Source organism: Astatotilapia calliptera, chromosome 16, assembly GCF_964374335.1.
Source record: "Astatotilapia calliptera chromosome 16, fAstCal68.1, whole genome shotgun sequence".
Classification (NCBI taxonomy): domain Eukaryota; kingdom Metazoa; phylum Chordata; class Actinopteri; order Cichliformes; family Cichlidae; genus Astatotilapia; species Astatotilapia calliptera.
The window spans coordinates 6,434,784-6,486,070 of record NC_137437.1 but is presented as its reverse complement, the minus strand read 5'-3'; the positions used below and the strand labels follow the sequence as shown (position 1 = coordinate 6,486,070).

General features: G+C 40.0%; 2 protein-coding genes across 9 annotated transcripts; one reads left to right on the top strand and one right to left on the bottom strand.

Annotated features, from left to right (window-relative positions):
• Positions 1-1,722: 1,722 nt before the first annotated feature.
• Positions 1,723-26,311, bottom strand: gdap2 (ganglioside induced differentiation associated protein 2). 5 transcript variants are annotated; one of them, XM_026144607.2, is made up of 15 exons: positions 26,076-26,200; positions 25,950-25,980; positions 24,141-24,365; positions 21,155-21,294; positions 20,252-20,405; positions 18,550-18,638; positions 17,888-17,964; positions 17,585-17,744; positions 15,965-16,115; positions 15,421-15,497; positions 14,488-14,564; positions 14,001-14,140; positions 9,915-9,969; positions 8,829-8,972; positions 1,723-2,965 (listed from the first exon to the last, which is right to left on the bottom strand). In XM_026144607.2, the coding sequence occupies exons 3-15, from the start codon at positions 24,323-24,325 to the stop codon at positions 2,924-2,926; spliced, it is 1,491 nt and encodes a 496-aa protein (XP_026000392.1). In that variant the 5' UTR covers positions 24,326-24,365; positions 25,950-25,980; positions 26,076-26,200; the 3' UTR covers positions 1,723-2,923. The 5 variants fall into 5 exon arrangements, with proteins under 5 accessions (XP_026000392.1, XP_026000393.1, XP_026000394.1 ...); XM_080291196.1 differs by lacking the exon at positions 1,723-2,965 and adding an exon at positions 7,547-7,673 and having other exon boundaries at positions 26,076-26,201; XM_026144608.2 differs by lacking the exon at positions 25,950-25,980 and having other exon boundaries at positions 26,076-26,311.
• wdr3 (WD repeat domain 3) lies at positions 25,931-41,450 on the top strand. 4 transcript variants are annotated; one of them, XM_026144591.2, is made up of 27 exons: positions 25,931-25,952; positions 28,803-29,003; positions 29,111-29,320; positions 29,551-29,669; positions 29,768-29,846; positions 31,030-31,125; positions 31,483-31,584; positions 31,860-31,961; positions 32,504-32,604; positions 32,955-33,059; positions 34,006-34,236; positions 34,363-34,456; positions 34,687-34,788; positions 34,931-35,013; positions 36,158-36,296; positions 36,401-36,457; positions 36,550-36,650; positions 37,066-37,177; positions 38,431-38,565; positions 38,651-38,701; positions 38,782-38,847; positions 39,221-39,313; positions 39,870-39,920; positions 40,029-40,072; positions 40,182-40,310; positions 40,914-41,007; positions 41,106-41,450. In XM_026144591.2, exons 2-27 carry the CDS (start codon positions 28,830-28,832, stop codon positions 41,259-41,261), a joined length of 2,826 nt encoding a protein of 941 aa, XP_026000376.1. In that variant the 5' UTR covers positions 25,931-25,952; positions 28,803-28,829; the 3' UTR covers positions 41,262-41,450. The 4 variants fall into 4 exon arrangements, with proteins under 4 accessions (XP_026000376.1, XP_026000375.1, XP_080147320.1 ...); XM_026144590.2 differs by lacking the exon at positions 25,931-25,952 and adding an exon at positions 27,357-27,497; XM_080291194.1 differs by lacking the exon at positions 25,931-25,952 and adding an exon at positions 27,418-27,497 and having other exon boundaries at positions 28,760-29,003.
• The last annotated feature ends 9,837 nt before the right edge of the window (positions 41,451-51,287 follow it).

Sequence of the window (51,287 nt, the reverse complement as noted above, 5' to 3'; positions counted from 1 at the left end):
AACTGTGGCAGAGCCACAAAAAGAATGAATTATCTTACTTTTATTTAGTGTCACGTTCTGCTTTATGTTAAACACAAGCACGAAGAATTTTCAATTTTGTGAAATGTATAAAAATAAATGTATCACAGTGTTGTAACATTAATACTTACTGTATGGACTTTTTCAGTCTGAAAGGTAAGAAGTTAAAAAGCCGTCCTTCGTTCAGCCGTACCTCACTGTTTAGTCAAGCCAAACCATATGTGTTGGAATGTGGGTTTAAACTGCTTGAACTCAAAGCAACATGGAGTTCTCCGAAATGCTAAGAGTTGCATAAATACCCTTCATGTAAACCGTGTGAGGAATTTTCATTTCACAGAACTAAGTTGCTGCAGAGCACACATCACAAGCTTAGCACCAAATCTCTCCTCATCCATTAGCTGCGAGGTAAATGGAATATTATGATGCACCTGAATAATAATAATGATGATTGTAAGAATTCAGAGTTGCGTTAGAAATTAAACTTTACACTTTTTTCCAAATTGGAGCAAAACCTTGAGGCGCTATTAAGAAAACTGAGACTAAGCAGAAAAGTCACTTTGAAAACATAACAAACGTTTCTACAGCACCAAAATCAATCTTTATTCTTCATCAGGTATTAAATACTTTCCACAATACAACCAGCTCTTTTCTAAAAGGATAGTCTAAGCCCGTTATTATCAAGAAAAAAAACTTCTTGTGATCAAAGTGTTTAAAAAAAAAAAAAAGAACAGGAAATTTAAACATGAATGACATCATTTCCTGTAAAGCTCAGAGGATGTCAAACAGCAGGCCCTCCACATATCACTTTAAAATGATAAAAAACTCCCCCAAACAGGACACATCTACACACAGATATTTTGGCTCATTGATGCACATTCTGATATAATCACAGTTCTAACAGCAAGTCTGTGCTGACCGATTCAGCTGAAGGTAAAACAGTGACAGCACATTTCATTTTGTCAAAGGAGGGAACACTAACCTCATTTCACTGGATGGAACTCAAAGCACTGAGGAAAACAACAAAAGACATTAAATAGCTCAATCTGACTGCGCATGCTTTCCTCACAAGGGCATTTATTATTGATTTTAGAAGGAGCCCTACAAACACAGTAAACAGAAGCTCCTGGAGTAAGTGACACGAGATATATACCCCCCACCAGTGTGCACATCACATTATCTGAAACCTCAAAAGTTAGAAGCTGAACTCTGTGTGCTAGTGTTAAATAACATCCCCGCTTTCATTTCAAGGTTAAAGAGTTTCCATGCAGCCAACACAGTTCAAATGCAATCATGCAGAGTTCCTGATGTTTGGCCTGGATGAACGCAGAACTACACACAGGTGAACCCCCCGATTTATGGTGATAGTGTCAGTGTTGGGCTACCACACATGCGGGGGTCCTGCTACATCATGACTGATCGAAGGTTCAGACAATCAGAAATGCTTTCAGAGTTTACTTCACTCCATTTGACCTGGACACCCACACATGTGGCAGTCCAAGATAAATCAAACTACAGACGACAACGTAAAGTGAAGCGAGCTGTGCAAACAAAGGAGTTAGTGACTGAGTAACAGAGCGATTTGACACAAAAGCACAAAAAATAGTTAATCACTTTCCTTCACGGCGCTTGTGAGAGTGAGGACTCCTCATGACTTGACTTGTGTAATTTGGGTTCACTTGTACATCATGTTTCCACTGTTGTGGGTTACAGAGGCACTGCCTTATTAGAACTGTATCACTGTTTAGTGGCCAATTTCTTTTAATGATTCCAGTTACTGCTTCAAGAAACAGTTACAAATGTTCCATCTCCAGAAACAGGAAAATTAACGTGTTTTATAGTATTTAAGTTAGAACTGTCAAAGATCGGAAGCAGTTAATGTTAGGCATATGTTGTTAAATGTGTGAGGTTAAATATGCGTTTCAGTGACACAGTGCTAACAAGTTTGGTAGAGGCACACATGCCCTGCTTCCTTTCAGGCCCACCATAAAGCTACTGGAAAACAAACAGGGCTTTTTACATTGTTAATGCTAAGCAGAAGTACTTCAGCACTGCCTCTAGTAACAGATCTACATATCTGGGAAATGGTGACGATAAGAGGCATCTCCCTGTAATATTTGTGAATTTAACTTAATGTATGATGCTACAGCTGAAGTGACTCTGACACCTTAAGCTGAGCCTTTCTGCTTCCTCTTTCAGTCTCTGTGCCAAGCTAAGCTAACTTCACATGTTCACACAATATGAAGATGACCTTGTGATGTAAATTGAATGTTAGCCAGCTGACGTGTGCTTTTAATCAAAGAAAATCTCCCCGGCATTAATGTTTGTCTGGAATTTTCCGGTTTGGACTGCTGGCGCTCACGGTCTCATATTACGCTGAAACAGGTGGAGAAAAACTTCCGGCTGAGCAAAACCCAATGTTTGTCTTTACTGCAGACTTTCTGCTGCTCCGTGTGGTGTAGAAATCCAAACAGGCACTCCCCGTATCACTCCAGCATTTGAAAAGCCATCTTCTGAGACATGGGCGAGGATGTCTGATACGACCACATCACAGGGAAGCCTTTGAGTTAAGTGCCAGCTATGATGTGATACTTCATATTTTGGGCAGTATGACAAAACTGCTGAGTAAGTCTCTCAGTATAAGGCATAATCCAGGAGCCATGCCAGATCCAAAAATAGTCTGTGGTGAGTAACAATGATTGCTCACCAGACCGCGCCGTGCTATATGTGCACTGCGACTCTTAATTTGGTCTTTTTTGGCAGGAACAGAACAAAAGAAGAGTTTCCTCAACTGAGGTTCAAAGCCTTAAAGAGGAGGTTGGAGGTCAGACCACACAGAAAACTTCATGTCCAGAAAAGACATCCACCACTTCGCCACTTGGGACAGAAAGATTCGATTGGACTCGTGTCACAGACCGGAAGCCTCTGAATGATGGTAGGGTCCGTTCACCTGTTATAGATGAGAATAAAACAAACACCTGGGTTAGCACAGATCGCTTGAGCCAAAGCTGGTAACAATAAAGTGATTATTGCCAACACAAAGAGAATTTGACTTATACTACGGTGGCCCTGAGACGTCAAATGCACTGCAACAAAGAAATAAACAAAGCCTTACAAAACACAACAGAAGTGTTTTGGGGAGACAATAATGTGATGGAGCAGCTGCAGAAAGGACATGCTAACAGGAAGTAAATTATTCATGAATCACAACCCACCCTCGCTTTCATTCAGGTCTATTGTGCTGTTTTCTTGATATAGCAAAGTGTCAGGAAGCTGTATTCCTCGTACCAGGAGGGGCAGGCTGTCCTGTTAGCTGCTGTACGTGTTTTAATAATGCAGAAAAAAATTTGTGGGCAGTAATCTGACTACACCTGTCAGAGCCTTTCACAACTTCAAAGTGTTCTACTGTCAGAAGAGACGGCAGCAGTGTTGGGTGTGGCATGACTGCTTTGTTCTGCTGGTAGAATAATTACACTGATAAGCTAAAGATTATGTCAACACGCTAACATTAAGAAAGATTCAAGTTTTAGTTAAGCAAAAGATCTTCTTACTGAATATACAAGCACAAAAACATGAGTGTGAATCAAGGTGTGAGTGTGCAGCCGAGTTAAGTAAAGGATACTGGTTTTTCAGAATGTGTCTGCTTTGAAATTTTATATTCGGGCTCCATGTATGACAGTGAAATAGCTGATTGGCTACTGTTTTTAAGTTTTCTATTTTTTTACATTTATGTGTTATTATTAAATGCTGAGCTTGTAAACTTTTCACAAAAACTTTAATTAGAAACATCACATAAAAAGGACAGCACGGTTATTGAACGTTAATGATGATTTAAAAAAATAATACATTTATTCAGAGTCTAGAATGTCAGACCAAGATGTTGTGTCTACGTGGGGTGTTGTAACAGGGAGAAACATCTGTTTCATCAATTGACCAGAATATTACGCCATGTAGACGTGTTGGTTCATCCCTTGGCTACATGTCGACAGCATATTGAGAAAGAAAATTAAAAGTGGTTTTGAGGCACATTTTGATCCACTTAAAAAAAACAAAAAAACAAAAAAACAAAAAAAAACATGCAGCTTTAGATTTAGGTAGCTCAAGTCCAAGCTCAGAGTAGAGGTCAGCAGATATTCATGTGCAAAAGAAGGTTTTCACAGGACCATGTAGTTCTGTGAAAAACCTTTACTGCTTCCATATGAATTTAGAGGGTAAGCAGCAGCCAGATGGTGCTAATCAGACGCTTGTGATGAGTTGATTTGCAGTAACTGTGAGCACTTTATAAATGAAGACATTCTGGCAGTTTGCTGTTCCGGTGCGTTCAGTTGTGCATCTCAGGAATGAACATCGCAGCATTCGGTCTAAAGTCAAACTGTGCAATGCTCAGAGAAATAACAAAGAGAGCTGCATCTCAGACTCTATAATGTAAAAGTTGGTGATGACGGTACAGTTAGAAAAAGACTAAAAACTACTATAGCTTGTTTGGGGAGATGCTGGGCGACAGCCTCTTCTCTGTAAAAAGACCACGGCTGCACAGCTTAGATTTGCAAAGCTGCATGTAAACAGAGCAAAACACCTGTAGAACAGATGAGACTCAAGTGGAGATGTTTGGCCATAATGGACAGCGAAACATTTGACGAAAACCAAAACCTCTCATACCAACTGTCAAGGATGGTTGTAGACAGGTATCGATTTGGATGATGATTCGGCCCTCAGGACCTGAGCACCTTACAGTCACTGAGTGGATGATGGACTCCTCTGTATATAGAAATATGATAGAGGCCATCTGTCTGACAGCTACAGCGTGGCTGAAAATGGATCATACAACAGGACAATGATCCCAAGCATATAAAACGAGCACATATCCACATTTGAGCCATTTTTACCAAAGTAGCTGTCTAAGAACTAACAGCACCTCATGACAACAAGAGCCAGAAAACAAATAAAGGCATAAAAAGGCCAAAAATTAATGAAGTTAGATTATGTTTACTCAGAAGGATTTTAGCTGTAGAGCAGTGGGGGAAAGACCCCCACCCCACAAATTTCCACACAGATTGTCAAAAAAAGTAATAAAAAATTTTGAGAGAAAAAAAAACCAACTCCTTTTGGATGTGAAAATACGCCATTTAAACTTGTAATCAAACAAGTTCTGTGCAAGAAGAATATTTACATAATTACATTTACACAACAGCTCATCTATTGTAGGCAGTGTGCCTTGAAAAGGCTTATTAGAGCATTAAAAAGAAATAATAGATTCCACTTTGTCAAACTCTGACAAGCAAAGCTAAAATAAATGTGGCCAAATGTGAGAAATGTGAAAACAGCCAACAGTACTAAAGACAAGTCGATCCGAGGCCATTTTGAGAGCCAATGGTGAAATGCCAGCAGGTGTTGTGAAATGAAATAAGTCTACCAACAAAGAATGAGGCAAGTTTCACTTTTTTGTTTTCTAATAAAGGAAAATGGACGGCTGGTGAGTGGTTACATGAGCGATACCATCTCAATTTCCCTTTTGAGAAAATCTACAATTATCTAAGCTCAGTGGTAACTGTAGCCAACTTTCTTTCACACGTCATATCATCCTTACCATTCTGGTGTAGGCTCTGGAACACGGCGCACTTTAACCCCCATTAGAAGCTTCAAACCTGCAATACGGGGTTTATTTGACTGCTACGAAAAAAAACTGTGGCATCATCTTATGAGTTTAAGGACACAACCTCTGTAGTTAGTAACAGCGCAAATAGAGTTTTAGTGAAAGCCCTGGTTCCTACTTTTAGGTATAAACGAATGCCAATTCTGTTCTGAGTCTGCTGTGAGAGTTAACGACTGATCAAACTGGCCGAGGATTCCAAAGAGATTCTGTTTAAGAATTTACCTCCTGGTTAGGTTCAATTTCAGCAAACAAACAGAGCAATTACTTCCTGGACTCCATCAGCACTGTAATTAAGCTCAGCAGGACAAGTGTTTCTGGGTAGGTGTCAATATAAACAATGTTGCCCAGGTTGTTGGCTGTGCTGAAAGTGGAAAATACATTGTTGTTCCAAAAAATTGATTCTGTGTCTTGATGCATCAGGACACTGTTGGAGTTACATTCCCTGCAAAATGCTGAATCTGAAACGATGATACTTTATTGTACAGGTAACCTCATGTACAAGTGCATTTTCTCATCTACCAGTAATTATTACAGCTCCGTGACCTCGTGTCTTTATTCATAACTACCCCGAGTAACAAAATATGAAAACAAGCTTGTTACTGCTGCAATCCAACATCAATAAGTGGATATCCACAGTGGTTTACAAACATATCAGCTATTCAAAAAAAACAAAGAAAAAGTGAATTATTCCAAAGAAACGGAGGATGCAAGAACGTTTTTTTAAGTTCGAACTGCATCAAACTAACAAACTAGACGTTGTTTTTGATTCTAACTATGCTTCCTCAGGGTTTGACATTTCCTCAGTACTCAAAATAGGGGCAACGCTGACGTTCTACTCTGACAGTCTGTTTTAGCTGATGCCACTAAAGAACATCCAAATGTTTACGTCGTTTCATGGCAACTCAGTGAATGCCAAAAGGAAACACGCTTAAACATGTGCCATCAATCTGTCATGTTTCCCCATATTTTAGCTCCGAGTATAAACAGACACCCACAGTTAATAATAAAAATATTATTAATAACACTTTTTATTTATTACAAGGTAAACAAATAAAAAAAACAACTATAAAAGCTAATCAAGGTAAACATCGACAAGACCAAGTCAAAATGAAGGGTATGCAGTTCTGAATAGATGGGTTTTAAAACGCGATTTGAAAGTAGAGAGAGAGATTGTAGTCCCGAAGCAGGATCTGAAATTGACACGTAGGTGAACTGGAAGCCAGTGGAGTTAATAACAGGTGATATACGTTCATTAGATCCAATTCTGGATACAATACAAGCAGCTGGATTTTGAGCTAACTGCAGTTTATGAAGAGATTTATGAGGTAGACCACAGAGAACTGCAGTAATCTAAACGAGATGTGACAAGAGCACTGTATGGCGGTGCTGTTTGGAGTAAGTGAAGGATGAAGGCGGGTAACGTTACCAAGATGAAAACAAGAAGAGCGACTGATATTATTTACTGATATTACACTCTTAACCTGAGGGGAAGGTGTGATGGCAGAGTTATCAGTGGATAATCAAAAACTCCTCACCTGCTTTTCTTCAAACATGCCAGTAAAAAAAATACATCAGCTAACTTTTCTTAAAACGATAAAAATCTTGATTAATCAAAGTTATTGATAATTATTTTGTCCATTTAGTAATCACAAAGCATCCTGGGCATTTTAATTGAGGTTATAGTCAACGGTTTAACAGGTGAAATTAAACCTGGAGATGAAAATAAAAGACAAAGAACAACAGAAATCATTTCCACCGTCTCTGGTTTACATCAGGAAGAGGAGAATTGAAAAGGGAAAGTCTAGAGATTTGTCTTGTCTGTTGATCCCTCAAATACAACTGATGAAAAAAAAGAACGTGAATAGAAACACACAAAGGTTTGTGTGATTTCAGGTTTATTCGAGACATCAACAGGAACATAGCCTACCTAAATATTTCTACTAAAACACCATCAGCCAGAGAGCTGACGTGAGGCTAAACAGGGTTACGGTCCGTCCTTCGGCATCTGAAAATGCAAAACCGATGCTTACAGGGAGGTGGAGACAAACAAACTCTAATTTATCAAAGGAAGTCAGTTACTGGCTCCAAACATCAGCGCTCCAAATGTAGTGACATATTTTCCAAGTTAAGATATATTAACTGGGATAATCTGCTGCAACTTCCAGATGTTTCTGACACATCAAATTATTTTGGCAGGTCGCTTGTAACTTTAAACCACATGCTTCAGCACCTGACCTATATTTTAGTCATCTAGAGAAAGTGGGACCAACTTTCTGGTGTCTACATTAGAATTTCTAGCCACTACTTCAAATGAACCCTAACTCTTACAGAGGAAGGCGGAGGGGTTACCACAGCTGCACCCAACTGACATACTTTGCCTGTCACAGTAAAGTCAGAAAGCTAAAAAAAAAGAAAAACTGGCCCAAATTAGATGTTTTACAAAGTACTTTAGTAATGGTCAGACTATAACCACATATGGCTAAACTATAAAATGTTAAAAAGTTTTTAAAGTGGCAAAAGCTGAACCACTTTCCAGTATTAAAACACTCTGTTCTAATATCACATTAGGTAGGCAGGTAGTAAAAATAAGAATAATTAGGGAAAATAATAACTGAATGTCACTTCTGAACCTCTGCAAATCGTTGAGCTCCTACCGCTGAGTGAATCAGCCTACAACATTATCTGATGTGCTTTCATTTCCTGTCTATTTAATGGTTGACCTTCCGTGCAGTTAGCCACAACAAGGTAGCAGGATGAAAAAACAAAACAAAAAACCTTCAGCATTACTCAGTGGCTGATTTACACCATTCATTTCTACTAGGTTAATGTAGCTCTATCCATCTGCAATAACATACTGTGTGGCAAAGGCAGAACACCTGCTGCTTTATACTTCAGATGCATTGCTGCTGGTGAAGGAGAGCTAATTAGATGAGCAATAATTGGATGGACGTCAGCTTGATTATGTTAAAATAAATAGTTCCAACCTGTGTGGGGTTTTTGGAACAAACGTTTGGGCTAGTTTTGAGAGCTTTATCAAATCCTTTATGTATTTTAGCAGTTACCTTTCCAAAATGATTCAAATCACTTTGAAAGATATCCGTGGATCATGTGCAAACAACATAGGACTGAGTTATGGATCTCTCTGTTATTGTGTTCTTACTCGTGCATCGTACTCCAAGACAAATGGAGGGATATCGAGCTGCTCAGGCTTGATGCAGGTGAAGAGCTGTTGCAGATTGTCGAGGTAGCGGACCTTTTCCTTCATGCCAGATACACTGAAAGTGGTGAAGAACCATGTTGAAACCTTGATTGAGACAAGTGAAGAAAGAGAATGGATGTGTGTAAAGAACCGTTCATCAGTTTTTAAAAACATTCAAGCTTGATTTTACATTGCCAGGACACCAGTCATGCAATAATCAAAGAATAACTGAACACAACAAAAACAGAAAACTGAGCAAGACTGAACTTTAATGAATAAAGAAAAAGTTATCAAGAAACCAGATAAACCAGAAGTTACCTAAAGAGGAAAATATTTTCTGGATCAGTGTGGTAGGAATGTAAGGACTTAGATTAATAAGAAAAGCAAAACGCTCCTGGTTGTCTGCCTTTTACAGATGTGTGGTTCTGAGGCAGTGACCTCGAGCTTGCACTTTAGTGGTTTGCAGCTGGGATGAAAACTAGCACAAATCTCCAAATCTGAGGCCATGTTTTTTTTGACGGCAAAACGGTGGAGTCCCAACTTTGTGTCAGGATGAGTTGCTGATCCAAGTGGAGGAGTTTAAGCATCTCATGGTGTTGTTTGTGAATGAGGGGTGAGGGGAGCAGGAGACTGACAGGCAGACTGGTGCGTATGTGTCGGTGTGCTGTAGTGAAGAAAGAGCTGAGCATGAAAGCAACGCTATCAATCTACAGGTCAGTCTAGATTCTTACTATCACCTGTGGTCACGAGCTCCGGCTAGTGAACAAAAGAATGAGGCAAGCAGTGGAAATAAGTTTCCACTGAAGGGTGTAAGGCACAGCATTTTAATCTTAAATGTATAAATATGGCTTTTTAATGTCTTGTGCTCACTCGTTTTCTTACAAAAAAAGGATAAAAACTTGATCAAAATCATCTGAAATACAATAAACAACACAGACAAGGTTTGTTTTCATACATTTATACATTATCAACTGAAATATAAATGTTTTACACAGGCCTGTATATTAAATAAGCTTTGCAGAAACTGTAAATAAAACCATCCCTTACCTTCGAGCGGAATGTTGGATGTACAAAGTAGAAAGCCATCAAATTTTTTTTATACCTGCAAGAAATAAAGCAGAACATTAGTGGAATAATACTTCTCAGCAACCCTATGACTTATTATTCTGGAAATCAAACATAAAATTAAAAAAACCTGTATTATGAAATGAAAATGATTGATGTTCTGAAAGAGGAGACACAATGTTTCTGTGGCCGTTTCCAAAGCCACACATTTACTGTCCCACAAAAACACCACTTTACAATCAGCTCCATCCTGTACATTAGCATGGACACATTTACCACATGGAAGTGCCAAATGTTTTTCCAATGCTTGGTTATTTATTTGATTGAACAGACAGGTAATTAGACAATTACCGGTAATCGACAGTGTCAGCTACAGCAGCTGTCATACTACAATGCTGCTTTACGCTGCTTTGATCAGACAACTTTAGCCATAAAACTGTGCCAAACTGTCTACAGAAGGAAGCTAATTTTAGACACTTGTCTCCATCTACTCGTATCTGAAGCTCAGTCAAAGCAGCCAAAACCACAGATGGCTCACCAGTCTGTCAGTCTCACGCAACCAACTCTCCCTGATGGAAGAGGGGCCCGAGAGGCATCTACATTTGGGAGGAACTCAATTTCAATCACCATTATTTAACTACAGACCATGCTCCAATGAAGCAACAGAGCCACATCACTGGCAAAAACATGACATGTAAACTTGAGGTTACCAACCCGGTATAAGCCTGTTATGTCTGCCATTCCTAAGTTGCTGGAGTCAACTCCCGCATCTCTGTTTTCAAGACAGAAGCAAACAAACAGACTGTGAGACTAACAAACAAATCAGGGGTATATCCCAGAGTAAGAGAGCGCCAACTAAAACTGTGGGTCAGTTACTAGTTACATGTGTTTAGAGCCAAATTCTTCGTATTTCTGATATTCACTAATTCAGATGATATTTTAAATTAATGTGCTGCATCTGGAAGTTCTTCTTGATATTGTAGGAATCAACCATCACACACAGATGTTGAGTCTTCAGGGTGAGGTTCAGATTCAGATTTATCCAGAGAGAACACGTTTGTCCACACAGTCCATGCACTTTAACTTTACACTCAACATTTCCACTTTACTCTTAAAATAAAACACATAAATTAAATAATAATAGTAAGCTCTTTCCCTTTAACCCCGGCCCCTTTGGATGCTGCCAAAAAGTTCTTGCATTCTGGAAAACTCTGGAAATAGTGCCGACCTGAACTTCCATCCATACTAAATTTGCTTGTGTTAAGAAAAACCAAAACATTTGTCCATCAGAGGAACACACAGGAACTTTTAGTTATCCAAATAATTCAAACGTACAAAACCGTGACTTGTGGCCTTCTGCACTGGTCCAGAGCTGGACCCGAGGATATTTAAAAATAATCACTCTCGAGTCCATCGGTCTCCTGCTAAATGCAGACAACATATACGCTTCCAAAACTGTGGATATGTTCAATCTGGCGAGAGTCTGTTGGTTAGGTAATTTGAAGCTAACATGCATCTGCAGTCAATCAATAGCCAAATAGCCAGACCAGGGTTCAATATCACGATGCCAAACCAAAAAACCCCAAAACAAAGCAACTGCTTGAGAAATGTTGCAGAGAAAGAAAAATACTCCTAAATGAAAACAGCTAGAACAGAAACTGTAACTGTTTAGAAGTAAAGTGATCCCTGAACGTGATGTGCGTGTGTTCCTCGCCCTGCAGAAGAATGAGGACACAAAGTTCCCTGAAAAAAGGCTTTGATTGTCTCTGTGACTGACAGGCAGCACAGTTCTTGTGCTTTAAACACAGAGCTCTGCCAGACCCACGCCCCTGCTAAATGACAAACTTGTTAGCAGTCATCATTTTCTACTGCAGCCAAAGTACAATATCCAAGTCAGAAAGTGTACAAGCAAACAGATAACCTCAGCGTTTTTTGTTTCACATTAAATGAGCCTTTAGTAGAGGGCAGACTGTTGTCTGGGTTTCGTTAGGTCCAGCTAAAAGTTTGCAGAGGTGGTGGAGCCTAAACATCCCTAACATTTTAAGGCTGCACTGATGAATCAGCAGAACACAAACGTTCGCCCTCGTCACTTATGACTGAATGGGGGTTTCCTGTTCCGATGAAAGGGGAAGCTGAATGAAGGCGTCTTCATTCGCATTTAAAGACTCTGTGAAAGCAAGGTTTGCTTTTTTTTAAATTCCCTTTTCCTGCCTCACTGAAATATATCACGTAACCTGCATCTGACACCCTTAGGGTAAATTTATCACACAACATAAAGGATAAACATCAGGAATGTGCTACAGTTTCAGTTTTCTTTATGAAGGTTAAGAAAGGTGTTGTGAAACCGACAGAATAGACAGTAAGAAAGCAATGAAACCTGAGAAAGACAAGCGTGGAAAGGTACGTCTTGACTGCATGGAGTTTCCCACTGACACAGGAAGCAAGTTTGGTTTCTAGTAACCAAAACTAAAAAGAGATGACAACTATAAACGCTTCTCCTACCCACCGAGTACCTGAGTTTCTCTAGGTTTTTCCTTTGGTGGCTTCCAGTTAACAAAATTTCAACCCCTTCTTTTTTTCCAGTTACGTTTAGATATTGTGTGGGTTTCATGTGTGTGTTGATGTTTATGGACACTAGAAATTTGTTTAATCTAGTTTCAAGTGCTAGTTTTAAATCAGTAGTAGTAGGATGATTAAGACGTACACTTAAACCTAACTCTAATAATATCTACTGTATGACCACTCATGTCTGTCTTTATTAATTTTGGACACATAACATTCCAAAACTCTATCCGCAGATAGAGGAGTCAGATAGAGTGACTCCTCTATCTGCGTGGATAGAGGAGTCACTTCAGAACAGTGAAGCTGTAGGTCTACTCTGATCTCTGAATAGAAGTCTAGATCTTTCTGGTTTCCATTTGGAAGATGTGGCTACGATTAAGCACGACGAAAATATTCATAAATGGTGAACTTTTCAGGAGATCTCAAAGAGATCAAACAGCATCTGCCTCCATGTGTATCGAGTTCCAATGTGATGGTACACAATGGACACGTCATTGCTCAACAGAATGACCGATTCAGGTCCAAATCCATTCTGCAACCTCAGTTATCACAAAGTCATGTCTGACAACAACTTTTCAGAGCGCTGTCTTTGAAAGGTTTATCCGGTCTCAGTTTAGAACTCGTTTGAACTCTTTGAGGCCAAGTCAGAGCCAAGTTGCTTGGCCTCAAGTCACCGCGAGACTTCGCGCCAACGCCAACAATGAAACAAATGTGTTTCACAGCTTGTTTGGCTTTTCCAATCATCTAAACACTGTAACCTTGGTGGTATTGTACTGTGGCACGACCAATGTTTCTCAACTTTAATGCAGCTGCAGAGGCTAAGAGCAAGAGCCAACGAACACCAAATAGGTCAAATGAAAGTCAACTCTAAATGTTTGTATGACCTAATATACAAAATGTTAAACACCTTGATTTAGTTCGAAAAGTGGACCCTTTGTCATGTTGATACAAAATGACCGTTAGATTGATTTAAAATCCAGTAAGCACTATGCTGCATGGAAGAAAATATGAAAGCGGCTACTATAATGACTCAATCATAGTATCGTCATGGCCTTTGAGAGAGAAAAGGAGTGAATGAGAGGGGAATTCCCAAAGACCGTCTTTTTTACACAACCTCTCTCTGTCTGATTCTTTTTTAAGTTTTGGTTAGTTAAGACTGGAGAAGTAGTTGGCCAACAATGTCAGCCAAATCTAATTCTACTTTAAACATATATTGTAAACCCAGATGACAACAGTTCTGGATGGAAAGCTGAAGCAGACTGTTCTTACTCAGTGACTCAATGCCAGAGGAATAAGACAAAAACTGGAACTAAGTTAATGCCTTATCTATTCAATGTTCTCTTCCACTTCATATCTGATTTAATGTTGGTTTTCCAATATACTTGACATGTTTTAATTTAAAAGATGGAAGGCAAATACTTAAAAAAATTGCAGTCATGCCTTCAGCTCAAGGTTTAGATTAGCCACAGGCTCAGTGTAATCAGGTGAGTAAAATGTCAGACTGACTTGACGTCAACGATGTCGTAGAGTTTCTTCAGGAAGTCGGTGTCCAGATGGTTATGCTCTCCGGTCAGCGTGTGAAAGTAAACCATAACATACTCCTTCACTGTGATGTGGTCCATTACATGGATGAAGTACAACAGCGCCTACAGCACACGGGCAGAGGAAACAAAGACACAGGATTACTGTGAGTATTTATTTACTTACAGTTCTGTTAAAAACCAGATCACCCACATCTGATACATTTTCTTTTATAGTTGCAGCTTTTCCTATTTAAAAACAGATATATTGCATTTTGCAACAGGTACTGAGGAGTAAAATCAAACGTGCAGTGAACAAGGTTAAAAGCAGATCAATGTGACCTGTGCTTGCTCACACGTATTGCATTATTACGAGTACACAAAAAAATAAATCTGCACCATCTGTTACGGTGAGGTCCGACATGACTAAGATCACTAAAAGTGCTTCACTTTGACATACTGGCACACGTTACCTTTTCAAGGTCAATGAGGGTCACGGGGATGTTTCGTCCAACCACGACCATCACCGTCCTGCCACATATATCCACGCCTGGACAAATACACAGTAAAGTGTAAAGACACTCAGACCCTGCAATTTTGTATTAATTTAAATATAGTATCACAGTATTGAAACAGAGCTGCAGATGTAGTAAGTGAGAAGTGTGGAGATACAGTCTGTGTTTGGCCCTCTGCCTACAGATGAGGCCAACACTGAGTAATAGTTTTCCAGCAGTTCAGCCTCTGTGTCTGTGACTATGATCTGGACTTTTCGCTTGTAATCTGCAGTGATTTGGAAAGCTGACTTTTGGATAAAACACTCCAACTGTAATGTGCATTAGTGGCTGTATGACAGCCTTTGTTTCTTACTTGAATGCATACAGACCTTCTACTTGTGTAGCATCACTACAAAATGTAAAATGTTTCTTTTGCATATTTCCCTAAGACAGTCAACAACATAAAGAACATTTTTTTTGGAAAGACTTTTCTTGTGATACAAGTAAAATACATTAAATATATAGTTTTAAATTAAATATTCTTTAATTTAAAACTATATATTTAATGTTAAAGCTTAAATGTACCCACCTCAAAACACGGCCTGAAAGTTCAAATAGGTTCAACCTTTGCCTCACTTGACATCGGCTGAGCTAATTGGTGCTCAACCTCGTCCTGGACTGTGTGCAACAACACTGCCTCCTACTGGTGATGACAGTCAATTGTGCCTTAGAGAGGATGAATTGCCTTCGCTCTTCATGCAGAGGCGAAACAGAAACTCTCAGGCGAGCACCCTTACAATACACATGTCTGAAAACTGTCTTTTGGTTCCTGGTTTTGTTTCAGATCTACATTCAGACGTTGAAAGACTCCTTCAAAGATCTAATATGCACGTCCCATGCTCAAACACCTACCAGTCTGGTACAACGCTTTCAGCGCGGCGATGTCTGACAGGTCCTCTGCTCTCGCTCGACACAGCCAGCGACCGTAGCTGCAGGATTAAAACAGAAAGAGTATCTTAAATATATGGAACAATTAGCGGTTACACACATGCTATAACTACTGCCTCTGTAAATTACTGCCAAAACATCTACTAAAAACCTATAAAAAAACCCCCAAAAAAACTAAAAAGAACTTTAAGTGTGATCATGAAAGCAGCCAAAACGTAGCCGTTCAGAAATGTTTCAGTAAAATTTTAAGTGACAAACACTTACAGTGCAAACTGAAACAGCATTAGATAGAAATACTTCATAAATAGAGTAATTCAAATTGTACTTATTTACAGTTTAGTAACTGAAGAAAATACTGCACTTGATTTTGCACGTGAAAACTTTAATACAGGCAATGTCAATGTTAATACAAGTGGAAAACACTTGAAGTATTATGTTATTACATTTATTTAAAGAAAAACATTTGAAAGCATCATCGAGTTATCTCACAGTTTGCTTGGACTCTTACTTTCTCTGGTGTTGCTTCTGCATGGCTGCCTCAGACATCTGTCCCTGTAAAATCAGTTTCCGCTGTTTGTCTACGTCGCCCTCCATCCGGGCGAAGGCGTGAGTCCCAACCTGACCCAGATCCAACTCCAGGCTGTCCTCTTCACATTCATCTAGACAAGCCAACAGATAAGACATCGTAATGAAATGCTGAACTTGTATCCGATACTACTTACAAAAAATAATTAATCCAGTTAACTCTGGCTTTTTTAAACGATCGTTTCCCCTCAAAACACTATCTGTGTACAAGTTTTAGCAAATTATAAATGCAGCAACATTCTCATGGGTTTGCTTGTTTGTCCGTATTTATTTTATTACACAGATTCCAATTCATCTGCAAGGATGCCGTTACACGTGTGTGAAAGCGCTGCTATGAAGTCATAAACTCAGCTGACAGATTCCAGGCTCGGGTTCAAGTCTGTTTCATTCCTTGTTTCTCCAAGACCACATGCACTGCTGCATGCATGTCTGTGCATTTTATCAACATCCAAACGGACATGTGCATCTGTCAGTGTGTATACATCAGCCTGTTGTTATTGGGTTTCACTCGCAGGCAGCCTGCTTGCTTTGGATCAACACCCCAAAGCCACATGTCGATGCTTTGAAGCATCAGGCCAGCAGGCACCACACTTGAGGTCAATGGAGGCAAGAGGCTCAAAATGGAAACCACAAACACTCACTAACACATGGGCTGGTGTTACTTTCACAGGCCTCTTCACCAAAACCTAACATTTAGGGTGCAAGCAAAGGCTTAGCTGAGGTAAACTAAAGAGGTCATACAAAATCCAGTTTATGTGGAGGGTTTAAAAACTCAAAATTTCTGTTTGTCCTTTGTGTTTTTATTATTTTGCTATTTCTACAGAACTGTTGGGCCTCGATTACTTTCAATAAAGACTACTTGGTCTGCATTTAGCTAGAGGACAAATACAAATGTTGGGAGACTAGAAAAGCTTTGATGTGCTTCAAAACAGTTTCCCTATTTAGAATTCTGAAAGTTTCTCGAATCTTCCTTTGTTTGATAGTCGTGTGCTGATCACATCAAACTCTTTCTTTTAGGAGAACACTTTTGTTCAAGGGCTTTGAGACAATCATTGTGACGAGGCATTATGTTGGTTAAAATCTGTCTGCGATACTTCTCATGTCCTGTCAGTGCTTTACTACAAATAAAACAATCATGTCCTGACACTTCAGGAGCCTGAAGGCAGATGCAGTCTGACTGACTCACAAAAACAACCTGAGCTCTAAGTTAATCATTATCCAGTGTCATCTTCACACTGTATTTAATGATTGAGCTCAGATGTTTTATGGTTCCGTTGGTGAGTGAGTGACAAACAACATGAATGGCTGACAGCCTAAAAAGCCAAACGGCTGACTGCTCGGTCAGACTATTTCAACTTGACAATTAAGTCCTTCAAGTGAAAAGAAAAGCTTTTATTCTACAAATTCAAACTACAGGGAAGAAATGTTTTGTTTCTTTTCGACTGAAATGAAAGTGAAGCATGTTGTGTGTCCCTTTCAGATTTCAGGAAATTGTTCATCACATTATTGAGAAAAAAAAAAGAAAAAAAGAAGAAGGCTGCACCTTCAATGCTTCCTGGTTTCTCTGTGATGCGGATCCGTCTTTCTGGAACCACTGGTTCACCCTCAGAATTGCCGATGTCAGCTGGGATGAGAGGTAGGCAAGCCTTTTCTTCTCCCTCAGAGCGTGGGTAGTACAGAGGGAGTAACTTCTTGAACACAGACTGAAAGAGCACAAATATGAATATATATCTATTAGTGATTAATATGCACATGGCTAACTTAATACAGCTGGTTTTAAATAAGAGGAACATGCAGGTTCAGTGTTTCCTGTTGGTCTAAACTAAAGACAAGAAGTCACACAAACCTCCTCTGTGTCTGAAACCGCAAACACCACCGTTTCTATGCTGTTTCCATGATTCTCCAAGAACCGCCGCACTGTCCCTACAAACACATTTGTTTTGGTTTATTACAAGATAACACAGACAAATAACAGCAAATCTGTAGTTTACAGAGAACTGCAATTTTTCTAAGACTAAGAAGAGGATGAAACCAACTGAGATGCGTCCTTTTCTGTGGTGTGGACCTGTAGTCGTGTATTTAAGTGAACAAACCTGAGCAAACATTTTGCAAACAAGCAGAATATTTGCCACATATGGTTCTCTTTGGGTGTTCACTGAACTAATACACTCAACTATGCCCCGTGTATATCCAGTCTTACATTCAGTTCAGGTTTTGTGGTTATTTTACAGCCAGTAGTAGCTTTAACTCCAGAGGTGAGTAAGACTTCTGTTTGAGTGGATCTGAGTGATTTCAGGGTGGCAATCTAACCTCTTAGATTAAATTCCACTGTTTTGAATTTGGGCCGATTACAAGCTTGGGGAGTTCAATTTTCCAAAGGGGTCACATGAGAAATCGGGATTTTGGTGGAGGGCTGCACCAATAAACTTACAAAGAGAGATAAAAAAATAAGAAAATATGACTAAAGTGTCACTCCAATAAAAACCTGTGTGTGTCTGTGTGTCTTACTCAAAGCAATGTGTGTTGCATCCTCCGGAGGATAACCTCTTTTGATTGTGGTCACCACACAGAAGCCAACTGATGCCATTGACTGCTCTCTGTGGTGAAAAATGAAGAAATACAGTCTCACATACTGCACATCACATCTACAGTACACACTGACTATACAATGTCAAATGTGACATACATCATTCCCAATATGTCTACATGTTGTCAATACAAACAATGGTTCAATATAGCACCTTCAGATCCCTCTATTGACCTTGAAGAAAGGTCAGAGGTCAAATGTGACATGATATTTTAAACCTTCATATGGCACTTTCTATATGCTGACAATACACACCAACTTGTAACAATCGTAGTTTTGAAGTTCTCAGGCTTTTCATCAGTTTTTGACTAATAAGTCATTGAGTTGACCTTGAAGATCTTGGTGGAGACAAATTTAAGACAAATTTGAAGGGATTATTATGGACCCCACTCTACACACCTACAAAGTTTTCAGAGTTCATCCAGAACTTACTGAGCTGTTGTGTTTATAAACAGAATGACACTACCAAAAACATAACATCCTTGATGGAGGTAAAAATGTAATTCCATGTAAAGAAAATGCTGGCAGCCGTCAGTGCTTCCCCTCAGTTTTCTAGTAGACAAACCTATTATATCAATTCGAAAGTCCTAGGTGACCTACGCGAGTTATCGCATTTGCAAGATTTTCAGAAAACTTGTCCTCTGACCTTGAGTTTGAGATTCAAATTTCCCCAAGATTCTTAGTACATACATGTATGGTATTCATTTAAAACTCCTGCCATGTTCTGGATTTATCGCATTCACAAACTCAGGTGTCCATGCTGCCTGCCCACCTGAGGGAGGCGTGACAACAATCTCTGACCAGCCTTTTTACAGCTGAGGGGTAAAAACAAAACACTAAATACCTCCAGTACTACGTCTGTGAAGGTTCTCAGTCATCCAGGTCATTGTAGTCAAAGGAGCTTGCAAAGAAAAGCGTCTGGACTTCTTTAAGTTACTTGAAGACGTTTCACCTCTCATCCGAGAAGCTTCTTCAGTTCTAAGGTCAAATGGTGGAGAGTCCCAGATATAAACCTAGTGGGAGTTTCCCCCCACAGAGGGACAAAAGGACCCCCTGATGATCCTCTAATCGCCTGAGCCAAGGTGTGAAACTGGGTGTGGGTCCCAATCAGCCAGTTTCACACTTTGCAAGCTCCTTTGACCTCCAGTACTACTATTTAAATTTTGCCAGTCTGACTTTTTCCTTTCTTTTTTATGTCTTAGTGGGTTCAGCCTTCTCCCTTAAATCATCATCACTGCTCTCTCCACTTCATCATATACTGCAAACATCTATATCACCAAGTAGATCAGGACAGAAACGGCACAATCTGGTCTGTGAAATATTGATTAGGAAATTGTGGATTTTAATCTGAAACACTGTTTTTTGGGGGGGGTTGTTTTTAATTTATCCAATGAGTTCATATTTTACAGATGGATTTAATGTTTTTCCATCAACTTTTAAAACAGATCCAACTTTTCTAAAATCAGTGTTTCTGTAATCTGAAAAGCTGGAAAGCTCAGTCACTTTCATTCAGTGACTGTTTGCTGGTGCTTTCTGACAGAGAATGAAACAGATGAAATTTGTGAAAGTCCGATTACTGCCAAGTTTAGCACGTGGGCTGAATTATAAGTTGCTGATTCTTACGCAGCCAGCTGCATGATGTTTCTGTAGCAGCTGTATAGTGAACTCTCTGCTGCCGTCCTGTATTTGGCTTTGTACTTTGGCCCCACGGTGTGGATGATGAACCGCGCTGCTAGGTTGAAGCCCTTGGTCAGCTTTGCCTCCCCGGTGCGACATCCTGGACACAAACACACAAAAAGATTATTATATTTATTATTACATGTTAAAAATAAACTCTCATGACTGTTGATCCAGCAAATACACATGTGAATCAGAGAGCTGACAACTGAGTTCATGAAAGGGAAAACTGTTTTCTTTTGACAATTAAATTTGCTGATTAAATTTTCTGGTATGCTAACCACACAGAGGTTTTTATTTTGAGCACCAGCTTCTTCAAATACTGCATCTTAAAGCATCAATATATATATAATAATGTAGATATTTTTAGGTGACGTTTTTTGATGAAAAGACACTTCCAGTGTGTCGGGGTAAAAACCAGTAACTAGACCTTTTTTTGTACTTGGGACGTCTGAAAAGCCAATCTCAAAAACACTGTCACACATCCACAGTGATGCAGATGATTGAATAACAAACCCAGACATCTTTGCAGGGTTCAAGAACATCTGTATTTGTTCCTTGAAATTGGAGCTCAAAGTTCAAAGCATATTACTGGAAGCAATTCTGCAGAAAGTAGTTCCAGTGAAAACTGGGCTCCTGCCAGAACAGAAGCCAGAACATACTTATTTGTGTGTTATCAGTACTTTCAGCAGCTGTAGAGACTTGATAAAAGTTACTCTGTATTAAAGTGCCAGCGGTAGTGCCAGCGTGATATCAGGTGACTGGTTATATTTAACACTCCCAGTGATATCTCTGAGAAGACCAAAGTGAAATCAAGCTCATTTCAGCAGTTTAACCTTCCATGTCTACCTTTGAGTTTAAGCAGCTCATCTCGGAGCTCGGGTCCTGCCAGCTGATGGATGCTGTCAGACGTGGGGTTCTTGTCGTTTAGCGACTCGTTGCTGGTGTTCACGACGGCGGTGCAATTCAGCAGAGCAATGTCACCAACACTGTGGGGAAAGAAAAACAATCTATTAAAACTATACAGAGTAAATACGAATGATATGGCGTATAAAAAAAATGTTGTGATGTCATTTTGCCAAAGGTGTTGTAAAGGTTTTTTTTGCCATAAAACAATGTTTTGTATGAGTTTGTTATTCTGTATTTTCTAGGTGTGGAAATGTTTTGGACAAGGACGCAATTTTTGAATAGTTTGATGCTGTATGCAGCTACAGCAGATTTACAATGAAACAATAAAGATGCAATCTAAATGCAAACTTTGAGCTTCAATTCATGCGGCTGAAGAAAACTTTTATAACGTAACGCATTTTCAGTCAAAGTGTTTAATGTGCCCACATTCACTGAAGGGTTTCTTTTATGAATATCGGATAAAAGCACCGTACAGTATGTATGTCCTACACATACACATTAACTGGAGCAGGTATACTGGACTATAGCATGCATTATATTTTTAATCTCATCTCTCTCTAACAATATTTTGTATGGACAATCATGTTTGAGTCATCATACGTTTCCAACATCACCCCTTTTGGGAACACCGTTGTAGCTACATGGTTAAACAGAAGGCTAGTCTATCGTTGTTTTTGGTCTGAATTAGTATAAGTGAAACAAAGATATCCTGGGTATGTTGAAAGTGTTTCACGCTACAGGCTCCAGAGGTGCCAACATCAAAGGATCAGAAAGAGGAAATCTGCTATTTGGTAATGTCTGTGGGTTTGAAACTTTTTACAAAGAACAAAAAGAAAAAACTAATTCACTGGGTTTTTGAAAAAGTATTATTTGGGTAACTCATCCATTTGAGTACTGTGAGAATGATGTTTTTGCACAGTCACTTGGAAATAGAAGCTAAAAATCTGCACTTTATTGTTGCATTTTAAAAACTATTGTGTTGACACAGAGAGTTAAAATTATGAAAACTGTGCCACTGTCCGAACATTTCAACACCCAATTGAACTTCTACTGATGTTCATTATCCAAGTTGCTTTTTGTGACTTTTATTGACAGTCATCACCAGGCCCCAGTCACAGCACAGTGGTAACCAAAGACTTTTTCTTTACCTCTAACAGTAACAGTGACCGACGGATCAAACATACTGCAAACATTTAGACCTTGAAGACATTTGGCGAAACTTTAATGCTTATTTTAATACCTGAAGTCAACTCTTTGTTCAGAAGCCCTTCAGGTTGTGTTAGGAAAAAACAATGAGGAAATGCATGTGTTGACAGTGTTTGATCACAAGACATATTCAGCAACCAGGACCACGGAGGAAGAGTTGTGTATTTTTTTTGTTCAGCTCATTCCTCCTAGCTCAATTACAGATGAGTCACCAAATCAAGTCAAGCAGGATGCCTGCAAACAACAGTGAAACAGATCTCGTGCAAATCCCCTGTTCCTGTTTTGTCAAATGCTAGCTTCTGTATTAAGTCGTAGAGCAGATATATCCCAAACTAATGAAACGTCCTCTCCCCATTTATGAACAAAGTCATTTAACAACATATAGTACCAGGTGTGCGCTATCAGAGTATCCACGAAAAGCACAAGTTCATTTTAAAACAATAAAAATAGCAACACATTGACAGAGTTATATCATGACTATCACATAAATCAACAAACATTACTTACAGGAAGAGTAACATTGCTACAAGATTCTGTGAAGAACTTCAGTGTGATGATGCTTTGAGGTCCAATGACATTGACTCTGACATTTAAAACAACCATAAAGTAAATAAAATAGAATAATTTTTTCTTAATTACTCTATAAATGACTTTCTGTCAAAAGAAATGAGCCAACAGCTCTTTATCTATTTAATGAGACACTATTAAGACTTTCAATACCTTCAGATACCTTGCTTGAACTTTACTTTTTAACCACCATGGGTTTAAAAGTAAGTTTGAAAAAGTAGTGAAAGAATGAAAATCTAAGCTGTAGTCATATGGAACCTCTGATATTAGCTCAAAAATAGACCCCTTTGTAATTCTAGCTGCTGGAAGGTTTAAAAGCACCACTGCTCGAGGGTCAATTGCGCTCAAATCCTGGTCATGCTATTGTGGCAGGAATGTGCGTGCTCTTGATGACTGCTCAGGGGAAGGCTGGCACCACAACAAGGCTCCTAAAGAAAAACTGCTGCCAAGTCGGGCTCCACATAGTCATGCGTTTCTCTACAAAGAAGATTTACGAGGTTATGGACTCTGAACAGGTTTGTATGAGCACATGGACACACAAGCAGCATTTACTACTACTACTATATGATACTGCTAATATCAATACATTAATATTACTGCCCTTTTTTAGGATGTATCTAGGATCACACACTTTGCTTAAATGACAGATGATTGATAGCGATTACCAGAATACACAGATATGCATCCAAAAGTGTGTTTAGATTAAGCAGCCAAGTGCTCAAAGTCAATCACTGTGAGTTGGGTTCTCTTTGGTTAAGGTGGGCGGGAATACACACTCTGACAGGTAAAAAGTGAAACTTTTGTGGGAATTGATCTGATTTACTGATAGTTTCGGTATGATTGGTCACTTTCACAAAAGCAATGACACACACAGCAGCTGTATCTTACTGCAAAGAGCAGATGTTAAAAAAAGAAGAAATTTAGTATGACATAGTTACAAAAAATACATCATATAGACCACCAAAACCAGTTAAAGCTACAAGTTAAATATACTTTCAAACTTTAGTTATTTCATTGTGACATTTTTGCTTGAATGACTATATGATTCTGTGTCTAAATGTGTAGGAAGAAACCGTGGCTGACGTTGTGACCTCTTATGAAAAAGACAGATTTCTACAGAGCAGCAACAATGTGAAGAAACAGCGTGACTCACAAGAGGATGATCTTGCGGTTGATATCTGGTCTGTAGGGGAAGGGTGAGGGGAAACTCTGGCTGAGCATGCTGTGGCTCCGGACCAGCCGTTTCTCCTCGCCATCATTGTCCAGCTGCTGCTGCCATGTGGGAAGAGTCTGGATATCCACAAACTGGGAGCGAGCACCCAGAGGATCCATCCCCATCTGGCACTACAAGCCTCGAGAGGATCACCAACTAGCTGGGCTGCAAGTACAAGATAAAGTCATTTGCCTATTTCCAGTGTCTCCCTGTGGCTTTGACAGACAAAAAAATAAAATAAAAATCTAGATGATTGTGGAAATGAACAGTGCTCGTTTGCTGTGCTTTTGAGAAGATCTGCATTTTGGTTTATTTTCACAGGTAATCAGTCTATCCTAGCTGTGATCGGGCCACAGGTCACCAGTATGTTGCAAGGCTAACACAGAAAACCTGACAACCCATTTATGTTCACATTTATGGCCACGTTAGGATCACTGATTGGCCTTAACCCCATAAATGACTCGGGGAGTAAGCTGGAGCACCCACACAAACACAAGGAGAACACAGAAAGGTGCAGGCAGGGAGAACTGGCAAAAATGACATTATCTTTGAAAGCTTGAAGGGTAAAAACAAAACCTATGATTTTGTTAAACATTTTTCAAGTATTGGATCTTTGTGCAAAACCCAGTTCAAGGGTGTTCCAGTCTCCTGGAGGTGGCTCTGGCCTCCAGAGACCTGTTTGGTGGCTATGAGGAGGACATTAGATCATCAAGAAGACCTAATAAGATCACTTAACAGAGCAGTTACCTAGCACATGAAAAATACATTCAGGTCTGAAATAAACTGTTTAGAATAAAGAAGTGTTTAAAAATTCAAACCTATAAGACTGAGATGTTATTTTTTTCTATGCAAATACATATGTAACATGCATCCTGTTAATCTATCTAATAAACTGATCTGTAGGAGTCTGTAATTTTTACTATGTCAGTGACCTACATAGGTTTTACTTATCTCCGGGTCTTCAGACAGTACAAAATATGCACGTGACTCTGAGTTCAACCTCACCGTTTGCAATACACAACTGTCAGACAGACAGCACTGCTGAGCTCGGCCAGCTGTTTTAACAGCACACATTTCAACCTGGCTTACTGAAACACTTACTGAACTCAGGAATCATTATTACAAATAAGCTTTCCCTGCAATGAAAAGTCAAGATGTTTGTCATGAAGCAGGTCTACGGATTAGAGAGTAGAAAACCAGCTGTCGATTCCCATTCCTAATAACGACCTGGAGTAAAGACGGACCTTACAAACTACCTGCACGGCTGCCACCAGTCTGATTCCAGACACACATATCAGACTGTCTCTGATTTACGGCGGCAAACTCAACAAGAAACCCTCATGTAATAACATTATCACCAGATAAAAGCTGGGCGCTTCATTGAATACACGTATGACAGTAGTCCCTTTGTTCACACATGTAACACCATATAAACCCCAGCTCGAGATAAAACCATGTCATGAGCACGACAAAACTCATAAGCCTTAAATAAGTTCGGTGTAACGCAGAAAGTTATTTTTAGTAAGCTGGTCGAGCTGTTTTTGTTTGTAATTGGCTGCTTTTCTTGCTGTTAATTTGTGGCAAATTGGATACTTTTACTTACTTTTTGTAAATTAAATAAGCAGTTTGAAGACATGGCATTTGGCATGTTACTACTCCATTAGCTCTGTAACAGCTGCATTTCATTAAAATAATCAAACACATGTGTGATAAGCATCCGTCACAAGAAATTAATCGTCTGTCTCTTACCAGGTAAACTTCTTTCTCTTCCGAAGCATTTCTATGTCAGGCCAGAAAAGCAATAGTCTCTTTATAAATCGATAAATAGTGCACTTTGGTCAGAGTGTTTCAGAAACCAAACAGACAGTTACCCACCTAGCAATGTATTTCCTTTACAGGGGTGATGTCACGCCAAAATTATAAAAGGAACAATTAATAAATCTTGACACGACACCATATAAAATCAAGACGTGATGTTCATCCTCAGGGTCCTCATACTAACAAGCACAAATACTGCAAATGCAGTCAAAAAGTAAGTTTCAAAGTGCCAATTACAAGGATTTGCACATTTAGCAACCATGCTAAGAGCTGATTGTTGCGGCGTAAAGTCTGGAGTATTAAAAGAAATCAACATCCCGTTAGGCATTTCAAAATAAACTTCTAGAAATGTTTTCATTTAACTACATTTCATATAAGCATGACAACTACATTTTCCCATTTTCTTTGACCTAATTCGTTAATTTCTGAACATAAACGTGTCTGCTTGCATGTTTTTGATCTCACTTATTACATTTATTTCTCAAGTTTCATTAATAAAGTGCTGTGGATGATTAAAAAACGTTTCTGCTAGGTGCTTGGATTAAACAAATCGAGTGACCTCCTGCATTTAAAAAAACCACCCAAAACATATACATATACCTTTCCTTTAATAGTGTACAAATGCACCTTGTTAAAGAATTTCTTCTGTTTTAGTCCCTCCTTTAGAAAAAGCCAGTTAGGACTCCATTAATTATGTGTTTCATTAATTTTATCATTATCAAGTAGTTAGTGAAAGTCTGTTCTCCCTCTCTCTATAGTGGCGGTCCCATGTATGTGTTACATGTTGGAATTACAAACGAAATACAATGCCATGTGACTATGATTATTCTGACCTTTCAACTATTTTTTAGAGTATGTTTAATGTACTTTTACTCTGTTCTTTATAGTTTTCTGTCATGTCTATACTCTCCTATTAAAATAGCACACGCTTTTGTTTTGTATAGGTTAGACAAACACTTTTCCGGTGCTATTCACGAGATCATTTTATTTTTCCGGTGCTAGTCAGCTGACTTAAAAAAACACTTCCGGTATGGTTGCTTAGGGATCACTGTGGAGTCACTTTATTGATGTAAACCGCAAAAATCATTGGCTCTAAGCCAGACGTCTCTGTCCAAAAATTAAACAAACAAAAACGAGTATCTGTAAAGACCTAATATATTATTTTATTTTGGACTGTACATTCAAAAATGTATAAAATGTCTTTTTTTGGTATTGCAGTCAAAAGCAATAGAAAGAGCGCAATCGAGAAAACAGAGAAACAGAAAGGTTTCTTTGACTCGCAGTTCACTGCTAAAATCCTATCTAAATATTTTTTAAAAATATATATTTCCAATAGACTGTATCTGTGTGCATAGTTTTATAGGCAAACTAGCACTGCATGGTATTGTTTTAGTAACGATTTGTGATAGATTGGTTGGGTCTGAAACAGCAGCCGAAGTCAGGCACTTCAAGGTAGTTGCTAGTTGTCACACTTCAAAGGTAAGAGGACCAACATAGACGCTTTACATTCACGAAACAAACGCAAATGTTGTATATAACGTTTAGAGATATACATTTATGTTATGGTTACTTTTATTAAGTACAATTATCCAAGAATTGTTTTACCACGTGGGTCTAGTAACTGAGTATCATGCTTAGGCACACTCGATTTGGGTCAAATTTGTCTCCGGGCGGGCGGAGGTTGACGTTGTCGTGTTGAGTCAAATGCCAGAAGCGTAAACCGGCAACTCTGCCTGCAGTTTTGTGTACTAAAACGAACGTACCCGTATCTGCGAGGACTGATGTGCTATACCTTGCTACACGTTTACTAAGTAGTACGTAATTTTGGTGTATTATTTTAAAGCAGGATTTGCAAATTATGAGGAAAGGACATAAAACGAAGGAATAGACCAACAACACTGAATCGACACTGCAGAAATAAAGGCCGTAGTTCGACACATTATAAACAATACGAAAATACTTTACACCTCATTAATACGGAATAGCATACTAAGATCAGACATGTATTAAGTATGTAGTGTCTTATGCTGGTATAAAACAGAAAACCTTATTTTTGAAAACTGTGATATATTTAATACGCATACGTGGTAGATTATATATTCTAGATAGCAGGGACAAATTACAGCACAAATTAAACTATGCTATATAGATAAAGATTCGTCATTTTATTGCTGTAAATATCTATTAATATGTGGACTCTTGGGTACATTTGATATACAATGTATTTCGTCTTTGTTGTCATGATGGAAAGCATGCATTGTCAACGATGTTTCCATTTTTGTGGCAACATTTGCCAACAGTTGCACAAACAGAAAGCCAGGTCCTTAAAAAAGAGAGGGGTGCCCTGATTGTGCAAATGTGGTTTAGTACCAAAGTTTAAAATGGTTCATGTTTACAGCAGTGTTTATGTGTTTATGCCTCCTGTTGTATCTGGAAACTGGTTTTTCATATAAAAACTATTCACGATCTTCCCCACACTATATTGGAACATTTAGCACAGGAGGCGTCAAAGCCACTTTAGGATGACATGATAACTAATAACATGTGGGTGTAATGTTCAACTTTTCAAACAGTGTTATAAAGATAATAAAACAGTTTTCTGTATTATCTTCATGAAAATGTAGACTTCAATATCTAGCAGAACATGCTGAACTCTGAACTTGTCTTAAATTTATTCAGACATTATGTAGAATCAGGTGGAGCCAATCAAGCACTGAGTCTCTGTTTTTCTTCCGTAAAAGGTGTGCACAGTAAATTTTTCTCCTGTGCTCTGGTGTGAAACAGGATTCAGCATCACCTTAGCTGCTGGTCATGGGTTTGACCAAGCAGTACCTGCGCTATGTTGCCAGCGCCGTTTTTGGGGTCATTGGCAGCCAAAAAGCCAACATCACGTATGTGACCCTTCGAGGAGGGGAGAAGGGGCGCTATGTGGCTGTGGCTGCATGTGAACATGTTTTCATCTGGGATGTTCGAAAAGGAGAGAAGGTGAGGTTCAAGTGTGATTATAGCAATGCGACAACTCATATCCAGGTACACTTCCCTTCAGATTTTATCTGTTCTTATCTTTATTCTTGTCATCTCTGTGTGTGTAGGTCCTGATCCTGCAGGGTCAGAAACATGAGGTGACCTTTCTCTGCCCTTCACCTGATGGAGTTCATATTGCCGTGGGTTACGAAGATGGTGCAGTAAGAATCTTCAGCCTGCTGAACGGTGAGAGCAACGTCTCCTTCAACGGCCACAAGTCTGCAGTCAGCGTCATACACTATGATGCACTCGGGGCGAGACTTGTTACTGGCTCAAAGGTGAGTGTGGCAGGTTGTTCCTTGGTTTTGTTAAGTGTTGACGTGTTTCTAAACTCAACATCAAAGTGACAACAGTTACACGAAAATAAAGGTGTTAATATAAATGGAAGATAAATTGGAGGTTTGTTTGTTGAGTGGTTTACTTTGCCTTTAAAAATGCTTTTTTATTTTACAAGACGGACTGTGAGTTGCAAGGAATCACCTCAGTTAACTGTTTACTCCTCTCTTAGGACACAGATGTGATCGTGTGGGACATCATCAATGAGTGTGGGCTGTACAGGCTGAGAGGCCATAAAGATGTCATCACGCAGGCCCTGTTCCTGAGAGACAAGAACCTCCTCGTCACATGGTAGGACACCGTGATGTTTACATTGTGTCTCGTCTACTGGATTGTATATTTGAAATGGAGGTTTGAAAAGCTAATTGTGTGCTCTGCCCACCGTATAGCTCCAAAGACAGTTTTGTCAAGTGGTGGGACTTGGACACACAGCACTGCTTTAAGACTATGGTGGGCCATCGCAGTGAGGTGAGATGCTTCTTTCTCTGCATTTAGTCCAAGTCCGTTTGTGGAATTTCTTCCCTTCTACATATTCCACACATGTATGACTAGGGCTGGGCCAGATATTGTTCACAATAAAACCCCAACAATCAGACAACCTCCTCTGAACTTGCCAAGAATGGAAAGAAAAAAACTCCCTTTTAATAGGAAGAAGGTTGCAGCAGAATCATATTCTAGCCTTCTGCCACGATTAAGATTTTGTAAAAGGGAGCTACTTCAGCAACCTCTAACAAAGTGTGATGCTTTACAAAATGTGCAAGAAAACGCTTCCTGGTGACGATGGAAACAACAAACTTGAGGCAAAAACACACCATCAAGTACAACCAGGCTATGAAGGAGGAGATGCTAACAGCTGATGATGTGCAACCCAACATTAAACAAATGACTCACCTGAGCAACACTGGAGCACTTGCTACTTACACTCCATATAACAAGAAGCACAAACAGTGGATGGAAATTACTGATGCAATCTCCTGGTGCTAAAGGAGGAATTTAAGTAACTGGTTAAAAAGGTCGACCACATAGTACCAGAGAAAACACTAGCTGGCCTGCTTTTGTGCTTACATTGGACTTATGCTGCGTCACTGCATGTAATGCTGTGTCACTGCTATTGGGCTATAATGTGGCTGCTGCTGGCAGTAGATTCACATTTTGAATTGGGTAGTCTATCTCTAATGACAGTAACTCATCACAAGAACAGCATGTTTAATACCTTTTCTTTTGTTTGCACTAATAAACACTGCTGGCTGCAAGCTGCACTCATTGATACAGCATTTATTGAGTATTTTTTGTTCTTTAGTGTCAGAAATATCATTATTGCACATTTCCTTGACATCTTGTGATAGCATTTTGAGGTAATATCACCCACACTGAAGCTGCAGCGCACAGTGTGGTTCCAAACCTGCTCTGGCATTAACCTCAGGACAAAAACTGTGAACTGGGAGCTTGATGGCAGGATTTTCCATGGCCAAGCAGTTCCTGTAGGTGTACTGTGCAGTACTTTGGTCCATATAGTGGAGCTCTTGTGACTAGCTGCTTTCACTGGAAGGAAATGGGGATTATAAGAGACTTTCCACTGGAATTTTAATGTTTTTCCTAGATTATTAAGATGACTCGATGGTTTTGTTTTAAATGTGTGTGTGTATGTTAGGTTTGGGGTATGGTGTTGCTGAGCCAGGAGAGTAGGCTGTTGACGGGCTCTGCAGACAGTGAGCTTCGAGCCTGGGACATCAACTACCTGGAGGAGGTGAGAAAGGACTCAGCTGAGCACTTTTTTCTCTTCCTCCCCCAACTGCCCTTTACTGAAAAAAGACAATCAGAGAGAAAGCAAGCAGTTTTTCTTGAGATCCTGGAGTCTCTCCCCTAATGTGCGATGCTTTACTTTCTATGAAGATGTCATGTTTTGCTTTTAGTAGTCTTTCATTTCCCTTTTGTATTATTTTGCCTGTAATTTTACACAACACGGGCACTTTTTTTTTCAATTACATTAAATTTGTTATTGAAGTTAATCAGATCCTTATTAACTGTAGGTTTTGGCTCTAAAAACGATCTTAATGGAGTTGTTGTAAGGTCGTAAAACTCTGTCTGGTCGCGTCCTGCGCAGGCAAAAGCTGAGGGTGAGCCTACGGTGAAGAAGGGAAAAACTCTGTTGGTTGATGATGATGAAGAAGACAATAAAGAAGACGTGGATGAAAGCCTTGAAGAGGTAAAGTAGCATTCATTGCAGTGAGGGTAAAATGATTCAAATGCTCTGCATGCATCAACTTTGTAGTGGAACGTCATTCTTTATTAAGCAGTGTAGGTCTCAGAAGGATAAAGTCAGTGCACTGCCACATTTTTGTGCTGTTGATTCTTTTTTTTCTAATGTTTCACAGTTGTTAATAGTTCCAATTATTCAACACCATCTTCAACTAGAGTATTTTTGTAAATTAAACCAAATTCTCTCTTTAACATTTATTCTTTCTTTTTCTTTTTGGGCAGCGCATCCTATCTTGTGAAAAGGCCGGCTCCATCCTGAGAGAAGCTAGAGATCGCGTCGTCTCACTGACAGCAGACCGCCACGCCAGAGTCATCGCCTGCCACGTTAGTACTGAAGCATCTTACAGCTCCTTGTGACTCTGCATGATGTCTGGAATACACAGTATTTATATGTGGGTTGAATGTAATGCTTGCTCGGTGCAGTTTGAGCCCACTGAGACCTGCTGTAGTCATGCTGTAGTATGTGTTTCTTCTTTCACTGGTAGCTTTTAGGCACTCATCAGTAGTAAGGTCGTCTTGTGGCTTTTAGTCAGTGTCGCTAATGTAATGTGAAAGAGATCATTCTGACATCACTAATGTATGTCAGTTCACAACCTGCTGTAATTGTCTGTATATTCATTTGTTTTCTGATCACATGACCTGATGGTTAAATGCGATTAAGAATAGTTTCAATGGTTTTGTTTTGTTGGTCAGACTGATTGCTGAGTTATTTCCTCCTATACAGTCACACTGCCCGTCAGCATTTGCCTGACAATCAGCTGTAATTTAAACATTGCACATACTAGTTTAAATGCCTTTGTGTTTGTAAACTAATTTTCTAGCCAAAAGCGATTGATGACACACATTTTGCCGTCTATGTCTTTCAGGGCAACGACTCAGTCCTGGAGCTCTTCACTGTGCTGTCAGAGGAAGAAGTGCAGAAAAAAATGACAAAGAAGCTGAAGAAAGCCAAAAAGAAGGCCACCAAGTAAGCGTACATGTATTCTGTTCTTTGGAATATTTGCACATTGACTGTTACTGTTACCACCGCACAACCAGCGCTAGTTTTATTAGCCAGACATTCAGATACTGAGGTGGACAAATTTACCAAAGACAATTAAACGCGTGTATTTCTGCTCTCTTCTGAGAAAGCTTCATATGAATGTCGCTAATATAACTCCAGTACTGACACCACCTATCTTGACTACTTCTAACACACTGATGTCAGTGGAGGTGGAAGGACAAGTGCTAGTGCTGCTGCCTAAATGATTAGTTTCAGCTTTTTTGTTATTGTTGATCTCCCTTTGAACTGATGATTATTATCCCTGCTCTCTGCAGAGCTCAGGAAGCTTCAGGTGAGGAGACAGAGGAGCCCGTGGTGAAGAGGATGCTGAAGGACGAGATCATCAGACTAACAAACATCAAGGCATCTTCCAAGATCAGGTCAGTGCAGCGAATTATGCTCTCTCTAAGATTTTGAAACTTAGGTCCAGATAGCATCCGAATAAATGTTAAAATGAATTTTCTTGTTTCAAATCTAACTTTTCAAACATTTTGAATTCACTTTGCTGCCGCTGTTTGTCTCTTTATCTGTGTTGATCCAGTGACCCTATTTCTAAACATTAAGCCACAGTTACCTGTAGGAGATCATGAATTTCCTCTGATCATGGTTGTTGTGTGCATTGCCACCACCTGCTGGACATTGAAGTAAAAGCGGAGCATGCAGGAATGAAGTATTATAAACTGCTCTAATCGGCCTTACATTGCAGTACAATTCCAGACAACTAACAGTCTTTAGTTCCTTGAATAATTTCATAGGATGAAATAAGGCTAATTCATGTAGAAAAATAACAAAATGAAGATTCATGTCATTTAAAAGCACAAGTTCTTACCACCTGACAATAGTGGTGCTGCACAAGATTTACAAATAGAAATAAATATAAAATATAAATTTTGCAAAGTGGAAAAAAAAACATTTAGACTTCTTATTCAAGTAAGTACAGATCAGGACACAATTATTAACCCCCCTATGAAAACAGCAAGTTTTTAAGTTAAACAGGGCAAAGAGTATTTAACATAGCTTTTTCAAACATCAACATAATTTTGTCCTTATATGTAAATAGCTCAAATTGTGTACAAGTTGTTGATCTAAATATATCTGAAGTACCTGAATTATGTAGGATGGCACTTTCCAGAATTAGAAAGGTTGTGTCTGGCTCCGCTCTTATTTACACAAGGGGGCGCCACAATAAATGGAACCACATATTTGACCTGATGCATCCCTCCCAGGTACTTGTGTCACAAGTCAGGGATCTTCGCTAGCCACGCTCTTCGGAATCAGGGGTCTGTTCACATGTACACACCATCCATGTCCTCTGTCCCCTCTCAGGTGGGTGGACTGCCTGTCATGTGCAGGTGGTGAGCTGAAGGTGGCTCTGCTGCTCCAGAATAACACAGTTGAGACCTACAGCCTGAAGACCTCACACAAGACCCCCGTAGCCGATAAAACGGCTCGCCTCACACTCGGGGGACACCGCACAGATGTGCGCACACTGGCCTTCAGCTCAGACAACCTGGCTGTCCTCTCCGCCTCCGGAGACACCGTCAAAGTTTGGAACAGGTAACACCAGTTTAGATGCAGCACGTCCTGAAAGGGTCTTATAATTAGATTCATTTTGCTGCATTCAGTGAAAAAGCTCTTGCTTCATTGGTCATTGTCTTCTAACTGTCCTGCCCACTGTGACAGATCCACTCTGCAGGTGATTCGCACCATGGCCTGCGAATACGCCCTCTGCTCCCTCTTTGTGCCTGGAGACCGACAGATAATCCTGGGAACGAAGGTATGTGGACACACTGAGTCATTCAGACACTCTGTCCAAGGCTTACAGTCAGTTTCAACCACTGTTCTCTATAAGTTATTGATGTGTCGGTGATTTAGTGGATTTGAGCGTGTAGAGTGTATTTCTTTCTGAATCCTGTAATCTAATGGCAACCATTTGGAAGAGAGAATATTGCTCCTTACAAAGTTGTAGACTTTCTTGTAGTCAAGATTGTGTTTTGTTCTTATTAGAGTGGGAAGCTGCAGATCTTTGAGCTGGGTTCAGGAAGCCTTCTGGAAACTGTAGATGCCCATGATGGAGCTGTGTGGTCAATTTGCCTGGCCCCAGATCAGGTAAACCTCACTGTACTCAGCTTGTGTGTCTGAGTGTTTTTCACACCCAACTTATCCTTTCCATAAACTGATTTTTTTTTTTTAAAAATCGAAGTCCGAAGACTGATTTGATTTGTTTTTTATTTGTGTGTGTTTCCTTTAGAGGGGGATTATCTCAGGAAGTGCAGATAAGACTGTGAAGTTCTGGGAGTTTGAGCTGGTAAAGGACAAGGAGACGAGCCAGAAGTGAGTTTCTTTTGTTCAATGTTCAGGATCGATGTGGTAGATTTTCAATGATCTCATAGGACCCTTAACACCTGGAATAAAGTGGTCAGGTTCAGCATAAGCTTGAAACTACTGAGGAGCTACATGTGTATATATAGGATCAATTAACATAATAAATAAAATGCTTATTTTTAATATTTTTTAAGCGTTTGCAGACAGTGACTGCCTGATGGCCAAAACTCACCAAACAAATCCTCTCTAAATACTTTGTCAGCGCTATTAACACAACTGCCTGTGGTTGTGGTTCCAGTCATCTTTGTAGAAATAGACCAAGTCTGAGCAGACCTGATCGGGACATTCCCATACATTACATGGCCTCTGTTTCAATCAACTCTCCATATTGTCAATCTGGTTGATCTTAATATTTAAATAGACTTTGCAGTGAATCTGCTGTGTGTGCGTTTTTTTTTTTTGTTGTTGGTTTTTTCCATGAAGTCTTCTCTTTAACATAATCTCACAGCAGTTTGTAGCCACAGCCTTCATGCTACTGCTTAATGTTACTGGACACAAGTTTTACATTTTTTTCTTGTCTCTGAACACGACTTCTCGTCATGTCCACTCTTATCAGTTCTGATTTGTGTTCATGTACATTAAATTAATATTTTCAGCCTTTAAAAGGGGGGGAAAGGTCCACATTTGGATGCTGAAGAGGAGATGGATGAGTGAATGTGTAGTTTTGCAGACTCAGGAGGTCCCTGAGACTGTGTCAGAAAAGGCGTCCTGTCTAAATCAGTCCCAATTAGAGTACGCAGATCCATCTGCTGCGTTGAGCCCTTGGAAAGTAAGGGAAGAGCCCAAAGTATTGTGTGTCATTATTGTGTGTCAACATAGCTGACACACAGTTAATGCAATAGTTTTCTTCAACTCAAGACTCCTGCTATAACCTGGAAATGCTGGAGATGCTCTTTTGGACGGTGTGCATGTAAAACAATAAGAATGTGTCCAGTAATATCTGGCCCTAACTGCCTAATTTACTATTCCTGTTATTTGCAGTAGGTGCAATATGAAACATTGCTATATATGGTGAAAGCAGTGATGTTGAAAACTGTGTTATTGCATCACGACTTACCTGCAGAGTTGTTGTGTGTGTGTGTTTGTGACTCAGACGGCTGACAGTGAAGCACAAACGCACTCTGCAGTTGGAGGAAGACGTTCTCTGTGTGAAGTTTTCTCCTGACCACAGACTGCTGGCTGTCTCTTTGTTAGACTGCACAGTCAAGATCTTCTACACAGACACACTTAAGGTAGGCTCGACATACAAGATTCGACTTAAATTTATATTTACCGCACACTGGCTTCATGTCACTGTTTACATCATATCTACACATTCTTCCTTTTGCTGCTCCAGTTCTTCTTGTCTCTGTATGGACATAAGCTGCCTGTACTTTGTCTGGACATCTCACACGTGAGTACTGTTGAGATATTAAAATTATTAGCTGCAAGACTCACTTCAGCCCAGAGTCTTCCTGACTCTGACCTTGTGTGTCTCTTAACCAGGATAGCACAATTATTGCCACTGGCTCCGCCGACAGAAACGTGAAGATCTGGGGTTTGGATTTTGGCGACTGTCACCGCTCCATGTTTGCTCATGACGACAGGTACTGGCCAGCACAGACCCAAACCAAACAGTCAGAGGTTCAACTGGAAATAAAAGAGATTTTTACTCAGTGATGAAGTCATCTACGGGGCAGTTTAGCTTCCAACCGTGACTTCATCTCTGTGGTTAGAGACTCTGATCTGTGTCCTGTTAACTCACACTGACCCGTGACTTCACACCAGCTGCTCTTTCATCTGCACGCTCCTCTGGTTTCTCATGGACCATCTCAGTTTCTGTGCTTGATGATTTCTTTTCGTTTGTTAATTAATTTTTGATTAAATGTGATTTTTCTTTCACTTTTTTTCTAATTTCCTTTGAAATGTGTTGTTGTGTAATATTCTTTCCTGTCTCCTTGTTTGAAATTGATCTAAGTCTGCTTTGTCTCATAATTTCTTTCCTCTGTTTTCTCTTTGCAGTGTCATGTTCCTTCAGTTTGTTCCCAAGACTCATTTGTTCTTCACAGCAGGGAAGGACAAGAAGATCAAACAGTGGGACGCAGACAAGTTTGAGAACATCCAGACACTTGAGGTAACAGCTTTCCCCACGCCCACCGCTCGAAAAATGAAAAGAACATTTTTTTATTCAGAGTGAAGTCAGTTAAACTTCTACGATATTAATCTGGTCGGTTAATTTAATTGTTAATTAGTTTCAGCTCCTTTGGTGTTAATGAAATTGACAGAAGATGCACTAGAGGGGTAACAATGAGACAATCCCCAAAACAGGAATGGTTTGGCAGGTGGAGGCCGCTCACATCTTTCCCTTTTCATCTTTTCTGACTGTTTCTTTTCACTAGTTTTGCATTTGGCTGGTTGTCAGTGTCACTGCCGGTAGCATGAGGTGATACCTGGACCCTATCAGATCCTCCAGGATGCCACATCAATACGTTTGTGATGCGCAAATGAAGCAGTGTTTAACCATGTCATCAGCTGTTTTAAAAATAGGTTAATTCATTCAAAGCTTTGTTTCAGTGACATCTGGTGGTGAAATAGGAGACAGCAAAACAATGTCTCAGTCGTGCAGCTGAGTAACGAGGGTTTGTATGAATGATAGAAATACAATTTGGGGAAGATGGATTGATTGGGAAGATGATTCTGTAAACTGATGTAGGAGTTGGAAGTAGGTGTGCCTGTGTAACTAGGGTAACTAATCCAAACTACACCTCATTCATGAGCTACGCAGAGAATGGCATTGGATTTATTCCTCACAGAAACACACAGATCAATTCTGGGTGATCAATTTTCTACTTAGATTAAGTTCACACTTCTTATTTATTTATTTTTTACTTTTCAAATACCAGACTGTCATAGAACACATAGGTACACAGAAATGATAATCTTTTCTTTTTTCTGTTTTATAGCATACAAAAACATAGATGGCATGAATACCCCCCACTCCCTCCCAATAATGTTACAGAAAAATGAATTAACCCATCCAAAAAATAAATAAATAAATTAAAATAAATAAATAAATTTATATAGACTTCAGCTGGAAATCTAATTTGTAACCTACGATGTAACCGGAAACGGGTTATAACCCTACGCCATAACCAGACAACGAGTGTTATGCCGTAGGGTTCAAAGGGGTTTTATCTTAAATCAGGAATTAATTCATAATCTAATTTTTATAGCACTCCACCCAGTAGCTGTTGATACTTGGTCTTTCCTATTTGATTTTGTTTTTGTAGCTGCCCCACATTTCTTACTGCTCAGCTTCATCATTTTACATTTTGAACGTTGCCACTACGCTACGTTGTAACACTGAACGTCCTCTTTGAATCACAGGGCCACCATCGGGAGGTTTGGTGTCTGGCCATCAGCCCAAACGGAGACCACCTCGTGTCGTCATCTCACGACAAGTCCCTGCGTCTCTGGGAGAGGACGAGGGAGCCCATCATCCTGGAGGAAGAAAGGGAGATGGTGAGGTGGAGGACAGGGCCCACAAAGATGATGTTACAGTGGTTGACATAAACACCTAAACACCGCCTCCTTTTTGTGTCGATAGGAGCGAGAGGCAGAGTTTGAGGAGAGCTTGGCTAAAGGAGATGCACCTGTGGTGAGTGCTTAGTTTTCAGCTTCTACACTTAGTTGCTGTTATGTTGGATGAGTGATGCATTTATACGTTCTGCTTCTCAGGTACCGGGAGAAACGCAAGGAGAGGCAGCACCTGCTGGCAAGAAGACTGTGGAGACAGTCAAAGCTGTGAGTTCTCTTCAGTAATTAGCTGAGTTATTATCTGCACTCAAAAAGTATTTATGGCCAAAATGAAAACTTTAAGTAATCTGATTACATGTAAATTTTCTGTGTAATTGTATTCCATAAGTAGGATTGTAAAGTGTTCAATTTAACGGACTTTGGTCAAATGAAATTTACTTGATTGGTACACATTCAGTTTTTATCAAGCATATTTTCTTTAATAATTAATTAATTGAATAAATCCTTGATGATTTTCTATATTTCAGTTGCCTTTTACTAAGAATTATTCTTCATATTTATGAGGGTCAAAAATCAGAAGCCTTCTTTGTTGATCTTTTCCCTGTTTGTGCGATTTTTTTTTTTTTGATTTTTTTTGCAGGCTGAGCGAATCATGGAGGCTCTGGAGCTTTATAAAGGGGAAACAAGGAAGATGGAAGAGCACAGATATGCCTGTGAGAGCGCAGGCAAAGAGGTTGAGTCATGATTTCAGTTATTCTACTTTTGCTGTGGGGTAGTGCAGTAAAAAGGCATTTTTTTGTTTTATCAATGCTCAGCTGATTCTGAGCAGAAATCATTTTTCCAGCAGCTGCAAATGCAGTGATGTGAGGAAGAGGTCAAACACCATTACCTTAGTTTTTAAGTTCCTCCCTTCAAGGTCATCTTCCTGTGCACTTCTGGACCACCCTGAGTGGTGATGCTGTTTTTGGAAGGCTCCACTGGAAGTCCTGCTCTGTCCACTTACAATAGGGCATTTGAAAAATCACCATGGAAACTACCCTACTTGCTAAATTTAGCTCTGTGCGCTTACCAGAGTGTAGTTTAAATTGATGAGTCACATAGTTGTGACCGGGCACCTGTGGCAGATCCACAATGACTTTCAGGGAGTCATGTAAATACTGGCAGAAGCACAGACTTGGGTCCAGATGTGCAGGAGAAGATCAAAGGGCACATCAGAGAAGTTTAAATCAGGTTTTTTGTTTTTTAAAAAGCATCACAGGTCACATTAAACAGTTCATCCTCTTTTGCAGCTTCCTCCACCGCAACCCAACCCTATCCTCGTGGCCTTTGGAAATGTTTCGGTAAGAGAAACAGAGTTATGAACAATAAATGTCTTCATACTGAGATCACAAATAAACCTTGTTTTCAGCTCAAGCTATAAACTCAATCTGTCTCTGCCCCTCTTTAAGCCCTCCCGCTACGTTTTAGATGTGATAAAGAAGGTCAGATCGAGGTAAGATTCAAGCGAATGATGTGAAGCTGATTACCATCTGCCTACACTGTCCTGTGCATTTAAATACACTCAGATTTTTTTCTTTTTTACGTTTTTTTGTGATCATCAGTGAGCTGGAGGTTTCTCTGCTGGTGCTGCCTTTTCCTTATGTCCCCGAGCTCCTGAAACTCTTCAACAGTTACATCCAGCAGGGCCTGGAGGTGGAGCTGGTCTGCCGCTGCCTGTTTTTCCTTCTCAAGTGAGACGTGCTTTATTATGGTTGTCTGTTTTATAGTCAGATTTAATCTTTGGGCAGTTGAGTGGTGACTCAGGAGTCTGGGATCTGCATGAAAATTTTAAACAACAAAAGATTTAAAACATAAATTTAAAAAACGAATTAACATAAGAATGGTGGGTTTTTTAGGTGTTATGAAGCTCATTTCAATGATCAAACGTTTTAACGAAACTAAAATGTTGAGAAAATGCAGATTATTCAAAGGCGCTATAAGAACAGGAAGCCGAGGCTACAAATTTGAATGGGCTCAACAAAAATGAATAATTAAAGATTGGAAAACATCGCCCGATGAGATGAGGATCAGGTTCTTCTGTGACACATGGATGAAACGGACATGAAAACGTGGATCCATATGTCCTTCTTTCAACAGTTCAGGTTGCAGGTAGTGGATGGAGGATATTTTCATGGCACACTTAAAAGCACAGCCTACCTGAGTATTGTTGCTCACCGTTAACATCACTTTATAACTGCAAGTGATGATCTTCTGATGGCTGCTTCCAGCAGGATAACACACCATGAATAACACTCGCAAGGTGCACCTAATAAAAGTGTTTTGTTTATTTCTAGGATCCATTTTGGTCAGATCTCCAGTAACCAGATGCTGCTGTCTGTCATCGATGAACTACGGACCAATACACTCTCAAAAGTGCGGGAAATCAGAGTAAGTGACATCTGAGTGGAAGGGAGCGGGACCGAGCAAAGCTTTTTGGCGTTTAACCGATTGTTGCTTCTATTCTCTCTCCACTTTCCTTCTTTCAGGATGTGATGGGTTTTAACAGTGCAGCCCTGCAGTTCCTCCAGCGGGAGATCGAGAGCAAAGAGGACGTCATGTTCTTTGCCGACGCTACAGGTCGCCTGGAGGAGAAGAAGAAAAAGAGGAGGAAGAGGGAGAGGGCCGTCTTGACCATTGCTTGAATTATAATGAACATTTTGGATTGTTTTCGTATAAACGTCCACTCTCCACCCCATTCTGCTTTATTCCAGGAGTGGACTAGATGCCTCACACTGTTGCTTTTTATATGTTATTAAATCCTGAACTAATGTAACAAAGTGTTGTTCAGTGGCAAGCTTCTTTTCCCAAATAAACTACGAGGTTTTCTCACAGTACTTGGAAGTTTTATGGGCGGGGGGGCTTTCAAAACAAATAAATCCTTGGTGGCAAAGAGAAACGTAGCGTGGATTCTCAGCATTTCCTTGTGTTTCCTCAGGTTTCTATAAAATTCATTCAAATATAGTTAAACTTTAAATAGATTCAGGTTTAAAGTAGCACTAGTACTCCATTCATGCTCGCCACAAACACAAAAGGACATGTATGATTTAAGCTGGTTTCTGATCTACAAGCCCAAGGGGAGCAATTCAGGCCCGGAGCCAAAACAAGGCCAAAGATTGTCTGGACGTGGCAGTCGTTTTGAAAGATGTCAGAGACTACCTGAGCTCCAGACCACCTGGGTGTTACCACCCTGCCCCACAGAGCAAGTCCCCTGATTCCAGTTGGCCTCAGTGCAGCCAGCCACTACTGAAATTAGGGAGATGTGGCTTGACTTTATAGCCCCAGTAACCTATCCTTGATTTATTACCCCAAGGCCTGGTAGATGGGGTAAGTATAATTCATAGCATGGGAGAAAAATCTTGGTTTCCAGTTCTGTGAGCTGCACAAATGTGAACAGCGTAGGTTTGTTGAATGCTTTCTAATCTCCTGGCCTTTAGAAAAGTTTCACACCCACATCAGACACTTCATTTTCCACAAGTGTGTTTATTTCCTGACGGTAGGGTGCTTTTTGGAATAATGAAATGAACCCTTTAAAACACCTCACACTCACTGTTCATGTACTAATGTCACAGAGGACAAAAAAAGCAAATTAACTCTGTATTTAGAGGCATGTAAAAAAAAAAAGTGTGTGTGTTTTTATGGGTCTGGATTTGGTCTCAAAGCTGTAAATATCTCACCTACCAAAATTAAAAATTCTTCAGGAAAATCCCAGGCTGCACTCTCACACACACTCAAACGACACCGGCAGCGCATTAGCACCCAACTGTGGTTTAGATTAATCATCGCAGACTGATTAAAATGGGAAAAATTCAAAGGCCTTAAATCTACAAGCATCTTTCTCCTCAAACTGAGCCAAAGTGTGTGACATTTCACTGAACCTACAGTGAGGTAACAGCATAAAATAGAGTTTTAATGGTCTGTGCAGAATATGAAACCCCAAAGCACCATTTTTCAGGGTATTTTCCTTTTTTTCTTCCTCAGTAACAGAATGTTCTGCTGACTTTCTCCCTCTTTCTTCACTCATCCTCACTGTTCCTGCAAGCAAGCCTGGCTTTATTGTTTATTAGAGCCTTTATTACAGCACCTTGCATCCCCGTGTACCTGCAAGCCGATTATTCCAAAGCTCATGTTCAGTGTTTGCAGGAGGATCCAAAAAATTAATCCAAAGATTTATTTGGGTCCTGCCCTCACGATAATCTGTAAGTTTATTGTCATTAGCGTGGAACAAGAAGGTACATCAATCTTTTTTGCCACTATGATGTCACTTTTGTATTCTTTTTGCCTTACGACCTTGAATATTCCTTAAAAAGGCAGCAGTGACTCCTTTTTTAATGGATGAAAGCCCAGGGAACAGAATGACATGTTTCATTCACTAGATGGCAGTCTTGGCTTTGCTTAAACCGGCTTTAGCGCGCCCGTTTTGGTGTCTGATCTAATGCATTAGTCCATGTTAGGATATCTCACAACTCCTGTTGCAGCTCAGGCCATAATAGTAGATAGCGGAATAAAACTAAAGCAGTGGCCCCAGATCTGAGATATTCAGGCTAAGCAGCTTCATTGGTGCTCGTACACATTTGCGACACCCATCTGTTAGTGAAAGAAGCACAAAAAACTCTGGATTAGTGTTGGATGATGCTGAGCTTTAGTTGTCGCAGGTGATCCACTTCTCTACTTAGTTCTTCTGTAATCTAAAGTGATGTCTAAACAACGTTTCTTCTCTGTAACTTATTATTTTTCCTTTCTTCCAGGCAGTGAGTATTAGCTCTCTAACACTATGTGTTCTTTAACAGTCTGTATTTACATTAGAAATTGATGGACAGGAGATTGTGTTACTTATGCGGTCTACATTGCTATAGTCTGTTATTGTATACTCTGCATGAAATTATGTACAGCAGGATACGATCTACTCACAAATGCTGACTTGATCTGCTGCTGTCTATAGCCAGTGAATGTGATATGAGCTATAAATGTGTATGACCCATAGTTGAGATAGGTGCTGTCGGCAGTGACAGGCCTCCTGTTACAGCAGCGCTGCTCCTCTGTTGAACAGTTCACACAGCAACTCTTGAGCAGTGTGACTGAAGAAGAGCATAACAAGCTTGAGATGTTGGCACTTGAATATCTTTGTGTCCATTCTTTGTTAATGTATTTAATTTGATCAGTTAATGCTTTTAAAGTGAAACATATCCAGCAAAGGAAATGACATTTTTGTCTGGTGTAATTACATGCTGTGCTACAGTAAAGTGTAAATGAGTGTGACTCTGTAAAATTTAAATGAACAAAAAAGCAGAACAAATAATTTACAAAGGATTTTCTCCCTGAATTTAATTAAAATAAATTGTTAAAATATAGATAAAAATAAAGTGTGCCTACATTTTAAAAAAAATGTATGATTTTTGCAAATCTTAAGCCACAAATGCACTGAAAACAAAACCCTGGTGCAACGTCACTGACAGCTAAACAGGTAAATTAGTAACACAACATCCAGAACACACAGTCACAATCTAACATTCTTATTAGAAAACCTGACAATGATACACTGGTGAATGTGGTGTGGATGGCATGACGTATGAAGGACACTCAGATGACATCTTTTTCAGGAAAGACCTTTTTCAGCAAGATGTTGCTAAAATATATTTTGCATGTATTACAAAGTCTTCTATAGATATTAAAGGAGAAGTGTATTTTTCATTCTAAGTACTCACAAGGTACCAAGTACATAATGATCCACTGCTGAAAGTAATCCAAACTACAAGCTAGAATTCAAAAACTGCAGTAGCTGGCTCAATAGGAAATTCCTGAGATTTCAATTTATTTATTTTTTTACATTTGTAATCTGTTTGCAAATATTTTTTAGAGTAATTTTTGTTATTTTTTGGCATAAACGATTTCCACAGATATAGCAGATATCCACCTCCAGGTTCTGCTCGAGGTTTCTTCCTGTTAAAAGGAAGTTTTTCCTCCCCACTGTCTCCAAGTCCTTGCTCATAGAGGATTGTCTAATTGTAGGATTTTGAGCACTTTGAGGGGACTGTTGTTGTGATATGGTGCTATATAAATAAAACTGAATAGTTGTTTCACTGGCCTTTTTATCCTTTAGATGATTATTATTGAGCATGTTTATAGCAGATTTTTGAGTCTCTAACTAATGTACTTCTGGAGATATGAGACCTGACAAGAGTAGATAACATTAAAAAAAATAACATAGGTTGGAAAAAGTTTATTGTTTTATTAAAAATATTTACAGTCTGAAGCCTCTTTAAAGGTTAATCACATTGCATTGCCCTCTGCTGTGTTAGGTGTGTGTGTGAAGCACTCCAGGCATTTTGTGGAACCACTGAGGTATAGAGCAGTTACTGACCTGCAGACCATGTAACGTTTACACAAACTTTGCAACTCCAAATGTGATTTCATTTTGTTTTGTTTCTAATTAAACAAGTCAGCCAGCTCATTATTATAATATCTGATGTCTAAAACGATTCACCCGCAGCCTGTTTTGGTTCATCCGTCTGCAATGACCTCAGCACAGTCATCGTGGCGTCCAGTCAGACAGCAGCACAACTTCAACCATACAGACAGGCCATCCATCAGCCTGCCAGGCCACCAGTCATCCCAGCGACTGGCCTCGTGTTAAATCTGTGTCCAGCACTCATGAATGAGCCCATACCTGCACTGAGATATGAGGTGACGGCTCATTCTGCTGGGACGCAGTTGTAATGTGGCTGCTTCAGCAGCAGCAGCAGGAGGGGAGGACTGGGCGGCGGCCGCTGAGCGTCCAGGCAGGTTGCTGAGTGATGAGGTGATGGTGCACGCAGAGGCGGCCAACGGGGCCGACTGGCCACTAACTGCATAGCTGTGCACATACAGCCATGAATGTTTCCTTTCTTTGCATCCTCTCGGCTCTCCCCCTCATCCCTCAGCTGTCCTCAGACTCTCTACACTTCTTTCCTTGATGCTTGCATGTCTGGGTGTCTCTTCTCTTGCAGCAGATCTTTTAATATGTGCAGCACAACTGTAATATGTAGCAAAAAATGCATTAAGTAATTGATATATTGTTAATAATTATTATTAATAACAAGAAAGTTAAAAATAGAAAAAATGCAACTGTAGGATTTAAAAAACTACTTCTAATCAAACCCACGAAGTGGGATCAATAATAAATCCATCAAGTTATCAAAAAAAATGGCTTTATCCATTCCTGTTTCAGCGTGCTCTCGTTACTGCCTCCAGGTTTTAATGGTGCTGCACATGTTGATGGGGTCGGCAGCTCACCTTCCTTCATTTCAGCGGAAGGGGGAAACATGTTTTAATAACCAGAGTCTGCAGAGATCAGGGGAAAGGAAACCGTTTTTTCCCTCCCGCCCTGCATCGAGGTCAGCCCCCCGAATGCCCTTACCAAACCACACACAAACGCACAACCTTCTGTAGAACACACGTAACAAGCTCGTAATACTGGAGCGCACACACAGGCACAGAGCCGAAACTCAACAAACGGATCTATGTCTTTTAGAAAAGGCCAGAGTTTTCACTAAAGGCACGAGGCCGCCATCGGCCCACAAAACTCATTGGACTTAATTTTAAAAGCCTCCTCCACACACACACACACACACACACACACACACACACACACACACACACACACACACACACACACACACACACACACACACACACACACACACATGTGCATAGCCGCTCTTTAAGAACTCTCCCCAGAAATCCACATAGCTGATGTAATTAGTGATTTTAGAGCTCTGCACTTCATATTACAAGTCATAAACAGACATTCAATACTGGGCTTTGAGAGTGCTGTTTATTCTGGAGTTTTATAGTCCACACAGGACCCCTCTGTGTTTATTCTCAGAGAACAATAATGCTACTATGCTCTTAGGCTGGAATGCTATTCATTTGTCCAATTAAACACAGAAAATAAATAATAAGAAAAATAAAAGGTCCAGCCAACTCGTTCTACCCCGATTCCGCTCCAAAAGTAGTTTAACAATACTTTCACTCTGCTGGGGGATTTACGGGGTGGTGCTGGCTGATCGATGGAATGACACGGAGCAGAGTGTTTGCAGAAGGCTTAATCTGCGTTATTATCTTAGTATACGGTGGCATGAATGTGGATAAAGCAAAGCACAACACAGATTGTCTGCTGAATCGGAAAGGCCTAGAGGAATTTTGTTGTTCAATTTCACACGAAAAGCCTAAATCCAGTGAAAATCTAACATGTCCTATTCCTATAAACAGCAGGTAAGCTAAGCTAAGCAGCTCGGGCTAACCGTGAATGTTGCTGGAAATAAGTTCAGAGAGTTTTTAAATCAAATATGGCACCATTTACCGAAAATGAGAGTTTAGGTACAAATTGAGGGCAGCAGAGTGATTTTGTGTAACATGAAGTTAGTATGTGGTCACTGTTAGAGAGATGATTTATGAAGAGGACGCTGACCCACAATCCTCCCGACAGACATGCAATTTCCTGTGTGAGAAAACACTAACTTAATCCATAAGGTAAAAAGAAAAAAAAAGCCACGGACAGAAACTATTTGTACATGAAAAACAGTCAAACCGCTAGCAGGGAATGCTAGACGAGACAGTGTGGGACTGTCGCTGGGCACTTAAGAGCTTCAGCTCATATTTTCCTATGAAAACTCTGACTATATTCTTTTACTGTATTTCCTGAGAAAAATCCATAAACACCAACAGCACAATTAGCCCGCAAACTTCACTCAATTTATGTAATTCCACAAATCTGGTGGCACACATCATAAATACTCTTCCAGAGCTCTTCCAGAAAGTCATTTTACAAAATACTTTATGAGTTTTGAAGCAGTACGGTTTAAATCGCATGAGCCAAGATGCGAGCGGCTGCTCTGAGCCATTAGCATCTCAGAAAACCACAATGGTGTTTTGAGTGCAAACAAACACGGGCAACATTTTCTTTCTTATTCTTCCCGAGGGAAAACTGGCAATAAATCTTTTTTTAGCTTCCTGTATAACACAAGCAAGAGTCATCTGCCGTTTGAACAACTCACTGAAGTGCATCCATTTCAAACAACCAGTTTGAGCGTGTGCATACACACAACCGCAGGCTAAAAATACAAAATGAAAAACGATTTAATGGCGGGGAGGATAAACGGCCTGTCGGCGCTGTTGCCGTTGTGTGCAAGCATTCTTTCAGCGCTTGGTACACCTGTTTTAAAAATCCCACCTGTCCACAAAAATCACTCTTTGTTTCACTGAGCGGACCACATGTTGTATTCCTTGGTAATTCAGCAGAAACCCAAACACACAGCCAATTATAAAGTCCGTTCACATGACTGACCCAAACATCCACTGAGGTATTAAGACAGACGCGATCAGTGGTCCATACTTGCTGCCGTGTCTTAAGCTCTGTTTGGTCTAGCATTGGATCAAGGTGTCAAAACTTTGGCAGACTCGGGGGAAACGAGGAATAATCGGCCAAAATGAGAAGAAATCTGAAGAATGCCTGTGAAGTGTGGTCGGTGGTAAAGCCCTTACATCTGGATAAGGTATGACACTCAAAGGGCAAAGGGCAAATGGCTGCTTGGAGCCTGTAGTGAGGATATGATAATTAGCCCAGAGCAGGAAGCAAGCTTGTTAAAAATCAACAATGGAGTCATAAAATATGAAGAGAAAGCATCATATCCTCCTCTTTGAACAGCTGCAGATGAGGTGAATGTGCACAAGTGTAAAGTTTCAGTGACAATGAAAAAAGTGAAGATGCTCCTTACATGGCTGATGATCTGCAGGTACTTCCTGTGAATATAAACACTGTATTTTAGTGTAAATGAGAAAAGTTAAAAAAAAAGCTTTTTTAATGAGGATTTCATTTCGATATGACAATGTCAAGCACCTTGAGGCAGCTGTTGTTGTGATTTGGCGCAATATAAATAAAACTGAATTGAAAACATTGAAATCAAGTGGAAAAAGTTATTCAAACCTACCTGTTTTTGTGTAAATTCATTTTCTAAGACTTTCTAAGACTGCGTTCACGCTTTAAAAATCATCCAAAGTGTTTGAATTTAACACATTCTGCAAAGAAAGTGGAGCAAATCTCCTCCACAGTGATGTGAAAGATACATTTCCATTTACCGCAGACACTCGACTGCACAACCACATATTAGGTTTAGGGGCATTTACCTTCTTTACACAGAGTCAGGGAGGTTTGGATAACTTTTACCCCTTAGTAATGTTATCTTTGTCTAATATTAAAATTAGTTTGATGATCTGAAACATGCAAGTATGACAAATATGCAGAAAACTAAGAAGTCAGAAAGGGTTCCAATACTTTTTCACAGCACTGTAGGTATGCAAAAAAAAAGTCCAGTAGTTCAGCGGTCCCCAACCTTTTTTGTGGCTTTTATGCCCGACAATATTTTCACGGACCGGCCTTTAAGGTGTCGCGGATAAATACAACAAAATAAAACTAGTACCAGTACCGAAAACAAGAAAATTTATTCATAACACACCTGAAAAGACCCAGGGACACCGAGTAAACGATAAAAACGATAACAAAATAACGCTGAAAACCAATAAAAACCCTGAAAACTACACATTTCACACCTGAGCCTCAACTCTCGTGTCCCGGTACCAAACGACTCACGGACCGGTACCGGTCCGAGGCCCGGGGGTTGGGGACCGCTGCAGTAGTTGATCAGTTCAAATGGGTGTGGTAGCTCAGTAAAGAGAACAAAAGACAAATGAAGACAAATGCCCATAAACATGAGGCAGAAACAGCTCTGGAGGATGTGGTAGATCAAATATGTGGGGCTGGCTGGGAGGTGGAAAAGCTGAGGAATTAGAAAAACCAGAGAAAACGTTTGGAAGAGGTGAAAGGGTCTAAACAGGAGGCTCTGTAAACAATTAAAGAATTGAGGGTAATGGAATGGACAAAGAACAAAATGAAGTTATTTGAAAATTATGTGGCAACAATGTGTGTGCTATTAAATGAATCTATAGCTAATTTGAGCTAATCATTCATTAGGAACATGGGTTTGGCAGTCGCTGGACTGTATCAGATATCTGCAGCTGAGTCCACTGGCACTTGGAATTTGTGGGTTTAAGCTTTGTGTGTTTTATTCTATTCTGCATGCCTGTTTCAGTTTTGGAGTCACAAACACATATTTAAAAAGTAATTGATTGTTGGGGGACTGTTTTTTTTCTGTTGGATGACAGAATCAAACTTTTTTAAAGCCACATTCTTATACTATCCCGCATAACCTGCAAAAGCGGCTTCCAAGCCAGATGAAAATAATGTTAAACTACATTAGAGCCCTGAGTGATTTTAGCGACCCAAGCAGTCTCTGTTTGTTTGAAATGATTCTGGCCTCTCATCTCATTTGAGAAGTGACATAAGGTTTTCTGTGACTCCAGAGTGAACTGTTTTAAAAGCTGTGTTAATATCCCAAGCGGGGGAAAGAGTCTTGAAATCCTTAAAGAGGACAGAGTGTCTCTTAAAGGGAGGTGCTATGGATCTGTGAATAAGATGTCAGAATTGCCTTTGGGACTAAGAAACAGACACGTGACGAGGGTTATGTGGTTACTTCCATTAAAGATTTATGTGGGGAAAAAGTAGGAATGAAAAATAGCTGAGAGGGTCAAAAACCCCTCCGCTACCATCACTGCGAGCGACCTCCAAAGACCACCCAGAAAGAATAGTGAGCTGTCAGTCATTTCATTTAGGGGGTAAACCCTGCAGTATAAGGTTTCTTGGCGAGATATCGCTCCATATTTCTCTTTAATTGATTTAATGGTTGCTGATGTATTCTGCTGCCATGTCTGTGACTGCACACTTCTGGTTGTTCCTGATTTTGTTTCATCTGATTCCATTTCCTTGCCCACACAGCGGCCTTTGGACTGTGCTGCAGGCAAATGTCAATATTAAACTCAAAGACGTGCGAATCATCCATAAATGTCGTTTCATCAAAGCAGACAGGTTTCCTTAAAATAAAGGAAAACTTATGTCGATAGAGACCGTAGTGAAACACTCACTAATCCTTCCCCCGATGAACCCACACACATGCACACACACATCGGGGTCAGGCGCGGGTGCAGGTGGAGTGTGTCTCCAGAGTGTGTGTTGACTCTCGGGGGCAAGATGTCTGTCAGCGCAGAGGCTTGAACTCCGAGCTTGCCGTAATCCCTCTGTCAGTGAATGGACCTCCTGCCAGCAACATACACACCAACCACTGACCAACCAATAAACCAACCGAGTCTTCTAACATCAGTCCAAACATAACCTGCAGCCTCAGTCCAGACCACCATACAGCCTCCTGGCATCTGGCTAATCTAGGGAGATTTAAGAGAAGTCGATGGAAACACTGCTCCTTTCATGTAATGACTGACAGAATGATATGAGATTACATATCATTCTGTCACAACAAAACACCCAGGACCACTCGAGATTGAGCTGTTAGACAGGCACTGTGTAAACCTGACATGAGACATTGTCTGTCTAATAGTGGCTGGGTGATCCATCTGCATTAAAGGGCTCGGTTGAGCAAAGATAAAGCAACCTCCAGTCCAGTTTAAAGGACCCATCTGTTGAATAAAGACTTCACACATTCTGCTTTTTACTGCTGTTTGTCGAATGTGATATGCACAAAAGCTGGAAGATAAGAAAAGCACATACCGCTCCGCAAATGTTC

Coding starts and splice junctions, on each gene's coding strand:
- gdap2 (XM_026144608.2), bottom strand. CDS start 24,325: ATGGGGATGGATCCTCTGGGTGCTCGCTCCCAGTTTGTGGATATCCAG. Junction 18,639..20,251: donor AACATCATGCAGCTGGCTGC/GTAAGAATCAGC, acceptor TTTTCACCACAG/AGAGCAGTCAATGGCATCAG. Junction 17,965..18,549: donor TGCAACACACATTGCTTTGA/GTAAGACACACA, acceptor ATGTGTTTGTAG/GGACAGTGCGGCGGTTCTTG.
- wdr3 (XM_026144591.2), top strand. CDS start 28,830: ATGGGTTTGACCAAGCAGTACCTGCGCTATGTTGCCAGCGCCGTTTTT. Junction 29,670..29,767: donor AAGAACCTCCTCGTCACATG/GTAGGACACCGT, acceptor CCCACCGTATAG/CTCCAAAGACAGTTTTGTCA. Junction 41,008..41,105: donor CAAAAGTGCGGGAAATCAGA/GTAAGTGACATC, acceptor TCCTTCTTTCAG/GATGTGATGGGTTTTAACAG.